This window comes from Leucopleurus acutus (assembly GCF_964270905.1).
Source record: "Leucopleurus acutus genome assembly, chromosome: 14".
In the NCBI taxonomy this organism is placed as follows: Eukaryota; Metazoa; Chordata; class Mammalia; order Artiodactyla; family Delphinidae; genus Leucopleurus; species Leucopleurus acutus.
In genome coordinates this window covers 83,251,980-83,323,027 of record NC_139156.1, presented here as the reverse complement: position 1 = coordinate 83,323,027, position 71,048 = coordinate 83,251,980, and the positions used below count along the sequence as shown (strand labels likewise).

The following is a 71,048-nucleotide window of genomic DNA, read 5'->3' as shown; positions in this document are numbered from 1 at the left end:
ACACACTATAAAATGGCTCGGGTGGTAAATTCTATGTTATGTGTTTACCACAGTTTTTAAAAATGACTTAAAAAGAGTTGACCTCAGGAGGCCCTCTGTGCCCCTTGGTGCCTGTCTCAGAATCTGGACCCGCTGCTCTGGGCCTGATACGTAAGCAAGTCTGATGCCCCAGTCGCAGTAGGAAAGAGGAACAGATGACCCAGGCAGCAAACTAGGGGAGTCCTGGAGTCAAGAGCAGCACCCCGAGAAAGCCCACCTACTCCCAGGGCTCTTGAAGGGGTCCCAGGGCTCCTGGAAAGTCAGCCCCCAGGAAGCTGTTGGAATGCAGCAGATCACACACGGCAAAGGTCCCCTCTCAGAGGGAGTACTGACCGTGGGCCGCCCAAGCCTGCGGGTAAACGGAAGCATGGGGAAAAGCGGGCCTCCTCCCCTACCTCTCCTGCACCCAGAGAGCTGGGTCCACGGATGGAGGGTGCACTGGTGGGTGGAGGGCGCTCAGGCACCATCGCCACCCTACCCGCTGGGCGCCCAGGGCTCGGCCCACACCGCGCCCGTGGCCACCCATGCCCCCCACCGCCCGGGCAGAGCCGTCCATGCAGCTCCCCACTCCAGGGGCGCAGCCCAGGAGGGTCCAAGCAGTTTCCCGGAGCCGTACCGGGGAGAGAGATTCTTCATCAGGGTCAGGAAGTTGTGCTGGAAGGTGAGGGCCTCCGCCTGCCGCAAGTCGGGAGCGTGGTGCGGCCGGATGAGCAGCAGGCAGGCATTGGCGCTGAGGGGCACGCGGGTCACGGAGAGGTTGTTCTGGGTGTCGCTCCAGTAGTGGAAGGTGCCGATGCCCAAGAGCATAGGGACCGACACGGAGGTGGTGTTGTCCACCCAGAACTCCTGGAGCCCCGGCAGCAGGGAGAACCCCTTCATCTTTCCTGGGGACCCGGCAGGAGACAGGAAGGGAAGAGTCAGGAGAGGGAAGGTGTGGGGCAGGGCTGGGCCCCCTTCCCCTCCCCTCCCCTCCCCCTCCCCTTCCCCACCAAAGCCTCGCCCCTGCCCCAGCCCCAGGCTGCTCTGCACTTTCCTGGCCCCCGAAGTTCAGCCCCAGGACCCCTGACCATCAATTCTTCCTCCTGCAAAATCCACCAACTGCCAATGTTGAAGGCGTAGTCCACACCAGGCCCCAACCTGAGGCCCACAAAGGAACTGAGCTCGAGGATCCTACTGCGCTAGTAACCAGGTAAACTCAGACCCGGAGCTGTCCTGGCCCCAAGCCTGGGCTCTGCCATGCTCACTTTAAGAAACAAACAACAAACCAGAAGAACCACTTTATTTCTTAGAGCCGTTTAGGTTCACGGCAAAATTACGAGAAAAGTGCAGGTCTTTCCTGTATGTCCGCTACTCCCCCCTCCCCAGCACACAGCCCGCCTACAACCAGCATCCCCGCTAGACGGTACGTTGGGTAACACTGAGGAACCGATGCGGCCACATCATCGTCACCCAGAGTTCCAGAGTTCACACAGTTCATGCCTGGTGCTGGACGTTTTACAGGTTTGGACAGACGCTCAAGGCGTGTGCACCGTTACACCAGCATACGGAATCGTTCCACGTTCCTCGGTGCTGCTGGGGACGGACAGATGATCCGGTGACCAGTGGATGTGAGCGGAAGTGCTATGTGCTACCTGTGTGCTGCGCCCTGAGGGGGCCGAGACCTCCCTGCCCCCTGCCCCCCCCAGGGGCGGGCTGTGGCATGGGGCTTGCGGAGCTGAGCTGTTGCTGAGCAGCTCGCTGAAGGCGCTGGCACCTGGGGGCGCACCAGCACATCCCTCCCTCTGCGGTCATCCCAGTGCCCTTGAACGGCCCAGTGTGGTTGTCCCTGGGAGAACAGGTGAGGTTGAGAGATGAGCCCATCGCAGAGTGGCCCTGGGGCACCTGGCACTTGGGAGATCTGAGCAGAGGTGACTTAAATGAGTCAGGGGTCCCTTCTTATTGAGCCCGAGGTCTCCAAGGAAAGAGGGGTGAGGGAGCTGGGGACAGGGAGCCTGGGTCTTGTGAGGAGGGAGTGGCCAGGGCACCCAGCCTCTGCCCTATCCTCCATCCTCGGAGCCCTGTGTGTACAGACAAGCTCGGCTTCGGGAGGGCTGCTCACGAGGAGCTGCGGTGTCCGTCCTCTGGCTCCCCAGGGCACCTCCACGCCGGCCCACAGACCTGGCAGGCGGCTGGTTAGTGTATAGGGAAAGAAGGACTAAATTTTTTCCACCAACAAACTAAAAGGGAAAGAAGGATGCTGCCTCCAAAAAAGATACGGGAGTCTGAAACGAAGGTGGCTGCCCGCTACTCTCTGCTCGACTGAACAACACAGCACCCTGTTCTCATCCAGAGATTAAGGACGTCTCGCCAGGTTAGGAAAACTGGTGAGGCCCTTTCTGGCGCCAGTGGCTCTCTGGCTCTGCCTTTTGGGGGGCAGGCCTTTCGCATTAAGCTCTCCCCCCAGGCTCCTCTTAGGGACGGCGGGCCGAGCTCACAGGCCCCCTCCACCCTCCATGGGGTGCGGCCACCCCTGGCTGCATGGCCCCTGCCTGGACTCTGCTCCCGGGACCTGTCAGCGCGGGGACCTGCACCCTCCTGGGGTTAGCACCTTCCCCCTGCTCCCAAAGGCAGGCTGGAGGCCTTTTCTTTGTAGATTTTCAGCCTTCCAGGATATTGTCAGAGTAAGGAAAGGACCGCGCTCTGTTCAGCCTTCGCCTGTCCTCACAGCCCTGCCCTCCGACCGCCTTCCTTGTCTCTCGGCTCTGCTAGGTTGCACGTCCCGATAGCACCTCACGCGCAGCCCTCCTCAGCCCGCCCCTCCGTTCACAGAGCCGAGACCTCAGGGCCTGCTCCCAGGAGAGTTTGCCGGGCGATTGCATAACCTTCCAACCTCCAGTCCCCACAGTGCAGGCCAGGGATGACCTCTGCGCAGAAAGTCTGCCACTCAGCTCCCAGACACCCACAGCTCCAAACTCCCAGCATCACATCCAAAGTCTCAAAGTCTGGCCCCGACCCATCTTTGTGGCCTTGCCTAACACTGTCCCATTCTCTCCTTCTGAGCTCGGGCCAAACAAAGCCACTCCTGTTCTGGTTCCTCGCCCTGACCTTGGCAGCCTTGTGCCACTTCCCAGGCCTTCCTTCTGTCCTCTCCCAGGTGACGCCCCTCGCCGAGTGCGCTGAGCCCCGGGCCACCTTCCCAGAGCGCCTTACCTGCAGCTCTGGGGCTGAGGCACTGGTCCGGGGGATCCAGCTTTCTGGTAAACCACAGTCAGCAAGCTGGGGGCGGGGCCTGTGCAGCCTCCCTGCTTGTCCCCTCTGAGGCGCCAGCTCAGAGTCCTACAAGTACTACATCCTCAACGATTGTTTTCGAATGAATGAACAGCCTGTGTCTTAGGCATTTTTTTTGGTAATAACCTCTCTCAATATGAAAGTGATGTAAGCAAACTGGTTATTTTTGCATGGGACAGTGACCTTCTCAAGGACGAGAGCCCTTGATCTTCTCAACAGACAGGAACCCGTCCCTTCTGAGCGTGGAGCTGGGCCACGGCCACGAGACGTGAGTTTAGAACCTGGGACCGGTGCCTTTGCTTCTCTGAGTCTGCTTCCTCACTGGTAAACAAAGGCAAATCACACCTCTCACCGCATCACGAGGGGATTCAGTGATGAAAGTAAAAGGATGCAGTGCAGTAGCTGCACATAGTAGGGCAGCAGCGGGGGAGGCAGAGGCTTGGCCAATGCCCATCCACGGAGCCCAGTGGGGCAGCCACTGCGTCCTCCGTGAGGGTGGCCCCAGGTACTTCTCCACATCTGCTACCCTGCCCCTCTCCAGGCCCAGCCCTGCTCAGCTGAACTGAGACGTCGGACACGAAGTCCGTACAGACAAAGACCTGCCACCCTCCTGCACCGGCCGGGGGCAGAGCCCCCCCGAGGGCTGGCCTTACCTTGGAAGTGGACGTAGGTGTTGAAGAGCAGGGTGCTGTCTGGGTTGACCCCTGTCAGGGGCCTGCCCATCTCCCACCCCGTCACAGCCTGCATGAACCTGTTGATCTTCTCAGCAGCGAGATCTGGGTCCGTGGACAAGTCTAGCGAGCGGGAGAGGGTGACAGGGGAGATGGAAGACAGGCCCTGCACGAATGGCTGCTTCAGGCGCAGGCCAGGGGCCGTGAACAGCCCGACCACCGTGGACAGGAGCAGCCTGGCCCGGCTGCCGGTCCCGCCCTGGGCCACCAGGAGGCCCTGGATGGTCTGCAGGGCGGACAGGACCTTGTGACCATCCAGCCGGGAGGTGCAGCCCTGATCCTCCCCCGGGACGCCCAGGAACGCCTGTAGTCTGCTGGCCGTGGGGTCCAAGGCCCCCAGGTAGAAAGAGGTCAGGGTGCCAAAGAGAGCCACCGGGGAGAGCACAGCCCCGCTGGCCGCGCTCTGTGTCTCGCTCAGCATCTTGTACATGTGGAAGCCCATGAAGTTGAGCAACACCCCCACCTTCACGGCCCGCAGCCGCTCTTCGGCCTCCAGCTGCTGGGTGGCTCGAACCAGCTGCTCCCGCAGGGCCTGCTCGTCCACGGCGGACGACTTGGCCTGAATCGGGACAGGTGTGAAGGTTGGGTCTGGGGGCGACTCCGCCCTGGGTTTCTCCAGCTGGTCACAGCTGCTCTTGCTGTAAACAAGGAGGTGGAAGGGGTGTATATACACCCGGTCTGCAGGGGCCAGGCGAGCCCAGGCCAAGAGGCAAAGGACGGAGGCCCCCAAGCTCAGGCCAGCAGGAACCATCTCTGACGGGGTGCTCGCTCCTGCGGACCCTGAAATATTTTGTGAAGGGTGAAAGAGGATTATTGAATGCCCTCTAGCCATATTCCCTACAACCAGTCAGCACAGGAGAAATCCCTCCATGTCTTAACAAATGTCAGAGAGGAAGTGGTTCAAAGCTCTGCGGAAAATATCTATGTATATGATCAGGTGCAAACCGCACTGTCGTGGGCTGAGCTGTGCTTTCGTGGGGTTTTATTTGGGGGTTGGGTTTGGGTTTTGTTTTGTTTACATTTTAGAGTGGTGAGGATGCCTGAATATGAGGACATTTGTAGATTTTAAAGAAAAAATACGAAATGGCTCATGAAGTCAAGTAAAAAATGTAAACAAATGTTTTCACAAAATATCGCAAGCATTTTTCTTCAAGAATATGTGAGTGGCTTGTATTATTTTTACCTTGTGCTAATTAGTGATATGATGCTTTGGTCAATAATTACATGTTTAACAGAAGAGTAATCTGGAAACATTTTAACTTATTTTTAAAGGAACACTTTGAGTAAAAAAGTATCATGATATTTATGCAAAAATTTAAAAATCCAAGTGTTGAAGTCGATGGGAGACATGTTTACATACTGAGGTATGGGGAAGTCATTCTGGCTTATCCAAAGTGGAGCTGGGTGGCCACTGCAGTTGTGGTTTCAGACATGTTCCTGCATCACTGAGAGCTTGAATTTTCTGAACTCTATCAGACTCAAGGACACCACCAGCCATTCTCAAAATCCTATCAGCTAGCAGGGGCCAGCTGCAGCCTTATGGTCTCAAGGTCTCCCCTTGTAACTATGCAACCTTTTTGGACCCCAACCGATCCTTGCTAAACAAACACCCTTACTTCTTGCCAGTGCCAATCCTAATTCTTGACAAACAGCTTATGTAATTTTGCAGTTTTTGCCTTTACAATCCTCCTCTATTTTGTTGCCTGGTGGAACCCAATTCAAGTGCTTCCTGTATCCGTGTCTCCCTGCTATAGTCCCCAGTTTGGCTCAAATCAAAGAGTTTTCTATTCCTAATATAGATTGTTTATTGATTATTTTCGTCAACAAAGTCCTGACCCCCAGTGTCTCAAAGTGTGACTATATTTAGGGACTTCCCTGGTGGTCCAGTGGTTAAGAATCCGACTCTCAGTGCAGGGGACGCAGGTTCAATCCCTGCTCGGGGAACTAAGATCCCACGTGCTGCAGGGCAACTAAGCCCACGCACCGTGACTAGAGAGAAGCCCGCTCGCCACAACGAAAGATCCCACGTGCCGCAACTCAGACCCGACGCGGCCAAAACAAAAAAATAAAAATAAATAAATATTTAAAAAAATATATTTTAAAGTGACTATATTTGGAGACAGGGTCTTTAAAGAAGTAGTGTAGGTTAAATGAGGCCATCAGGGTGGCCCTAATCCAATCTGACTGGTGTCCTTATACGCATAGGAGATTAAAACACAGACAGGGAGGACCGCTCGAAAATACAAGGAGAAGACGGCCAGGAGACCAACCGCCTGCAGGCCAAGGAGAGAGGCCTCAGAAGAAGCCACCCCTGCCAACATCTTGATCTCGGACTTCCAGCCTCCAGAATCAGGAGAAAATAGATTTCCGTTGTTTAAGACCCCAGCGAGTGGTACTCGTGGCAGCCCACGGCACTAATATGCCCACATGGTTATGGCTATCAGTTTTCCCCAGAGAACAAAACGTGGGGCAGACGGCAGGTCTTTGTGGGCCTCCAAGCCCCAAGGTACACCAGCTTGGAGTACAAGACTAACACACAGAGGTTCTTCCTGTGCTATAAATCAGCCTGGCAAGAGCAATCCAGCTGTGTAGTATCCCTGGGGAATGTTCCCCTCGTTTCCCAGCTCTGGTGTATAATCTAAGAAAGGAGACCTTATATTTGGTACGTGACAGTTCACCAAAGCCCTTTCCCATAGATCATCCTATCTAACCATTACACGATCGCATAAGGAAGGAATTGTTTCCCTCCTTTGCAGACACACAAAGGGGAGTTCTAAGGTGTGGAGAAATGTTCCCCAGGTCATACAGCAAGGATGGAACAGACAACTGATTCCAACCTACTTTACTTTCCCCCGGTTCTCAGGGGACTCACCCGGGAAGCCTTAGAAAGTATGAAGCCCTGGGCCTCCCCACCAGAGATGCTAGCTAAGTGGCCCTGGGGAGGGGTCTGGGGAGGGGATTTTAGTCTCCCAGTGGTCTCAACACGCAGCTGGGACGAAGCACCGTGGGCTCAGCCCGGGGAAGCCCAGGCATCCCTCACCTGCGTCAAACCCACACCAGCTCCCTCTTCCCTGCGAGTGGAATCCCCGAGGAGCTCTGTCACCCCGCCAAGCCCCACCCACCAACAGCCCGATTTCACTGGTCTGGGTCGCGTTCTCCCAGGCGACACGGATGTGCCGCAATGGTTTAGAGCCTCTCCCTAGACACGGCTCACCCGGGGCGGGCGGGACAGCCTCCAGCACCCTTTGGGCTCAAGAGCCCTGCGACCCTGCCCCAGCCTCACCTCTGGCCAAGAGCACGGCAGTGGGCCGAACCCCTGGGAGCGGAGGCCCCTGGGCAGCTCTGCCCGTTTATTCTGTGATGGTCCTCACTGAGAGGGCGAATGCCGCCTGTACGGCTTCATTCAGTTCTAGCCATTTTTACCGACACCTCCCTCGTGGTTCTGAAGGGGTGTGCTGTGCTACCAGGCTACTGCTCAGCTCCCCCCCCACCCGCCACCCCGCTGCCCTCCCAGAGCTGGCCTGGGCCTCCTTGGAGCTGTGGGACGTCGCCTCCGCCTGCAGGTCACCTCGAGGCCTGGAAGCTTCCCGCACACCCATGCACGGCCGGTCAGCGTGCTTTCCTGCCCCAGGCGTGCTGACTGCAACTGCCCTCGGCATCCAGCCCCCACGCGTTGTGTGCTGGCCCTGCTCTAGGCGCCGGGTTGCCAAGGGAACTTCGACCTCTGGTCTCAGCCCCTGCCTCCCCTCCTTCCAAGGCATTTGACACAACCCACTGTTCTCACGAGGAACCACACGACACGGAAACAAGGGACAGAAGATTCTCCCCCCTTCATAGGCCCTCCCGGTACGCCGGCCCAAGTTGCCGGCTGACGTCTCGTGTAAAAGGACGTAAAAGGCCACAGCAAGTCAGGTCGCCGGGGAAAGCGCTGGGGCCCGAGCGTGCGGCACCCCTTCAGTGACCGGCCTGACGGTCCCGGGTGGGGGCCAGGCAGGTGATCGCAGCCCCCTGCTGGCGTCCTGGAGGCACAGCACCGTTCCAGGTGACTTCCGAGCCTGCCGCTGGCTCTCACTTGTGGTCCGTGGCCGCAGCCCCGGTTCTAAGTTGGCACCCGGCCGGCCTGGCCTGACGCCCTCTCCTTGGGTTCCATTCTCTTCCACCCACTCGTCCTTGGCCTCCCCCTTCACCAGCCCCTCCTTCTAGGCTTCCCTACTTCTCAGGGCCCCGTGCGTAAGGGCAATGGTGAGGACGGCAGCTAAGGCATGTATAAGGAGGATCCCTGTTGTAGCGATTTCAAGGATCGTCCTCCGACCCTCACAGCAGCCCTACCTTCCTGCCCACGCCTCGCCACCGCCAGATTTCATGCTGCGACTGGCCCCGACGCGCCAGGCACTCTGGACTCACTCCCCCTGCCCTCCTTTCCCTTCCCCATGCCACTGGGCACCTGCCACACTCTGTATCACTGAGTTATTCTTTTATTTCTTCTGTTTAGCGTGTACTGCGACGCTAAACAATGAATGCAAATCCCACAGGAGTGAGGCTCTTGCTCTGTTTTGTTCACGGATGTGTCCCACATTCCCCAAAATGTGTCAACAAATGTCTCAGCAAGTAGTGGCTAAATGAATGGGTTAGTGCTGTTTTGCAGAGGAACAGAGAGGTTCAGAGACTTGCTCAAGGTCACACAGCCAGTAAGAGACAGACCTAGTATTCAAACCCAGAGCCCCTGGCTCCACAGTCCACACTCTTAAGCACTAATCTATACTACACGCGAGCCAAAATAATAAGACCGTGTCTTTTTCGTACATTCTAAAGCTTAGGAAGCACTTTCAGGTTGTATTAGCACTCTTAATTTATAGCACAGTCCCTGAGCAAGGGAGGCCAGGCGTTGCCATTGGTTCCATTTTATAGATGAGCAAACCAAGGCTCAGGGAGCCCGGGACCAGAGCCAGCACTGCCTCAACAGAGGTGCAGGAGACGAGGCCACCACTCCCCTGAGCCCTGTGCGGACGCAGCCCGGGCTCACTGAGCCTGCCCTTCCCCCCAGCTCCACTGCCTGCACAAGCCTTGCTGCCCCTCTGGCCAGAAGAGGACCCAGTGGACTGTTGACCACAGTGAGTCTTCTCCCAGGCCAGCCCCACAGGACCCAGCCCTGCTCAGAGGGACTGGAGGACCCGGCCAGCCTGCCTGTCGCTGAGGGGAGCAGGTCCCCTGGTGAGACCCAGGGTGGGCTCAGAGGAAGGACTGCCTAGGCCTGGGGGAAGAGACAGCCTCAGCGTCTTCAGCGGTAATGTCCGCCGCAGCCCAGGTCACCACTGGCCCCTGGCGCCTGCGTCCTGGGTGCTGTTTAGCGGTGGCCTTCCAGCAGCTCTTCCCCTGCCCCCAGCAGAGCCCCCAGCTTTCTTCCCACAGCGGACAAGCCCCCCGTAGGGAGAGAGCTGGGGAGGGGTAGGTGTGGAGAAGTCTCCCGCTTACCTTCTGCTCTCGTCCCCAAGACAGGGGTGGCCTCTTCCTCTGGCTGGGCCACTGAGGCCCTATTTATGTCTGAAGGGTGGGGACCGTGCCGTTCCCAGGCTGCCCTGTGCTCAGGCTTGGGGGAGGGGTTGCATCACGGCGCCGGGCCATGGGGGTGGGAGCCTCAGGCAGCTGCCCGCCTAGGGGGACAGACCCCAGGCCAGGCGACTCTCATGCTGGGCCTCCGTCCAGGAGGCCAGGGAGATCGATGCACGCTGTTGCCTCTGACAGACTGAGCCGGTACACAGTCGAGTTACACATTTACTGAAGTTCTCCCGAGCAGAGGCTGTTGCTATGGGACACAGGAGTGTCCCGTGTGGTGGTGTGATGCGTCTCGGCCCCCAGATGTGATGGCCCGAGGCCAGCCCCCCAAGCCTTGGGCCGGAGTCCACTTGGGGTGTGCTTCTGAGAGGCCCCAAAAATGTGCGGGCTCATGGGCGCAGCGGGAAGGGGAAAGCCCTGCTCAGGTGGCCTGGGGGTGGCCTGACCCGACGGCCTTGAGCGGCCCAGCCGTTGTCCAAATAGCCACTGGGTGCCCACCCCACACGAGGACCTCTGACAGGCGCAGGGAGAAACACACAACCAAGCAAAAACATCTTCTAGAAGCTTGTGATTTACCTGGGGAGACCATTAGACACTCACTAGACTCAGGCAGGTGGGAAGGTGCCCACAAAATGCTTTCAGATTGTGAGACAGATCAACCCCTCAAAGCTGGGGAAGGCCTCAGGGTTCTCCCTGTCACCTGAGTCAAACCTTGAAGGATAAATAAGTTGGGCTTGGAGGTTAAAGAAGCGCTTTTCAAGGGTAGAGACAGATATGACAGTAACAGAGGTGGGGAAGCATGGGGCTTGTCTGGGGGTCACCAGCCAGCCCAGGGGCTGGAAGCGGGGGGCAGTGATGGCAACCAAACTACTGCTGCTCCTGGGCTGCACCCCCCACCCCCCGGGGATGGCGAGAATTCCCCAGACACAGAGTTTCAGGCCAAAGTCTGCAGGAGCTGGAGTTGACACACAAGATGCCAGCCTGGGTCTGGGCTGTGTAAAGTGAGTGACAGGGAAGGAAGGATGCTGGTTAGAGCCCGAAGACCACTTCGGAGGGTAGAGGCGATGCCCGGAGGGGAGGGATTGAAGACCTCTGAGCAAAGCGGGGGGCATGAGGCTGAACCTCTCCTTCAAAAAATTCACTCTAACAGCGATACCGTCATAGGAGGTCTGGAGGAAAGACAAAGAATGTACAGGCATCACGTTTCCAAGCTGAGGCTCCTGAGAGAATGATGAAACCAATAACCCCCGAGAGGGACACGGGAGGTACAAGAGCTCTGGGGAAGGACTGCTCAGAGTTTGAGTTTGGATGGGTTTCTTCGGAGGTTTCTATCGGAACCCAGTGCTGAGCACTTGGGGAGACGGTTCTGACGCTCCAGAGGGCGGTCCAGGCTGGGGACGCAGACGCGGGAGACAAGTGCACCACCAGCACGTAATCCAAGGCCAGTGGGAGGAGGTGTTTTACCCAGGGAGAGTCAAAGTGAGGAGAGGAGCCGCTAGGGAAATTCAGGGGGAGAGGGAATGGGATAGGGGTCAGCCAGCCTAGGAGGGGTCCAAGGGGGCAGTGCAAGAAGCTTGAGGTGGAGTTCCAGAGGCCAGGGGGCAGTTCTGATAAGTGAGGAGTTACAGCCTGAAAGAGGTCTTCTGAGCAGGGTGTCACGTGGCTTAGAGTCATTGGGACTGAGATGTGTCCACACAAAGCATTTTTGATCAATCATTTACTAACCCTTTAGCGCTTGTCAAAGGCCAAGAGGAGGTGGGTTGAGGCCATGGGCAAGTTGGAGAGTGGCCTCAGGGAAAGATGAGGGAGGGACGAGGCTCAGATGGTTTGAGAAGACAGTGGAAGGAGAAGTGGGCAGATGGAACTGTGAGCTCCTTCTTTTTTTTTTTCTTTTAGATTTTTTTTTGATGTGGACCATTTTTAAAGTCTTTATTGAATTTGTTACAATATTGCTTCTGTTTGATGTTTTGGTTTTCTTGGCCGCGAGGCACGTGGGATCTTAGCTCCCTGACCAGGGATCGAACCCACACCCCCTGCACTGGAAGGTGAAGTCTTAACCACTGGACCGCCAGGGAAGTCCAGTGAGCTCCTCTTTTATTGAAATGTGATAATGAAAGAAGAGGCATTATTCTGTATTCTCAACTCTAAAAGAGAAGGAAGAAAGAATTAATATTTATGGAGCAGTTGCTGCATGCCAGGTATATAAATCTTTCAACATGGCTGCAGCATAAATTTTACTCTACTCACCACCTAGGGAGAGAAAACTGAGGTCCAAAGAGGCTCAGCTATTTGCTAAACGTCACCCAGAAGGAATCCAGGTCTGTCTGACCCCAACGCCCATTCTTTTTGTACCACTTTTGTTCATTTGCCCAACAACAATTTACGGAAAACCTATTAGAATACATGCCAAGAATGGAACTCATCTCTGAGGTGACAACTGGAAACAACTCATGCACAGTCGCCACCCTCATGAAACCTACAGTTTTGCAAAGTGTCAAAATTAATCCGTAATTGCATAAATAATGATTTATTTGCAGTTGGGATAAATGTTAGGAAGAAGAAGAGTCGTGTGCAACCTGAGGATAGAACAGGAAGCCTGGTCTAGGCTGTACGGTCAGGCAGACTCACTTTGAGAAAGGAGAAGGCAGGGCAAGGCCTTGAGGATGAGTGGGAGTGGCCCCGGGAGCAGTGTTGGTGGGGCCCGGACCTGCACTGGCCGGAGTCAACCTGGACCCACGTCTAACAGTCTACGACTCTCTCAGAGACAGGACGGACCAAGGGACAACATAGTCCTCTGGGCAGGTCTCTGTCCTGCTGGGCTGAGAGCTGCCCCTCACTCCTCTCTCTGCCCTGAGTGACCACAAGCACCCTTCTAGCCCTAGGAGTCCCTTATCTACCTGTCAACTCACCTGGCCACACAGATTTCCCTGCCCTGAGGGAAAGATGCACCAGCCCAGGGGAGGGTCTGGGCTGAGAAGAGTGCTCTCCCACTGGGCAGCCCACTTGCCCTCAGGCACTTAGTTTGGGCATTACAGATAACATTTAGATTGTGCTTGTTGATGTCGCATTGAAGTGGGTCTTAGCCCAGCTCTCAAAAGGACCACAAGTGTTTCACAAAAATGACAGTATCAAGAGGTGGTGGGAGACATCCGCTATCTAGACAAATCGTAATGCACAGGTTTTTATTAAACTAGTGAATTTGGGGGAGGGGCCCTGAACCCCAAGTATGTGTGTAACTAGGTTTTACTGCATCATCTCAAAATGGCCCAACAGCAGTGGGAAAACTGAGGTGTGAAGAGTTGACTCTTGGGACCACAGAACTAGAAGGGGCCTCCCGACAGCGCCACCCTTACATCCCACAGGCCACGCTCCAGGGCACCTTCCTCCAAATGTTCCAAGCTCTCTGGTGCCTGGGACCGGCAGGGTGGCAGGACCATGACCTGTGTGGCCCCTGGTGGCTGCTTTTCCCCTTCAGTGCACGCATCCCCCAAGTGGCACCAGGGGTTGACCAGATGTCCAAGTCTTGCCTACGGAGTATCCCAGGTCTAGGAAGGCCATCTAGTAATGGGGTCACTCTTGCTGCCCGGCACAAGGTTTCCTTCACTGTATGTGTGTAGCAGGATGTGGGGTGTATGTGTGTGTACATGTATAATGTGTGTACATATGTGTGGTGTGTGGGTGTGGTGTGACACGTGTGTATACGTTTGGGTGCGGGTGGGGTGTGGTGTGTGATGGTCTGTGTGTGTGATGTGGTACGTGATGTGTGTGGTGGGGTGTGTGTGTGTGCACTGTATGTACGTGTACGGTGTAGTGTGGTGTGTGTATGTATGTGTGTGGTGTTTGTGTGTGGTGTGGTGTGTATATGTATGTGTGTGGTGCTTGTATGTTTTTGTGTGTACGTACGTGTGCAGTAGGGTGTGTGTGTGTGTTGTGGTGTGTGTAGTGGTGGGGAGCTGGGCATATTGACTGGTGTTTGCCCATCCCGTGTCTCTTCTGTGCACATGTCGCCTCCCTGGGTCACCCAGAATTTTGTCTCCCGGCCTGTTCCCCAGCTTCTCTGTCAGATGGAGGGGAATAGACACCACGTTGCCCAGTTCCTTCCTCTCTTCTCCAGGCTTTCCCTGGGTCCAGGCTCTGCTGGTCCTGCCCCCTGTATCCATCTTATTGTTTGTGGACTCGCCGGTTTCCCAGTTCAAGCCTGGACCAGCTCCTGTCTGTGCTGGGCGGCCAGTCCTCTGAGCCCTCAGACCAAATGCTCTCCTCCCCATCTCTAGCCTCAGCCATGCCCACCCACCCTCCAGACCCAGGTCACCTCCAGCTGCTCCGGGAGCTTCTGCAAACCCTGCCCTGGTGTAACTCCGCTTGGCAAGGGCCCCCTCAGCCCTGAGGGAGCCTGCCGCGCGATCACACATCTTTTAGTATATTTGAAGCAGCTTCTCAGGGATCGCAGCCCATGTCAAAGCTCATTTCAGCCTTGTCATGGGGAGTGGGGCTCTAAAACAAGGCAGAAAATTCTCTCTTGGTGATGACATGTTATAGGGGGAAAATAAGGAAATAACCGTTGTTGGGTTGGACGCAATAAAAGGACGTCTGCCTACATTTTCTGCAGGATTGGTTCAAGGCCCTTCATCAACTTTCAAGGGTGACTATCAGATGGGTGGGTTTTCTAAGTGAGGCTTTTAAGCTCATTAAAATAAATTAGAAAATTGCTAGAGCATTTTATCAAGAATGTAAATTATCCCTGGAAAGAGCAGCCACTTCCAACGAACCACAGACTTCTGACCCAGTCAGATTTAGGACAACTTCTTTGCAATAGGTGCTATTTCTTGTGCTTTCATCCCAGCAGTGGATGTTGGGGACAGTTTATCTGTGGCTAAATAAAGACTTGAATGAAAGTGAGCGCTGGCTGTGGAGGAGGCTTCTCTCAGAGTCGGACCGGGAACCCAGCCTGGATACAGTCGGCAGACGCGGTGACATACTGGTCAGAAGGTGCCCCTCGGGCTGACGTCTGTGTGGCTCAAGTCTATTCTGTGGTTGTGAGATGAAGCTTGATCTAAACCAGAATCCCCACCTTCCCAGCTCCTGACCAACCAGCCAGTCACGGGACAAACACACACAGACTCCTGCTGTGAAGTGCAGCAGAGCCAAGCCAGGAGAGAAGGAGGTGCTTTCTTTATATATGTGAGGCAGTCCTGCTTGAACCAGCTAGCACGAGGTAAGGAAACAAGGAGGGGTCAACACAGGAACTGGGTCTCCAGTTTTGCGTCTAGGAAAAAACTAATTGTTTCACAGGGGATTTGTTTCTGCCTGGACCAGACTGTTTTACCATGAACGTGCCTTGTGCAAGACCCATGGCCGCTAAACTCATCATTTACTGGAACCAGAGGATGGGGAGGGGCTCGCTGTCCTACGTCCAAGGTTTTCCATTTATGACAAGGACAGTTTCCACTCCTCCTGAGTCCTCATTGCTTCTCCCTTGCATCAGGAGAGCCGGGGCAGACCAGAGGGCTCTGCATTTGTAACATGGGCTCTTTAGGGGAAAGTCCACTTCCTTCTAATAAACACTCACATACAAAGAGTTTTCTCAGTTGGCTCAAATGAGCTTTAGATTTCTGGTAAATACAACAAAACAGTCCCAGCTCCCCCATTTCCCCAGGAGGAATCTGCTCCCCCGTGTAGCCCTTTTAGACCTCTCAGAATGCTCCGGGCCGTGCCCTGCAGACTGCTGCAGGCCGCCTTTGGCTGGCAGAAGTGTGGCTGCCACTTCAGACTCAGCAAAGCATGGAGTGGAGAAGATGGTGATTTGGGATGATGAGATCTGGGAAATTTTGTGATTGGACCATAGCCAAACTGATGGCTTTTCTTGGTCGCCAGTTACAGTTTTATAAATAAGAAGTGGGTTGTTTGTCCCTATCAATTTTAACATGAGGTGATACAATGAGTGAATTCAGTTGCATGTTCTTTTGAAAAGTAGTAATAAAGTTGTTGTTTTTTTTAAATTGGGGTATAGTTGTTTTACAATGTTGTGTTAGTTTCTACTGTACGGCGATGTGGAGTTTCCTGTGCAATACAGTGGGTTCTCATTGGTTCTCTGTTTTATACATATTAGTGTATATATGTCAATCCCAATCTCCCAATTAATCCTACCCCCTCCCCCGCTTCCCCCCTTGGTGTCCATACATCTGTTCTCTACATCTGTGTCTCTATTTCTGCCTTGCAAAGCGATTCACTTGTACCATTTTTCTAGACTCCACATATATGCGTTTATATACGATATTTGTTTTTCTCTTTCTTACTTCACTCTGTATGACAGTCTCTAGGTCCATCCACATCTCTACAAATGACCCAACTTCATTCCTTTTTATGGCTAAGTAATATTCCATTGTATATATGTACCACATCTTCTTTATCCATTCGTCTGTTGATGGACATTTAGGTTGCTTCCATGACCTGGCTACTGTAAATAGTGCTTGGCATAAACTTTATTACCACTTTTCAGAGAAAACTATAATTCAAAAAACACACGCACCCCAAAAACACATTCTCCCCCTACACCTTTCTCCTTTGTCCACATCCATGTAGAAATTGAGAAAAGTAAATAATCGCTTTCTTAGCCTCCTCTGTAACCATTAGTGACCAAATAAAAGAGTTCTGGCCAGTGGGACATAAACAGAAATCTGTTGAGGGCTTCTGGAAGTGCTTTTGCTTTCCTTTTATTGGCAGAGTCACTGGCTCAGACTCTACCCCTTCTTCCTCCCTCAAATGTTGATGTAATGTCTGGAGACAGCAGCCATCCTGCAACCATGAAACAACAAACGTAAGGACCAGAGGCCAACAAGTCAAGAATGATAGAGTGGAGCGATGGAAAAAACCTGGACTTTTGATTGACATATAGAGCTGCTACACTAGTACCAACAACTGCCCGTCTCTAACCTCTACTTGTCTGGACCCAGCTAGTGGCATTTTTAGACAGTTATGTGCAGCTGAAAACGTCCCTAAAAAATACAAATTTTACTCCCACCCAGAGGCCAGAAGAGCATTCTTTAAAAATTCAACTCCATTGAGTATAGTATATTTCCTGTCAAATTTCAGCCTCTTTGTAATGGGTTTTCTGTTTCATATTTGTTTCAGTTGGTTTTAATTTTAAGGGAGCATGCAAAGTATAATGAAGTGTAGCAATTTCCCAATTAAGTTCAGAACTTAATCTGCTGTGCGCAGATGAGGTTAATGCCTCTAAACTTTGAATGAATAACAAGGTAAGTGTCATACCTTGCTTTGCTATTAGTTTTTATTTTATCATATAATTAACCCTGTGATGAGGGTCTGGACAATCGTTCTGCCTTCACTTTCAATAAGGTGGGAATATGGTTACCTTCCCTATATCCATTCCCAGGAGGTTTATGGTTCTTAATTTAGCACTGCAGGGTGTTGAGGTCTTCTAAGAAAACTAGGTATGACTGACAATTCACACATTGTTGGTGTACAGACTTCTTCTTCTTCTTTTTTTTTTTTTACATCTTTATTGGAGTATAATTGCTTTACAATGGTGTGTTAGTTTCTGCTTTATAACAAAGTGAATCAGTTATACATATACATATGTTCCCATATCTCTTCCCTCTTGCGTCTCCCTCCCTCCCACCCTCCCCATCCCACCCCTCTAGGCGGTCACAAAGCACCGAGCTGATCTCCCTGTGCTATGCGGCTGCTTCCCACTAGCTATCTACCTTACGTTTGGTAGTGTATATATGTCCATGCCTCTCTCTAATGTGCCATCCTGAATGACTGGGTGAAAAGAAACCATTTCTAATGTGTATTCCAGGACCTCCCTATTTATAGTATTCTATGGTCAATCTTGGCAAAGAAAGGATACTTTTATAAAACAAATAGAATGAACATCTATTCCAGGGATTGGCAAACTAAAGCCCATGGGTCATATCTGGACCATGTGTAAATAAAGTTTTATTGGAACACAACCATGCTCAGTAGTTTTCATACAGTCTATGGCTGCTTTCAGGCTACAACAGCAGACTTGAATGGTTGTTACAGAGAACATATGACCTGCAAAGCCTAAAATATTTATTACCTGGCCCTTTACAGAAAAAACTTGCTGACCCCTAACCTATTCTGTTAATTCAGATTGCCAGTGACAGAGGCAATAAATCTAGGCTTGTATATTCTCTCCTTTTATTTAAAAATTAGCATTGTAAACATGTACTGTATTTACAGCACTTATTTCATGTATAATTTAATTATTTCATTCCTACATGAAGGGATGACTACTCAGGGAATTCTGAATATAATGACACACACAAATTTGATAACATGTTTTATTCAACTCATAATGAATATGACAGGTAGAAATAGTCTACACAGCCTATCCACAGACAATGGCTAAAACTGCACCTTACACACTTTGTCACCAACTGAAAATTGATTTTAAAAAATAAAAAATTGATTTAAAAAAATTTAAGCCTTAAAAACTGGATTTGACCAAGGTGGGGTGGGAAACAAAGAAACACAAAAGGAAATTTTGTATCTGGCCATAAAAGAAAACTTTCAGTGACAGAAGTTATAATCAGGAAAATTTGATAAGGACAAAAACTCTTGATTAATCAGCTCTTCATTATAAACTCTAAACAGAAAAGAATTTATCCTGATGAAAAGTACTTTTGAAAAATCAAACTGGAAAATGTTTCATTAATTAATTTTAGAAAAATAAAAATGATTTAACCAATATATAGAAATTGATTAAGGAATTAAATTGGCTTAATGGGTTTTATTCCAGAAAATACATTTTTCAAGGAAAATTCATCAGGAGTCATATAAAAGTGCATACAATATTCTTATTTAAAATGGTGAGACTTCCCTTGTGGCGCAGTGGTTAAGAATCTGCCTGCCAATACAGGGGACACGGGTTCTGAGCCCTGGTCCAGGAAGATCCCATATGCTGCGGAGCAACTAAGCCCGTGCACCACAACTACTGAGCCCGTGAGCCACAACTACTGGGCCCAAGTGCCACAACTACTGAAGCCCATGCGCCTAGAGCCCGTGCTCCACAGCAAGAGAAGCCACCGCAATGAGAAGCCCGCTCGCCACAACTAGAGAAAGCCCGCGCGCAGCAACGAAGACCCAACACAGCCAAAAATAAATAAATTTATTAAAAAATATAATAAAATGACACACTCTCGGGTATCCTGTTTGTTTTGTGGGTGCCTCCTTAGTTCAGGAATGGCCCCGGACAGGCCTGGGGAGATATTTCTGTGTCAGTAGAGTGAGGTGCTGTGAAAGCAGGTACAGAAAGTACTATTTCTAAATCCATTTCTCCATTCAGACTCTCTGGCCCTTATACTACTGCAAGCAAGGTGGCTGAACTCCAGGTGTTTGCTTTGGCGCTCACGCAGCTGGGAAAAGTCTACGGAGGACAGTTCCACTCACCGTTTAATAAGTTTAGATAAGACATGGCTGTTGAAATGAAAAAATGTTGTCACCCTTTTCCCACTGAAGCGCAGCATTGTTTGTGATGGTAGAAATTCTGTGCTGTGAGCCTGAGATGCTATCTCTTATGAAACCAAGCTCCAGAGATAATATTTATTTAATGATCGGTTTCTCTTCTAGGAAGAACATGCAGAGAGATTTGGAAAGAGACATATTAGTGTCTTCCTACTGCAAAGGAGGAGAAATCGGAGGACTCAGCCTGGGGGAGGCCGTCACTGTGGGTCTATGGGGAAGGCTGGCGGCCACAGCAGCAGGGAGGGGGGTTCCCAGGCACCGCTGGGCGCCCCCAACCCCCATGATGTTGTGCAGAGAGCTAAATGGTTCCTCCTGCCTGAACATCTGTGTGAGGAGAGCACCCACCACAGTCCCTTTTCTCCTCTTCACCATTAGAGGGCCCAGCTGCCTTACAACTGGTCCAATGGCAGATGGTCAAACCAACTGGACGTAAGGCTTGGCCTTACATGTCACCCTACCAGCCAAGGTGGGAGAGAGCTCGATTTAGTTTGCACTTACAATATTTTAAAAAGCAACACCAAACGCAAACAGTTAGTTCGATTGACCACTTACATTATTTTATCATATCCTTAATCAGCAGTAGGATGTCTGATGGGTGAATAAATCTCTTCTGGCATCCTTTCTAAACATCCTTGTTCCATAATTCAATAAAGAGTCATCTGTGGGTGTTCTTCAAACTGTAAGACTCACAGAGGTCCAGATGACCCAGGGTCAGCCACCCCCTTCTTCCTCCTGTCTTCAGATTTATCTCCCCTACTCTTCCCACAACAGGGCCTCACTGAGCCCAGCTACCATGTCTCCCCAACACTTGTCTTCCCACCTCACTATTCCCTTGGATCTCAAAATATTTTCCAAGACACCTGGGCTATCTGAGTAAGGAATAAGGAATTTGGACAAAACACCTGGAAGTCCTCCCTTCTCTCTCTCTCCTAGATGGTCATGTCCTGGCATCCTTCTCAAGTCAAGGTTGCCCTCTCCATTGTCTGTACCATGAACGATGAATGGTGGCACTTCTGGGCACCACAGTGGGCCTTGGAGAGCCCGAAAACCACACCAGTGGTGCCCAGGTATGATACCCAGAAAGGACTATCTCTCCTCCTAAAGCTTCTAGACAATAGGAAAATACAACTCCCCTTAGCTCCCTGCCCCAGACATTAGTGATCCCCCATGCCTGAAACTGCTTCTCGTACGTGAACCCAACTGGGCCGTCCCCCAGGCCAGGGCAGAGAGAGCATCTCATAGCACCAACCATCCAAATTGGGAATCCCAGATGTCTTCCCCAGGAGGCAGATATCCAACTGCACTCAGTTCTTGCCTGATCATAATCTAAAACTATCAATCAACTGTTAACAAATATTTACTGAGCACATAGAAACAGACCACAGTTACAGAAGAGATTGGAAAACTGAGAGCTAATACTATATACAGCTTCATGCCATGAAGGGGGAAAACCTAAATGACATGTCACAATTCTCTAGCAAAATCCGCATAATCAATACAGGCTCAAGAAGAAATAGAAATCCTAAGTAAATAAACGAGGAGGATATAAAAAGTTCAGTCAAAGTTCTACCCCCCAAAAGACACCATGCCTGAGTGGGAAGATGGCAAGTTCTCTCCACTTGTAAGGAACCAACAGTTCTCCTCTTCTGTGAATAATTATCGAGCACCTACTCTGTGTAAGATCTTGACGTAGGGCCGGGAGGCATATAAGATAGGAAGTTCTCCAGCCTTTAAGGGTCTTACGTCAAGCTGGAGAGGTAATATTTATACACATGAAGATATAACCGGTGAAATATTAGCAACAGTAATAAGATACTGCCAGTTACCAAGCACTTTTTTTTTTTTTTTTTTTTTTTGCGGTATGCGGACCCCTCACCGCTGTGGCCTCTCCTGTTGCAGAGCACAGGCTCCGGACGCGCAGGCTCAGTGGCCATGGCTCACGGGCCCAGCCACTCCGCGGCATGTGGGATCTTCGCGGACCAGGGCACAAACCCGCATCCCCTGCATCGGCAGGCGGACTCTCAACCACTGCGCCACCAGGGAAGCCCTACCAGGCACTTTTGATGTACTTGACATCTTTACCAAGCACTTTACATCTACTTCTTCATTTCATTCTCCATAACACGGTACACAGAACAAGGGTAGCGTGTACTTTTTGCCCTGTAGCTCTTTCAGGGCAGGGATTATTTTTGCTCTTTCATCCTATATTCTTTAATTAAGGTCCGGGAACATACCCGGCACATTTTTGTATACCCTGTAATCCCCAGTAGAAAAATTCCTATCTCTGGTTTGTTCTGAGGATTAAATTCTGAACACAGGCAAGGCTTTGGAACAGAGCCCGGCTTGCAGGGAGTGTAGTTTAAGCATTAGCTACTCTCGCTCATGAAAGGTCAGCTGGTGGCGTAGTTCTCAGCCAGCAAGCTGGGGAAAGAGAGGAGGTCCCCACGGACCTAATTCGTCCAGGCTCCAGCAACGGCAAAGCAAAAGCAGCCTGACCCTCCCCCGACCTGGAGCCCGCGGCTTCTGCAATTCCTCCATCAACTACCTCGCAGGGCTCCCACTGCCGTTTGGCGGCCACTTTGCACCCGCTCCCTGGCCTTTCACCCACATTCAACAGGCGCTTGATGACGCTCGCTCCCCGTGCCCCTGGCCCGGGTTCCCAACACGCAGCGGACCCTGTGTAAGGACAGATAAAAGTCTAAAATTTTTCCTGTTGAGAATGGGGAAGAGATTCCCCTCCCATCCTTCTCCTCAGGGCATTTACCTTAGAAAACGCATCACCGTAAATACCTTCTCTTCCTTTTGAAATACAAGCCTTAAGGGAGATGGTGCCCTCTCCTCCAGTTCAGTGGGCACCTGGCTCCAAGTTGCACAACCACTTCCTGCCATAAAGATGTGAGAGTTTGTTTCTCCTCTGGATGAGGCCAAGTAGCCAACACAGGTGGCTCTCCAATTACCAGGTAAAGCCGGGATGGACTCTGTGTGACCAGTGGCGCAGGCAGGCCCCCTCACGTGAGGACGAGTTACTGTTTATCATGAGAACATATGTGTGATTGGTTGTATCTGCTCATCTGCATAAAAAGTCACGGTTGCTTCCTGTCTTTGCAGTCCCTTAGCGGAACACCTGTGATGCCCGTCACACTCCGTTTTAAATGCTTATTCAATAATAACAGTGTTTGCTTTCCCAGCTGCTTGGTAGAGAGGACGTCTGCGTTGGGAGAACCCAGGCGTCCTCTCTACCAAGCACAGCATCCCATCCTGGCTCTGCTGGTACTTCGTCCCCAGCAGTGCCCCATAACTCTGCCTCGTGTGTGCCTGGCTCGTCCCGCAGGCCTCCTGACTAGGCCCCCTGCTTCCCCTGCTGCCCCTTCCATCTGTCACTCACTCAGCTCTCGGTGTAAATCAAATCACATCATATTCCCTCCCGGAGTCAAAGTCCCCAAAGGCAGCCATTCCCGTGAGCCAGCTGCTGCCTCTCTGTAAGCCTCACCCCACGCCCGTCCCTTACGGCTGGGCTACAGCCACGCTGACTGTCTCTGTCCCCTGAACACAGACTCTCAGTGCTGTCCCGTCCTCCCGCCCCCAGCGTGCTTTCTTCCTCAATCTGGAGCAGAGGTCCCTCGCCACTTGAATCTCAGCTGGAATCTCACCCCAGAGGAGCCCTGCCTGCCTCTCCCCTCTCAGGACAGCCTTACCTGTTTTTTTAAAATATTAAAAAGATTTTTGGCCACGGCGTGCAGCATGTGGGATCTCAATTCCCCGACCAGGGATCGAACCTGTGCCCCTGCATTGGTAGTGCGGAGTCTTAACCACTGGACCGCCAGGGAAGTCCCAACCTTACCTTCTTTACAACCATTGTCATCACAGGAATTGCGTTATTGATGTCTGGGTTAATAATTTATGTCTGAGCTCAGCGAGCTCTCTGAGGAGTGATTTTGTTCGTTGCAATATTGCCACATCTAGAGCAGTGTCTGCCTAAAGGTAAGCCCAAGAACTGGTGTGCCCACCAAGTCGTGGGGCAGGTAGGGCTGGGGCAGGCCGCCTGGGCTTTCTGGTGGCCTGGTGGAGGGCTAAGCCGGCTCAGCACAACCTCGGAGAGGCCCCTAAGACCAATCTCTGACGGCTCAAACGAGCCATTGGCCCATTAAAATCAGCCCCTTGTTGTGAAAACTCCTTCCAATGGAAATGATAGAATATTACTATCAACTCCCAAACTCAACTCTTTACTAGACGCTTCCAGGCACGCTTCTGTGACAGCTGGCATCGGTGACAAATACTGGCAGGAACTGGTACCCAGTGATCACCTTTGGTCGTGAGGCTGTTTCTCTTACTAAGCGATTCGTGTGCCTTTACCTACATCCCAAAGGCTGTCTCATTTGCCACAGTTTAATAAACCCAGTCATACCAAAATGGTATCTTTGCTTATTGTGTGAAAATAGGAAGGCTTTGAAGGAGTGACTTTCCTCTTTCAGGCAGCAAGGGGAGACGTTCAAAGGTTCTTCCTGAGTCTTTTGTGCCTTCATGTTTTTCATCTCAAAATAATCTGCAAGCCGGAGTGACACATCTTGGGGTGGCGGCCCTGAGCCCCATCAGTTCCCTCCTCTGAAACTTCCCTGGAAGTTTCACACACAAAAGCTGAGCTGGTGGCTGTGGAGAGAAAAAATGGTATATAACCAAGTGGTAAGGAATCTGCAGAGGGAGAAAAAAACATAGATTGGAATGAAGATCAACCAGGAGAGAAGAACAGAGTTGCCACCTAAAGACTGTCCCTTTTCATCTGCCTCTACAAGGATGACGTCACCAGCCACTGCCATCGCTGACCTTCAACACCCCCCGAAAGGAGTTCAGGGCGGAGATCAGGAATGCGGCGCTCTGTGCTCTGGGAAAAACCGGCAGACCAGGGCTTCAGATAAATATTTTCAGCAGAAGATTTTATGAGCCCAATTCTAGCATCTGCTCACATCTAAGAAGCACTAGCCTCACGAGCAGAAACATTTGCTCCCCGTGACTAACAGCCTTCTGCCAAAATGTGCGCTTAGGTGCACACGCCCCCTTCACCAAAATCACATGTATATTGACTTTCTCCCCTACTTCTTCGGAGCAGCTCCTCAGAGCTATGTGAGACGCTGGCTCCTGGGCTATAGTCCTCATTTGGCCCCAAATAAAACTGAACTCACGACTCTCAAACTGTGCATTTAAAACAAAAGATTATTTATTTGGTTGCACCAGGTCTTAGGTGCAGCTTGCCAGCTCCTTAGTCGCAGCAGGTGGGCTCCTTAGTTGTGGCATGCATTTGGGATCTAGTTCCCGGACCAGGTATCGAACCCGGGCCCCTTGCATTGGGAGCATGGAGTCGTATCCACTGCGCCACTAGGGAAGTCCCTTGTGTGTTTTTTTTTCAGTCAACAGAGCACATTCCCTTACACCCCACTGACCCAGGCCGTCACCCTGGGAATGGGCCAGCCCATTGAAATGTTTAAGCTTCATTTGTCTAATGGAAAATGCTATTTTTTTAGCATCTTTATTGGAGTATAATTGCTTTACAATCGTGTGTTAGTTTCTGCTGTATAACAAAGTGAATCAGCTATACGTATACATATATCCCCATATCTCCTCCCTCTTGTGTCTCCCTCCCACCCTCCCTATCCCACCCCTCTAGGTGGTCACAAAGCACCGAGCTGATCTCCCTGTGCTATGCGGCTGCTTCCCACTAGCTATCTGTTTTACGTTTGGTAGTGTAATATGTCCATGCCACTCTCTCACTTCATCCCAGCTTACCCCTTCCCCCTCCCCGTGTCCCCAAGCCCATTCTCTATGTCTGCATCTTTGTCCCTGTCCTGCCCCTAGGTTCTTCAGAATCACTTTTTTTTTTTTTTTAGATTCCACATGTATGTTATAGCATACGGTATTTGTTTTTCTCTTTCTGACTTACTTCACTGTGCATGACAGACTCTAGGTCCATCCACCTCACTACAAATACTTCAATTTCATTTCTTTTTATGGCTAATATTCCATTTTATATATGTGCCACATCTTCTTTATCCATTCATCTTTCGATGGACACTTAGGTTCCATGTCCTGGCTATTGTAAATAGTGCTGCAATGAACATTGTGGTACATGACTCTTTTTGGATTATGATTTTCTCCGGGTATATGCCTGGTAGTGGGATTGCTGGGTTGTATGGTAGTTCTATTTGTAGTTTTTTAAGGAACCTCCATACTGTTCTCCATAGTGGCTGAATCAGTTTCACCACTATTATTCAAGATAGTTTTGGAAATTTTAGCCACAGCAATCAGAGAAGAAAAAGAAATAAAAGGAATCCAAATAGCAAAAGAAGAAGTAAAACTGTCATTGTTTGCAGATGACATGATACTATACATAGAGAATCCTAAAGATGCTACCAGAAAACTATTAGAGCTAATCAATGAATTTGGTAGTGTAGCAGGATACAAAATTAATGCACAGAAATCTCTTGCATTCCTATACACTAATTATGAAAAATCTGAAAGAGAAATTAAGGAAATACTCCCATTTACCATTGCAACAAAAAGAATAAAATACCTAGGAATAAACCTACCTAAGGAGACAAAGACCTGTATGCAGAAAACTATAAGATATTGATGAAAGCAATTAAAGATGATATAAACTTATTTTTGGTAGATGTAAGTTAGACACTACTTGCCCTGTTTGATTCACATAAAATCAACTTTTTCCACGATGGTTACACAGGCTCCTCCTTGCTGGGCAGTGTATCTGGGGCACGCTGCTTTAGAGCACCCCAGAGGCCAGGATGTTAACTTCGAACTGGAGTATTTTCAAAGTTTGCGTACTGGTATTGAACTCTTGTTCTATTACCATGGAGAGATGTAAGATTGCCTTTTCCAACTCATAACCTCTGAAGCTTGGGAATAAGACCCTCGATGCTGAAAAGAGCTTGGAGTTGTGGTGCACAAGGAGATTCTCTACAGTTTCTTTACTGGCACAGTTATGTAGCAGAACTTCATGAACAAAGAAGCCCAGGTTTGTAACTTGGCTGGCATTTGGGGTAGAGGATTTTGTGACAGAAGAAGCCAAGTGCCCAAGTCTACATCATCCAGACCATTGAGGTGGGAACCCTTTCTATACTTTGTTGCCACATAAAATTAAAAACCAGAGTGGTTTGCAGACAAGGTTAGAATGGAATCTGTAATTCCCAGAGCATTCTGGGAATTCTGGAGCATTCTGGAGCATTCTATGGCCTTTGTCATCGGTGTCCCCAAACCTCCATTTCCCATGTGCTTCTGTCAATCTTTGAGAACAAAACAGATTGCAAAAAAGCCGGTACAGGAGGCCTGTCATCTGTTTTTGGCAGCTGTAAAGTTTGGTTCTGTCATGTAACCAATTTTAGTCCAGGGTTTTTTTTTTTAATATTTATTTATTTGGCCGTGCCAGGTCTTAATTGTGGCCCACTGACCCACTGTGTCGGGTCTTTGTTGCGGCATGCGGGCGTCTCTAGTTATGGAGGACGGGCTTCTCTCTAGTTGTGTCATGTGGATTCCAGAGTGCAGGGGCTCAGTAGTTGTGGCACGTGGGCTTAGCTGCCCCGCAGCACATGGGCTCTTAGTTCTCTGACCAGGGATCGAACCCACGTCCCTTGCATTGGAAGGTGGATTCTTAACCACTGGACCACCAGAGAAGGCCCAAGTCCAGATTTTTGATCCACCCATATATAGGTTGGGTATTGGCCAGTTTAATCATGGGGGGTAGCTACAATACCCAAGTTGTTCAAGGGTGGCTGTGAGTCATTTGGAACATGTGGTGACTGGGCAGACGTTTGTGTTAGAGTCACTCACAGCTTTCTTGAGAGGTTTGAGGATGCCACCTGTGGGCTCAAACTGCAGAGTTTGATTGCAATATTGTCCTGGAGTGTCACCCAAGAAAGGTCCAGTGTCATGTTTGTTTTCAGTGCAAAGGGAGAAGTTTCCACCTATGGCCCTTATCTGGGTAAGGGACAGACAGTCCTTGGGCTTCTATAGAGTTTTCTGGGGTCCAAATGACTGTCCCAAAAGAAGACAGAACATGACACTGGACCTTTCCTGGAGTGTGTTTTCTTCTAAAGGCCCTGATGTACACCCAGTCTCCTGATCTAAAGGGATGGTGAGCCTTGTCAGTCGGTGGCGGCCATGCCCCTTTTATCTGTTGGTGATGTGCTTCAAGTACACTTGTTAGTTCTTGTATCTAGGTAGTCATAGCATTGATTGTTCACGTAAGACTCCATAGTGTTCATTTCATCCAGGAATGGAAGGTTTACAGATGCCAGTAGGCATTGGTTGTCCAAACACTAGTTCAAAAGACATCAATCCATGCCTCCTATTTGGAGTCTTCTGATGTCTACAAGGGCCAAGGCAAAGCTTCTGATCATTTAAGTCCAGTTTCTTGACAAAACTACCCTAAAGTCTTTTTATGTCTACATTTTTATGTTCCACTTGCCCCACTGATTGAGGACGATATGGGTAGGAATTTTTTTTTTTAATTTGGTTGCACTGGGTCTTATTTGCAGCACGTGGGCTCCTTAGTTGTGGCATGTGAACGCTTAGTTGTGGCATGCATGTGGGAATCTAGTTCCCAGACCAGGGATCAAACCCAGGCCTCCTGCATTGGAAGGTGAAGTCTTAACCACTGGACTGCCAGGGAGGTCCCTCATTTGGCACCCTTTTGTATCCATTTGTCTTTTTCAGATTGCAGGGCATGTGCCCGATAGTCAATAATGTTAGTCAGGGATAAAGGCTGGTTTAAAAATTGGGTGGGGAAAGGATCAGGGGCTCCCTATAGAGCTGCGTGTTTAGCAGCTCTGTCTGCGCTATCACTTCCTAAAGATACAGCATCTGTGTCCTTAGTAGGGGCTCAGCAAGGAACAATAGGAATTTTAGAAGGCAGATGAATAGCTTGTAATAGGGCAGCAATTATGTGCGCATTAGCAATAGGAGTTAATGATCTGCGGGATTTCCAAACCGTGGCAACAGCACGGCAGACTCCAAAAGCATATCTGGAGTCTGGGCAAATAGTGGCCGTTCGCCCTCTCGCTAATGTACAAGCTCTAGGAAGAGCTATGGGTTCAGCAGCTTGGGCTGATTTCACAGTCGACAAAGAATAAGCCTCAAGGGTTTCATCAGGGAAGCTATGGCATAACCAGGTGTTATGTTTTCCCGGAAATTTCGCTTAGAGGAGTCCTCATGAAATAGAAGTGAGTCCGGATTGTTTAAAGGGCCATCTGAGACATCATCTCGTGGCTTAGAGACCACTTCTGTGGTTGCAGGGCGATCATATGGGAGAGAGTGGGTTCTCTGTAATCTGGGAGGTGCAGCGGAGGACCTGGGGACAAGGGGTTACAAGACTGAGAGGATGGAGGGTTAGTTAGAAGAGCCTGCCCAGAAGTGATCTGTGCTGTGTAGAGAGGTGTGTGTCCTACGGACGCGTAAGACGGCAGACACAGCCTGGGGAACACGGAGACGGATGCGGTCTAAGGTTACAGCACTGGTGGCAGCTGCAGCCATCATATGGGGCAAATCTGACGCTATGGGATCTACCTGCCATGAGAAATATGCTATAGGACGGATCCAAGAGGCACAAGCCTGTCCTACGATGCCTGCAGCAGTCCCATGATTTTCATGGTGGTATAGATAAGGAAGCTTGTCAAAAGTAGGTAAGAGCTGGGGGTGTGGATAAAGCTTATTTTAAGGCTTCAAAGGAGGTGCCTGTCTCTGGGGCCAGGAAATGGACTCTGGAGTGCTATCTGGGAGGCGTGCCTACAGAGGCTGAGCAAGGGCTGCAAAATTAGGCATCTGTCTGCAGCCGGAGCCACCAGCTGCCCCTAAAAACTTAGGTAACCATTTTTTTCATTTTAGGGAGAGGGATGGACAGCAATGACTCTCCAGGTGTTTAGGGTGAGCCTTTGAATGCCCTGAAGTATCTCATGTCTTAAGGAGGTAACAGTGGTTTGCACCCATTGAAGTTTAGATCTGGAGGCTGTATGGCCTCGTTCAGCCGGTCCCTTCAGGAGAACAAGGGAGTCTGTAAGCGCTGATCACAAGGTAAAAGGTCGAGACTTCCCTGGTGCCACGACGGTTAAGACTCCGCACTCCCAATGCAGGGGCCCGGGGTTCGATCCCTGGTCCGGGAACTAGATCCCACATGCCTCAACTAAGAGCCCACAGGCCTCGAGTAAGAGTCCGCACGCCACAACTAAGAGTCCACTTGCCTCAACTAAGGAGCCAGAGAGCCTGCCTGCCGCAACTAAGACCAGGTGCAACCAAATAATTAAATTAAATTAATGTTTTTTTAAAAAAAACAAAGTAAAAGGTCAACATACTGAACAAACATTGGAGCCTTGGGTAGAGACTACAGGATCTGGTTTGCCTTAAAGACTTGGGAAAGTGCTGAGGGAGACTCACAGTATCCCTGAGGTATGAGAGTCCATATTAATTGTCTCCCTTTAAAGGTAAATACAAAAAAAACAGAATGCGAGTCAGGGTGCAAAGAGTTTGAGAAGAAAACTGAACAGAGGTAAATTACTGTAAAGCAGGAGTCTGCATCAGCAAGAATTATTGCTGTGAGAATAACAGCTGGACCAGGGACCACAGGACGTCAAGGAATTGCAAAAGAGTTCATGGCTCTTGCGTCTTGTACAAATTGATAGATTTGGTTCCTGTCAGAATCAAATTTGACTTCTTTCTCTGTTGGCAAGATTGGGGTGTTACAGGGTGAGGAAGTAAAGACTAGTATACCCTGCTTCAAAAAGGAGTCTATTGTATCAGCTACAACATACAAGCTATATTGTGCACCACAGGGAATATAGCCAATATTTTATAGTAACTAAAAATGGAGTATAACCTTTAAAAATTGTGAATCACTCCACTGTATACCGGTAACATATACAATACTGTATACCAACTATACTTCAATAAAAAAGGGGGAATCTATTAGAGATTTAATTCCTTGCTTTGCCTCCCTAGACAGAGGGATTAGGTTATGCTTGTGATACCAAGCAGAGCCCTGTGGGGCTCCTGGGCATAAAGCCTTTCTGTGTCCCCCCATTTCTTAATTACAGGAAATAGGCTTCATTCAGCCTCCAAGACCTTCCCTGAGTTCCAAGGGGCAGGTTCAGACCGTTGCTAATCAGGGAAGGGAGGGGATGCAGAGACCAGGGAGGAGCAGTCAAGAAACAATAGCGCAGCCTTGGGGCAGGGTCCTGGTTCCCCCTAAGGGACACACAGAACAGTATCTTTTGGGCTCTTTATAGAACTAAAACCCCCAACAAATGGAAGATGAAGCAATCCTCCTTCCAGAGAGAAGGTCACTGGATTGGTAGCCTTGGAAAACCAGAGGAGCTTATCTGGAGACCACCTGAGGCCAGATTAAAGGAGTGCGGGTCCTGCACACACCCTAATCTTATCAGCAACCCCACCCCTGAACTACTTGCTATAAAACTCCCCACCAAAACCTCCCGGCTCGGGACACATACTTTTTGAGGGGCCTGAGCCCCTGTGTTCCCCTTTGCCTGGCAAAGCAATAAAGCTATTCTTTTCACCCAAAACTCTGTCTCCAAGATTCGATTCGACACCAGTGCACGGAGGTCGAGGTTTTGGCATCAAATTCAATAAGCCTATTCATGATAAAACCCAGAGGTAACTTGCCAGGTTTAGAATAAATCTTTACCATGGATGCAAGAGGCATCCCTGTTGAGGGGGCAGATGCAGCCCTCACGATTCAAAGGTTTACTCCCAGAAATAGTCTAAAAAAGTAAAGACCTTCGTTGCATAAGTGGTAAGGATGGTATAGTGAAAATGGTGTCCCTGGTCTCCCACAAAAACGTGTGGCACCTTTGCCTATAAACCCACTAATTATGTGGCACTGGGCAGGTAGGACTTTTCCAGCACCAACAAGCAACAGAGTTTCCGACAACGAAGGCCCCGTTCAGACTGGGACCCCTTGTGAGAGCTGGAATGGCTGGACACAGAGGGCGCTGTTTTTGACTTAGTGTCTCAGAGCCCCAGTCTACTTGAACGGCCACAAGATGCACCCCGTAAATGCCCCTTCCAGATGGTGCAGACAAGAGGGAGGTTCTCACTGGCCAAGAAGCCAAACTCTTCAGGACGTAGAACAAGACAGAAAGGAAGACTTCAACTTTATCTTATCTGCACATTAACAGTTTGCCTGGGTCTTGAGTTCCTTGGAGTCATGCTAAGGCCTGGGAGGGTGGGGACTGGGGAACATTCCACAGAGTACCTTGTTGCATGGAAATTTTCTTGAGGTTGGTGGGTGACCTAGTGTCAACCTGACAGGTTCTGTGACCAGCTTACCCCCTCACGGGTGTCTTCTTGAGAGGGTGAGCACCCTAATGTCTATTAAATGCTTGCCTTGTACCCACCAATGGGGTAGCTGTGGCTTCCAAGACGTCCCTTAGCTTTAACCTCGTGGGCCTATCAACCCACAGCAGTGTTTGTCTACACAGACTCATGGTCTGTGAGGTTGGCCTGAACAACAGGCTTACAGGGCCTGTGCCTGTATCCCACCCTGTGGAATTTCCTTCTTATGATAAATGACACAATACAGACAAAGAAAGACAGTAACCATCTCTGGGGGGCTGAGGGGCAGGGAGGACGAACACACCAAGAGTGCTCTACCAAATTCCCAACCAAGTGTCACTGAGCCAGGGAATTAGTTCCACAAATATTTTCTCCTGCTAGTCTAAATTTAGAGACAGAAAGAAGGAGATTCTCACCACATTCGTGCCCCTGAACCCCACAGACAGATTCTGGGAGGCCGGCATGCTAAGAAGTATCACCTTCTGCTGGCCTTTGTCAGGTGTCCCAGCATCTCTTCACCTGCATCCGTCTGCAGGAGGAAGCAGCTGTCCACCCAGAGAAGGCAGTTTTTCAGCCAGATGTTCCCAGCCAGGGAAGTATCCTTCCAACTACGCCAACTGTGGGGAAGGGGAAATGTCCCCTCTTCCCCTCCTCGTTCTTTTGTCTGGCAATTCTAATGACCTAGGGAGAGTAACAGGAGAAACTCAACGACGTTACTTGTGCACAGGGAATGTACATGAGTATGAAGAATTCCAAAAGCAGTAAGGCCAGGTGAGGTAAGGAGAAGGAGGTAGGGGTTTGAGGTCTCAAGGGGAAGTAAGGTAACTCACAGAAGATACAAAGTTATGTTTGGTAAACAAATGTTTTCTGGGCCATCCTTTTTTTTTTTTTTTTTAATAAACAGCTTTATTGAGATATGATTCACACAGCACAGACTCACCTGTTTCAAGTGTACAATTCAATGGTGTTTAGTACATTCACAGGTATGTGCAACCATCACCAGGGTCACTTTTAGTACATTTTCATCACATCAGAAAGAAACTCCACATCCTTTAGCTATCACTCCACCTCGCCGCACCCACCCTCCCACACTCCCCCAGCCCTGAGCAAACACTAATCTACTTTCTGTCTCTATAGATTTTCCAATGCTGGACTTTCCTCTGAATGGGATCATATAATATCTTAGTCCGTTTGCGCTGCTGTAACAAAAATATCAGATTGTGTGGCTTAAACAGCAGACTGTTCTAGAATCTGGGGAGTCCAAGCTCAAAGTGCCAACAAACCTGGAGAATCCGTTTCTCGGTTCAGAGACGGCCATCTGTTCACTGTGTCCTTACGTGGGGAAGGGACAAGGGAGCTTTCTAGAGTAACTTTTATTAAAGGCACTAATCCCACTCATGAGGGCTCTGTCCTCATTACCTGATTACCTCCCAAAGGCCCACCTCCTAATACCATCACATTAGAAGTCAGGTTTCCACATCTGAATTGGGGAGGGACGCAAACATTCAGTCTATAGCACATAACATGTGGACTTTTGTGACCAGCCGCTTTCACTTAGCATAACGGTTTCATGGTTCGTCCATATTGTAACACGTATCAGTATTCCATTCCTCTTTGTGACTGACTAACACTCCACTGTATCGATATGCCACATTTTTTTATCCATTCATCAACGGATAGACACTTGGATTGTTTCCACCTTTAGGCAATGAACAATGTTGCTATACACTTTCCCGAACAACTTTTTGTGTAGACGTATTTCATTTTGGGGGAAATACGCTTAGGAGTGGAATTGCTGGGTTATACAGTAACTGTTGTGAAATAAAACTCACTTTCTATGGCAAGACCAGAAAAATTCAAACACACAAAATCTTTGCCCTTTGGCCTCCTCTCTCCTGCTGTGCCTTGTGTGTCTGTATCAGGCATCGACCAAACCTCCCATGGGCAGAAATACCTGCTCAGCCATAAAGAGCAACCTTCTCCCAGCGTCGAGACAACTCCTTGAAGATAACGTTCCTTCTTGATCTCGTAAGGGACCACAATAGCGCTTCGCTCTGGACTGTGTAAACTGTGAATAATATCTCATTTTCTGTCCAGCCCTCTGCCTCAAAAAACTCACATAACTGTGCCTGGACTGCTAATGGGCAGGACAATTCTTGGGGTTTTCTGAGATGCTGTTCCCGGGCTAGAAGCCTCAAATTTGGCACAAATAAAATTTTCCATTTCTTTCTTAGATCAACTGATTCATTCTTTTGTCAGCTCTGTTCAATCATCTGAGGAACTTCCAGACGGTTTTTTCCAAGTGGCTGTACCATTGTACATCCCTAGCATCTCACACATTTTTAATTACCTACATTAAACAGGAAATTATATTTATAAATTGGTCATACTAACTGAACTTGTTACTGTAGTCCTTCATACCATAGGACTCAGAAGAAAAACAGTCCTATCAAAAAAAAAAGATTATTATGTTCCTTTATGTCCTCACAGCTATGACTGACAGTCGGTGACTGTATAAATTATCTTTTCATAGGAACCTAAACTAATAAATTCCTTTTGAAAGTTGGATCATAAAGATTGCTATAAGATTTTAAGAAAGCCATTAGCTTAAAGAAGACATATAGTTCTTTCCCTGAGCCATTCATCCACAAAAACACAGTGTGTTTGCTGCCTAGTACTGTCTTCCCAAAGTGGGAGGATACGTCATTTATGAGAATCTGACAATGGTGTATCAAAAACAGGAAATATAAAGTGACAAGAAAAGACACAGGAGGAGATGCTGAAGATAAACCTTGACCACAAGAAGATGAGAATTAAATCAGATCCACGTCACGTAACTAAATGCGCAACGGTACTTGTACGGAGAGCGCCAATGAGATATTTTTAATGAAATCAATTCATTTGATAACCCAGAAGTATTATACTTGGAGAAGATAAAAATCTCTATAATGAAAGGATTTTCTTTTACGTCTCCTTCTGCTGTAGAAGAACTTCACGAACTTTGACCTCCAGTAGCCAAGATCCTGATTTGTCAGCGGTAATTCACGTTAGCCAAGCCCTGGCCACTGTGCCCCTGCTTCTACGCATCAATGACCTCTCCAGTGTTCCCTGTGATTAAAAATAATAAACGCCCAAACATTAATATTGTTGATAAAAGGATACAAGTGAGGAGAAGGTATCTTTTTTGTTCGGCTTATCATTTTGTGTTAGAATCTCAAAAATCACAAGAATGTTAGAACTGGAAGCCATATGGGAGATAAGTGGTTTTGGGGTTTTTAAAACAATATTTATTTATCTATTTGGCTGCATGGGTCTTAGTTGCAACACGCGGGATCTTTCGTTGCGGCACGCGGGCTCTCTAGTTGTGGCGCAGGGGTTTAGTTGCTCCGTGGCATGTGGGATCTTAGGTCCCTGACCAGGGATTGAGCCCACATCCCCTGCATTGGAAGGCGGATTCTTAACCACTGGACCAGCAGGGAAGTCCCGAGATAACGTGGTTTTTAACTCAAGGGGAAACAATCTCATTTGGGAATCTGGTGAAAAATGTGGACTTCTTTCCTAGAAAAATGGGTAGCAACCATAAACAGTATCAGGGTTGTTAATTAGCCATCCCTTATCCTGCTTAACCAGTAGCGTTGTGAGTGACACCCTTACCTGCAGGATTCTCACAGAATAGATGTCCTTAGAGTCTGTTGATGGGGCAGAAAAAATCGCAGGTTGTCAGAGACTTCTGGAGGTTAGCCTCTCCGGGCAGAGGCACGCAGATCGCCTCCAGGGGCAGACAGCAGTTGCCAGTTTAGAAAAATATGTATTTAGGGACCTTAGGGAGCTGACAGTCCCCGGGGAAGGCAGAGACTCGGGCTCGGAGGGAGCAAAGCCAGAAACAACACTCGACCCCATCAGGAGGCTGCGTTAGAGAGATGGCATTGTCACTGCCGCTCGCAGAGACCTTGCTCTCCAGCCATCCCTTCCCTCTTGCTTCTCTCCACCACTGGCTCTGGATCAGCCTCGTACAGGAGCATCTGATGAGCAGAGCCCGAGTCAGGAGGCCGGGCCACCGGGAAGACCAGGGAGTGCGATCTGCTTCCAGCCCTGGGACATGGGGCTTATAAAATGGGAAACTCTCTAGTTAGGAAGAAGGATGCCAGGCAGCCCTAACACAACTTCCACTGTCTGGGAGGGGCTGGCTGAGACTTAAGATTTGGGGAAGCGGGACTTCCTTGGTGGTCCAGTGGTTGGGACACTGCACTCCTAATGCAGGGCGCCCTGCAGGTCGGGGAACTGAGTTATCACATGCCACGGGGCAACTAAGCCTGCATGCCACAACTAGAGAGCCCACGCACCGCAATGAAAGATCCCACGTGCCACAATGAAAGATCCCGCGTGCCGCAACTAAAGATCCCGCATGCTGCAACTAAGGATCCTGCGTGCCGCAGCTGGTACCCAGCACGGTCAAATTTTAAAATATATATATAAGAGTTGGGGAAACAACTGACTTTGGAGAGACCTGGCGGGAGCTCCTCATTAGGGGAAAATGTTGGACTCAGGCTGAGCCCAGGGGAACGGCAATGCATGGTCCCCAGTAAGAAACTAAGATGCGGGTTACACCAGCCTTGGTCCTTCCCCAGTGGACCAGAGGTCCTGCCCCGATGCCCTGGATGCATAAGATCTCCCCCTGTTCCCATGCCACTACTGGAAAGGAAGGGAAAGGAAGACTATGGGAGAAATGGACTATATAGGGTGTTTAAACTTTCAAGTGACTGCTAATTTACAGACAGAGAGAGAGAGGGAGAGACTAATCCAAAATGAAAGAGTGTGTCATACAGCAAAATATAAATTGAATTTTTAGTACTAGACAGAACGGGAGCTTCAGAGCAAGAGGAGATAAACTCCATAGTTAAAAAAAGTAAAGATAGCATGTTTGCACCCTAAACCATGGGGCGTAAACGCCCAGGGTTCAAGTCGCCCTAAGAGCTGTGTGCAGGGGCTTTTAATCTCTGGAATGAGATTAAACGGCAGGGGGAGAAGCGCTGGGGCAGGAGTAGCTGGGCGGTACTTATCCTTTGGCAACACAAGATTTATTTTTACTTTATTTTTAATTGAAGTATAGTTGGTTTACAATAGTATATTCGTTTCAGGTGTACAGCAAAGTGATTCCATGACACATATATATGTATATACCTATATTCCTTTTTTTCTGTTCTTTTCCATTATAGTTTATTACACGATATCGACTATAGTTCCCTGTGCTATACAGTACATCCTTGTGGTTTATCTATGTTATATACGGTAGTGTGCATCTGTTAATCCCAACACTGGAGTTTTGAGGAGTAGAGTTCCTTCTCAGGGATGCAAGGGCAATTCCACAGTGTCAGCTGGGTCCAGGGGTTTACTGGGGAGATCAGGCCTCTGGAGGAAGCTGTATCCCACAATAGAGGCTTCAGGCAGCTTCAGCGGTCCTGGGAAATGGAAGGGAAGTTCATGGTCTGTGTGGCTCCCAACTGGAATCCCTGTGGGTCCACGGAGGCCCAAGACTGGCCAGAGAGCATGGGGGGATTGGGCGGAGATGACCTCTCACCCCATGATGCGCTCCCTTTTTTTTTTTCCAGTTTGTTTGTTTTACTGACACCTGGTTGCTCAGGCTTTGACCGTGTACTTCCGGAGTGGGTACAGCCTCTCCTTCCGCTGCTGCTTCTTGGTCTGCAGGTTCTCTTCGTGTTTGCTGAGCCGGCGGCGCATGGCACGTGTTTTCTTGGGCCGCAGATCCAGGGGCTAGTACTTCTTGCCCTGATAGAATTTCCTGAGGTTCTCTCTCTGAGTCTGGTTAAGGACGGTGAGTACACGGGCGATGGATTTGTGAACAACACGGATCCTGGAGAGTTAGGCAGCCGCGCCGCCTGTTACTTTAGCCACGCGTAGCTGGGACAGCTCCACTTTCAGGTCCTCCAGCTGTATCAGCAGCTCCTCCTTCTTCTTGCCGCGAAGGTCTCGAGCCTTAATCTTGGCCATGACTGTAGAGTCAGCCTCCGCTGCCTCCTCGGAGGGAAAAGGCTCATTCCCACGCAGGAGAAAGTGGGCTCCTGGGGGGGGAGGAGTGCACAGCCTGACGGGGGGGTGGCGTGTGTTCCAGGGGAGGGAAACGAGTCCCGCCTGGCAGCCAGGTTTGCTGATATGAACTTGGCACGAGGAGCACAAGCTCTCACCTTCTAGGACACACGGTGACACTCATGACCACCACTGAACCTCCTTTTGCAAAGCACAGACTTCTGGGGACGGCCCAAAAAGGGAGACAGAACTCGCCTGGAACAATGACATCATTGCTCCGCTCTGAGCTTCAAGCTGGGCTTTTAAGTCTATGGTGAGGCTTTGGAAAGCTGAGCTGTCAAGTGAGAGCAAAGGATTTCTCAGAACCCACAAAATGACTTTTTTTTTTTTTTTTTTTTTAAGATCAAAGCTTGGAGGCGTAACTGGAAAGTAAATCATACAGCAAATCGCCAGGGGACAGCAGTTATAAGGTCAAGGTCATTCCTACCTAAGAGAGAAAGCCCCCTGGGGCCGGGAGATGTGAGGACCTGAGGTGGGGAGGGCAGAGACCCTTCCCCCTGCCCCCATGTGCCCCTGGGGAGGGCGGAGGGGGCAGAGTCACTGCAGATGGTGCTTACCCTGAGAGGACTCCGCTTTGGCCTTGAGACAGTAATATTTAAAACCGACGGAGAACTTACTGCATTGGACTGAACACCCTGCAGAGGCCCAGGAGAGACGTGCACTCCGTGCAGTTTCCGGGCTCCAGGGCCACGGGGAAGCAGGTACTGGAAAAGAGGGAACTGCATTTCTGTACATGTGGGACACGGGGTGTGGCTTTTGAGACCCCCGGCCCAGCTCTTACTGCAGAAGCTGACGAGTCTCAACCTGGGTATGTGGAGCTCCTTTGCATACGCTGTGAGCGCCCCGTACCGGGGCACAGGTGGCAGGTGACGACCAGGACAGCCAGTAAGGGAAGAGTGCAGAGTGTTCCGTGCCGGGGGGATACAGCCACCAGGATCCGATGGCGGAGGGACTTGGAGTCTGAGAGAGGATGACGGGGCATCGGCCAGGGCCTCCTCCCTCTGTGAAGCTGCCCTGAGGTCTCACCACCACTGGGCCTTCCCTTTCATGGGCGTCTCAACGTAAAAAGAAACTCAACCAAGTAAGTCTAGAGGGTTACAAGCAAACACGCATTCCCTGTACTCCGTCCACCACTCTCGTTATGCCTCGTGTAATTTCCAAGAGAACTTTATGCAGCTGTAAACGCCATCCTGGTCCCCCTTTCTCCACAAATGGGAGTGTCCTCTGCGTGCTGTGCTGACCTTGACCTATCGGAGACCTTCCGTGTCAGCGTGGAGGGCTTCCTGGCTCTGCTCCGTGGCTGCCTGGTGTCCCACTTCGTGATTGGCTGGGCCGTAATTTTTTCAACATTCCCTCCAGTGGTGAGCGCTGAGTGTCTTTCAACTTGTTTCTAAATTGAGCAATGCTGCAACGAAACGGATAAGCTTGAACATCTTCAGTTTTCAGGGGTGCAGGTTCGTCTGCAGGATAAGTTGCCAGGAGGGTGTGGCTGTATTTAGAGAATGTGTGCATTTGTAATTTTGATAGATATTAATAAGCTGCTCTCCAAAAACACTGTACCCGTTTACACTCCCACCAGCTATTAGGAGGGCATTTTTAGCTCAACAGACCCAAAGTTTTGAACCTTTCTTCCAGGCCTGCGCCTCCTTCGTTCGTTTGCTCAGGCCTGAAAGCAGGAGGCCCCATGTTGCCCCCCTGCCCCCCATGAGGAAGCCCGGGCAGTGATTCTCCGAAGACAATCTGTCCCTTCCTCTCGCCTTCTCTCCTACCACACCTGCCCTGCTCACCTGGACACCTGTGTGAGCCTCTGGACTCACTTCCCCCCTCGTATCTTCCGCCACCTCTTCTCCACACGCAAGCAGCGGGGCCCAGGCTACCCCCATCACCGCAGGCAGGCTCCTGACCGCCTCCCGCAGACACCCAAAACAGAGCAATGCCCGCTGCGGGGTCGTCTGTTTTGCACACCTGTCAAAACCTGGTGCTGGTGCTGTCTGCTCTGCTACTGTAACTCCCGGCCCCCTGGAGGCCAGGACAAGGTCTCTGCGCCCAGGTGAAGGTTCAGAGCGTTGTTCTTGGGTTTTGCCCAGAGGCCTCACAGACCCACCCAGGGGGCTTCTTGCATCCCACTGCCCTGATACACACACACACACACCACACCACCCCCGGGCTTACTCGGGCCTCTTCTCTGGAGAAAGAGAAACACAGCGGCCTCTGCAAGCTGAGGGTGTGGAGAAGAGAGAAAGAAGGGACAGGAAGGCCCCAGGGCCAGGGTGAGGGTGAGTTAAGCTGGAGGTCACTTTAGCAGTTGTTCTGTTCAGCAGAGGAGAATGCAGCTAAAGTGATGAGTGGGCACCGCAGGGCTCAATGCCACGCATGCCTCTAGGCTGGTGACAAGTGGGCAGGCCTTGCGACAAGCAATGTGCACCGTCCTGTCCTGTTTGTGAGCAAACCCACGGGCCTTGCCCTCCGGGCGGGCAGAGCACTTCCGTGCGTGTGTGCCGGAGCTGCGCTCAGGAGGCTGAGATCCCACTGGCCTCCAGAACGCATGGCTCAAGGTCCTCTAAACATTCCATCCAGAGAAGAAGCAAAGGTTTGGAAGATTCACCTGAGAGGCTCAGGTAGGGTGTCTGCTTCCCAAGTTCCCGCAGCAAACGGGCAGCCAGCTCTGACCCGCCGGGCTGAGCTGGGGCCGGGCTCAGAGGAGCTGGATGCAGCCCTAGGTCCAGGCAGTAAGCTCTGCTGAGCGCCTGCACCTGGGACGTGGCCGGGGCACGGGCGGGGGGGGTGGACAGGTGACACCTACAACAGCACTCCTTCCTGCGGACCCTCCCCACAGACCCTTGCAGGGTCCTGGCAGCTGGCCTGGCCCCCTGCGCTGGGATGATGTCCCGGAGAGCAGGGGTGTGAGATGACCTCCAGGAGACTAAGGCACCTCTAAGCGCTTTGAGTGTATTTCCCGCTTGCGGGTGTTTCTGCTTTAGTCACAAATGGCAATGCAGTCTCTGATTACCTAGTAACTGAGATGGGCTTTAAATAAACACGGGTTCATCCAGTCCACAGGAGAGACCAACACGGCAGGACAGGACCCCTTGCCTGGAGAGGTAGGGGCACGGTATACGGACATGCATCCTGGGGTCTGGAGAGGGTCCAGCATCACAGAAACCCTTTACGACATTGAGATTGTGTTGGATTTCACTTCAAGGTCCTTCCCCCCCGGTCTCGGGGTCGTTTGAAGGGGCAATTTGGAAAAATCTGAGCTGGGGATCATTTCCCTGAGCAGGGCGTCACGGAAATGGATGGCCTCACGCTGCTGCACCTGTCTCCCTGGCTGCGCTCCTTAATCACCTGGAACGGAGCTGTCTTACAAGACGCCGGCAGCTCCACTGCCTCTGGCAGAGAATTATTCCAGAGTCCTTTATGGTGTGGTCAAAGAAACATACGAAGCCTTTACTAGAGGCCGCAAAAGAGGCTCAGGAAGGGGGCCCTGAGATCCGGTGTCTAGGGCAGGGCAGGGGGCAGACAGCACAGGGAAGCAGGCACCTGCGGCTCCTGACCCGGCCCGTGGACCTGCCGGCTGTTTGTTCCCAGCCGCCCCTCGCGGCCCTCACAGTTGCCCGTCATCCGAGTCACTGAGGAACCGGGGCAAAGAGGCCCTGCCCAAGGTCACCCCAGGCGAATCTGGGAGTCCAACCCAGATGCCCCCAACTTCAGTGTCTGTACATCCCTGTAGACCATATGCAGGATTCTCTGGACAGGAAGTATGTGGAGGCAAGTGAACGTTCCTGGGAATTGGGGGTTGCGTGAAAACTCAGGCCACAGGCTTCTAACCACACCTATTAACTCCAGACCCCTTGACTCCACGGTGAAGCCCTGAGAAGCCCCGGGGCTTCACGCGGCCGCTCAGATTTTTATTAAACTGCTGCGCCAGCACATCATTTCTGCTCAAACGTGACAGCCTGTTTGTAGAGTTTGGCAGGGCAAGGAATTTCATTAACATGATGTCTGCTCCTGCAACTGTTTTCCAAGACCGGCTGCAGGAAGGATGGAGACAGAGGCATCCTTGCCCTGGAGGAGGGGCGGACGTCCCCTGTGAGTGCGCCCATGTCGGGGGTCAGAGGCGTCCAGCTCCGGCTGGATGAAATCCAGCCCTTCTGCTTTTGTAAGTAGAGCTGGACGGGGCACAGCCTCGCTGTTTGGTTCGCACGGCGTCGTGGCTGTTTTGCTCTACAACCCAAAGCTGAGCGGCTGCAACGCAGACCACACGTCCCATGAAGCCGGGAAGATTTACTCTCTGGTTCTTTACAAAGTTTGCCAACCCTGCTCTAAATCAAGATGGGAGGCTGTGAGAAAGCTGGCCGTGCACCATGGATTATTGTAGTTCGCTAAGCTCTCTGCCAACTACAGAACACGGCGGCTCTCTGATTTGAGGTGGTTGGAGATCACCCCGTGCCCTCTCCCCACAGCAAAGCCTGCGCTGCCCGCCACCTCCTGGACCCGTTTGGTATCTTGCGCTCTTTTGCCATAAAGCCACCCTCTCTCTCCCACCGGGGTCTCCCCCGTGCGTTAAGCAGAGAGCACTGTCTCGGCCCAACCCGGCTCAGCCTCAGAGCTCCTGCCGCGCTGCAGGATCCCCTGGGAGAGCAGAGGGCTCTGTGACCGTTTGCCATCAGGATGTGCCCCGTTTCCATCTAACAGGGAGGTTCCCAGGAAAGCAGGCGGAGGCCAAGGTCCGCTTAGCTCAGTGCTGCCTCACTGGTTCCTTTTGACTGGCACCTGCATCTCACCTCTCCCCACCATCACTGACCCCGAGTCTGCTGGCCCGAGGACAGCCATGCCTTACCTCTACCGGGCCCCAGGGCCTCAGGAGCCCCCCGCCCCCAAGGATGCCCGCATCACCCACTCCTCGGGCCAGAGCTTGGAGGAGCTGAGGCAGACGTGTCTGCAGAAGGGCGTTCTGTTGGAGGATGCAGACTTCCCAGCCAACAGCTCCTCTCTCTTCTACAGCGAGAGGCCCCAGCTCCCCTTCGTGTGGAAAAGGCGGGGGGTGAGTGCTGCCAGGGCGGGTGGGCAACAGACAGGGGGTGTGCAGCTCAGCAGCCCAGGAGGGGGCATCAAGGGAAGGATGGCCTGGGAGGCATGGGCTATGCACAAACTGGACTTAGGCACATCTCCTGAGACCCCTAGAAGGCATGCGGTTTGAAGGCAGCAATGATGCTCGGGGGGCAGCTGGCTGCTCTGGGTGGTGGCCAGGGTGTCTGGCTCCATGATTCCCCGCCGAGGCCCGGGACTCAGGGTCAGAGAGGGTCTTGTCACAGGTGGTGAGTGGAAGTCAAAGCTTTATCCGGAAGTGTCAGGTGACATGTCCCACCAGAGCCCAAGGGCAAACACGCAGAAACGGGTGGGAGGTTGTTGCCCGCAGATCCCTTGCGCTAACGTTGAGACAATGCGCCCGAGGTGCTAGGGGCTTCTGGCCAGGGCCTAGGATGCCCAGAGTGGACAGAGCTCACTCAGCGAGCGCTCAGGACCTGTGCGATGGACAGAGGGCACGTGAAGCAGGGATTCTCTCCCCAGATCATCTCCCTTCCTGGAGGGCAGCCACCATCTGTGTCCCCGCAGGCCCCCGGCCACCAGCAGTCTGGAGGTGATGGTCCCACGTGGCACCAGCTGGTTCCTGGGACCAGGAATCGATATTTGCCGTGCTGGATCAGTCAGGGCTCGACCTCTGACCGGGCGCCGGCTGGCTCTCCTTCCGCCAGGGAGGGTGCTGGTCTGGGAACGGCTCCTGTGGGGACAGGACGCCGTGGGCAAGGCTAAGGGTGCCGGACCCAAAGGGGAGACCCTGAGTGCTGGTGCCACCCTGCTGCTAACCTGACCCCTGACCGTGGTCCCAGGCCTCAGTCTCCCCACCTGTAAGGTGGGAACGTTAACGACCAACGTAGGTCCGACGTCTGGCACACGGAAGTTGCTCAACAAGTGACGGCTGTTGCTCTGATTGCGGTTGCTGTTACTGCAACAGCGCTGAGTCCCATCTCACCACGAGCACCACATCGACCTCACCATCTCCCTACATTCAAATGATGTCGATATTGTAAACATATAACGTGTCTACTTATAAAAAACAAACACGAAAACCTCCGGCCTCTTCAGGGCCGGGCCCAAAGCACACACAAGCTGTTATTTACACAGTGGTAAGCTCTTTTTAAAAAATTAATTAATTAATTAATTTATTTATTTTGGCCGCGCCGGGTCTTAGTCGCGGCACACGGGATATTCGTTGCGGCACGCGGGCTCCTTAGTTGCGGCACGCATGCGGGATCTAGTTCCCCGAGTGCAGAGTCTTACCCACTGGACACCAGGGAAGTCCCACGCAGTGGTTAGCTCTTAACTGTTATCTCCCGTCCTAGCCTGTGTGTGTGTGTGTGTGTGTGTGTGTGTGTGTGTGTGAGCGCACATCTATATGCCATGCGCCCTGGTTCAGGAGGAAGCCACTTCTGGTTGTCCAGGATTTTCCTAAGTCTGACAAGGCTATCACGGAATGGCTCAGCCTTTCTTCTGAGAAATTCCAGTCTCTTCCTTTCCTCCTACCTGGTCTCCCTACTTCCAGCCGCAGCCCGTCAGGCCACGCCTACTGCCACCAGGGGCCTTGCCGTCCCCTGCTCTGCACCCTCAGTGGGCTCAGCGATAGCCAGGAGTGAGGCCCAGGCTGCCCTGCACCCGCCGCCCCCTCCCCGCGGTCGGCCCCTCCCCGCGGTCGGCCCCTCCCCGCGGTCGGCCCCTCCCCGCGGTCGGCCCCTTCCCGTCGGAACGCCCTGTCGATCTGGGAGGCCCTGCTCTGCCTGGGGAATCTGGGCTGTTGTTCAGGGGCCTCGCCCACCAAGCCTTCCCGGCTCCCTGCAGCACCATCGCCGTCCCATTTCAGCACTCACGCTGTTTTAATGTAATGACCTGCCCGTGTCCCTCCTGGCAACCAAGCCTTCTGAGAGGCAGGCCCTCATTCATCCCACACCCCACTGCACTCTCAGCTTCCAGCACCTTCTGTCACCTTCTAAACAATGATATCAGCCAACAGTTACTATGACCGGCCAACACTGACTGTTCCAGGATTATCTCACTTAATCCCAAACAGTCCTAAAATCCGGGCACTGTCAATCTCCCCATTCTAGCGAAGGAGAAGCTGGAGCCTGATGGCTGACGCGCACAGGCAGCACATGACAGAGCCGGGCACCTCCCCAGGCACTGCCCCAGAGCGTCGGCCACGGGTGTGACTGGAACCCAACGCCGTCACCCCCGTCCAGGAGGGCGCCCACCCTCCAGCCTGCATGGTCATCCCCTGGCTTCAGGTGTCATTCTGGAGCCTACGGCTCGCCCTCTCTCTGCCAAAGTTGAAATTGCTCCACGATAAGAGCGTGACGTGCACAGGCCAGGCTGGAGACCGTCTTTGTGCCCTCCTGGAACGAGGGCCCCTGGGACCCCCCAAGGGATTCCAGCGCCCCAGACCTCAGCTCTGGGAGGTCTCACCTTAACATTGACGTCTGCTCAGTGTTGCCCCGAATGATGGGCGAGGCTCCCACCCGAAGGCCTGACACCGCGGGCGCCTCCACGCTCCGCTTTGGTGTATCATAACTGGGGGCTGTCCTTCCTGCATTCCCTTTCAGAATCCGTTCTGCCCCTTGCTTGGTCTGCGGCTGCGTTCACCCGCTCTGTCTTCAGTCCCAGAAACACACTCTGCGTGTCTCCTACTCAGGGAGGGCAGGGGCCTTGCGTCCCGTCTGACACGCGTCTGTGACGTCAGAGGCGAGGACCCGGGTGGGGATCGAGGCTGCTCTGGCAGGACAGAGCCCGGGGTCCCCGGGACGGGGTCAGCCAGGGCAGCAGCGCCACGGGAAGAGTCGCGGCGTCCCTCTGGGAGCCTCCGTGGCTCGGGCGCTGTCTGCCTTTCTCCTCGGCCCTCACGTGCTGTGTGTCCCAGCAGCGACTGCCTGGCCGTCCAGTGGGAACGTGGGGCGGGCGCTCTGCCAGCACCACCTTCTTGGCAAACACAGCTCTGCTTGGGGGCCGGGGAGTGGTGCCCGAGAGCAACCAGAGCCAGGAAAGTCAGGGGACGTCCGGGGGTGCCGGAGAGGCGCCTCGTCCCCCCGGGAGCCCGGGGCAAGGAGGCTCCGAGGGGGAACCTGGGCCTGGGGTTGGGGTAGGAAGGGGAGGTCGCCCGGGGGTGAGCCCTCCCCAGGCCTCGCGGGGAGGGCTGTGGATCTGGGGGGGCGTCTCCCGGCCTGATGGGGACACAGCCGGGGTGCAGTGCAGCCGAGGGCCTCCCTTCGGCACCTGCAGCCCGAGCCCCTCAACTCACAAGCACCTCGGCTTCCCTTCGGCCCCCGACTTCCTGTCTGCCTGCTCCCGTCTGCCGTCTTCCATGCAATTCCCTGCTGACTCTTAGGCCTCCTGAAGGCCCCGGTCCCGCCTCGAGCCTGGGCTGACGGCCCCTGGCAGCCTGCGTGCACCACAGCACATGGCCGAGACCTCCCTGCACAGTGGGGCTCCCTTTGGGGCTGCCCTCCCCCCAGAGGCCACTGCGCTCCAGGTCCCCCTTCCCCCACCCCGTGCCCCCTTCTGCCTCGACAGCCCTGGGCACACGGCCGGGATCAACGCACAGCCGTGGGTCGTAGGGCCCAGCCTCTCCAGCCTTGTTAGAAATGCGGCTTTTCCCTTCGTAAATTAAGTACTTAATAGAGAAAAGTCTGTGTGTGTGGCTGAGCCCCTAATGAGGTACGAGGTGAACCGTACAGGCCCCAAAAGCAAACATTCCTGGACGCTCGGTCCCAAGTCCTCCAGGGAAACCACCTGCTGGTGCCCAGGCCGGCCTCCCTCCCCGGGTCACCAAGCCGCAGTCTGGGGTCCCCTCAGGTCTGTGGAGACCCCTCTGATCCTCCCTTCACAGGACGGTGGTTTCAGGTAACCCTCGTCCTCAAGCCCCCAGACAGCATTTCTCACGAACAAACACACCTCTGGGGCCCACACTCATATGCAGGATTCCCAGGCATAAGCGCCACGCACGGGAGCGCACACGGGGCACACGCATGGGCCCGCGCACTCCACATGCCCACACACGTCACACATTCAGCAGAGGAGGCACCCACGCCCGTCAGCACACGCGCCACGTGGCACACGGGCATCCGACACTCCCACGCAGCGCCCCTTCACACACAGATGAATATGTAAATCACAGAGGTTTTTCTTAGGGCAACGAAACTATTCTGTATGATACTGTAATGGTGAATATATGACGCCATGCATTTATCAGACACACAGAGCTTTAGAGCACAAAGAGTGAACCTTAATATATACGAACTTAAAACTCATCCAGGAGGATAAAGGAATCCCAAAATGAAAAGCAGGTGACAAAACAAGCTAACAGTATCACAAACCTATGAAACGAACTCCTTGAAGGTGCAGGCGAGAAAGGCACTGACCTAAGTAACTCCGGAAATGAGTGCAGTCTGTGAGATTGAAAGCCAGGGAGATTGGGACTTCCCTAGTGGTCCAGTGGTTAAGACTCTGCGCTTCCTAATACAGGGGGCGAGGGGTCCATCCCTGGTCGTGGAACTAAGATCCCACATGCCGCGTGGCAGAAGAAAGAAAGAAGGACAGAGAGATTGTACACAAGCACTGTGCACTAGCTGGTAAAGTTGTTTCTCATGGGGTACAGGACAACAAGTCTGATACCATTATACGTATCTACTGAATTGAACAATTAAGTAAATGGGTGGCAGATGGGGGAAGCCAGGTTTCTCATTGTTGGAGCGAGAGGTTACGAAGAAGCCTGGTGGAGGAGGCTAGAGTGATATAAGTGGTCGTGTGTCAGAGCTGGGGACCTCAGTATGAACTCAGGTTTAGTTGAATAGAGATGGTTACACATCGAGGAGTATATGCGTCACTCATGGGTTAGTACACAGGTACTATTTCCTTGTTCATCAGCTGAGAGGGCTAGAGACAACGACAATCCCATCGCAACAAGCACTCTTACTTCTCAGGTCTTGGTTTCTAACACCATTCTCCAATCAAAGGAACCAGGGCTCCTTGGAGACAAGGCTGATTGTAGAACTGGGGCAAGAAATACAGAAGATGAGCCTAGAGTACCTTGCAGTGTCAGGAAGTGAATGTGTGTGTGTATGCTTTAAACACACACACACACACACAGTGATGGAGTTATGTCAAAGGGACACAGGAGCCAACTGAAGCAGCCGAAAGTAGCCAAAGCTGGAACAATTAGAGCAGCAAAATAAGTAAAATGGTATTGGATTATAAATCAAAGTATAAAATTAATATTCATGAGTCCATACTGATGTAAATAAATCATTGAATAAATAAACGGGGGAGAAGAGACAAATCTGCCACATAGAAGAGTTCCGGGGAATTTATGTAGACTCTGCCCTCAAGAAGGTCTAGCATGACCCCCACTCCTAAGTCCTTCCAAAGAGGACAGTAATGGGCGGTGAGAGGAAGTTCACAGAGGAGAAACATGACAGACAGGAAACCTCCGCCAGTGATCAAGGCGACATCGACAGGGACAAGTCATGAAGACGCGATGTATGCTCGCTGCGACGTGATGAGAACGGTACCTCACCCCAGTCTATGCGTGAGAAAACCAGCAGACACATCCCAACTGAGGGACATTCTACAGAACACAGGCAGTGCCTCAAAACTGTCCAGGTAGGGGAGGGAGGGAGACGCAAGAGGGAAGAGATATGGGAACATATGTATATGTATAACGGATTCACTTTGTTATAAAGCAGAAACTAACACACCATTGTAAAGCAATTATACTCTAATAAAGATGTAAAAAAAAAACTGTCCAGGTCATGAAAAACAAGGAAAGCCTGAGAAACTGTCACGGGCCAGAGGAGCCTCCGGAGACTTGACTAAGTGTGATGATGTGGGATCCTGCAATGGGATCTTCCAACAGAAAAAGCACGTTAGGTGAAAACTAAGGAAACGTGAATATGGTGTGAACTTTAATAACAATGACAAACTGGTTCAGTCACTGTAACAAAGGCACCGCACCGATGTAAGCTGTTCATGTACAACCGTATCAATCAAAGAGATGAAGAGAGAAAAGCGGCTGGGACTACATGGTTCCAGAAAGCAGGAGAAATGCCTCCATCTCCCTCTCGGTCTCATAGAACTAACAGCTTCACGCTCAGGCCCCATTCCACGTGAGACGAGAGGAGGCTCATTTAAACCTCCCAGCAGCCCTAGGGGGAAGAGTGCAGCCCCGTTTTGAAAATTAGGAAACTGAAGCACTGAGGGAGAACAGCATCCCTCCGCTTGCAAGCGGGGGAACTGGAACTTGGACCTGCAGTCCGTCAGGAACCAGGGTTCTCGGCCTCCTTAATCAATAGAGGCTGACCAGAGGCCAGACAGGAAAGTCAGGCAAGGCTTTACGGGGGCCCCTGCTGCAGCAGGGGGTAGCGAGATCAAGCAACATGCTTCCTTTTCCCCCGGGGGGATGGGGCGGCGACCTTGTTCCTTATACGGGGTGAGAGTAGCGGCGCGTCCAGGGGTCGGGCCGGAGGCGTGGCCTAGGCGGTCTGCCCACCCCTTAGGTGGCGTTGCGTGCGGGGGGCGTGCGCAGTGCCCTGCTTTTGCTCGCGGCGCTTCAAAAGTGGCAGTTGGTTATTTTTCTTGGTCTCTTTTGTCCAGAATTTGTCTCAACTGTGCATGCACGTGGTTATTTTTAGTCCCATACAGTTTCTTTGTATTCTGTTGCTCAAGGAGAGGTGTGTCCAGGTGCCAGCACGGCAGCCCTGCAGCCAAGGGTCCCAGGTCCCCGCCTGTCTCCTTACCACCACACCCACTGCCTCTCTCACAGAGTTCTCAGCATCTCTGGTTTCCTCAGAGCTCCAAGTAAACCCCATCCCTGCTTCCCACGTTCTTCCACACCTCCAGCCGGGGCGAGCCCCGGGAGGTGGTTCTTGGTTAGAAAAACTCTGGCTGAGGGGCGCCACCTAGTGGTAATCCTTGTTCCCTGCAGCCGTTGCCAGGCTTTCTTGCCGCCCTCACAGGCTGAACGGGAGCTACGAGGCTCTGAAGCGGGGCAGCGCCATCGAGGCCATAGAGGACTTCACCGCGGGCGTGGCAGAGACCTTCACAACCAAGGAGGCTCCCGGGAACTTCTCTGAGATTCTAGACAAGGCCTTGAAGAGGGGCTGTCTGGTGGACTGCTCCATTGACGTAAGTCGCTGGCTGGCCGCATCCCAGGCACTGTTCTAGGCTCAGATGCCAGGCTGCCCACGGAAGAGGCATACATTGCAGGGGGGCGAGGGCAATGCTTATTCATTTTAATTAAAACAAACGTTTGTGTTTAATGGTTTTCGAGTTGCAGAGGTAAGACGCCCTTGCTGTATCAGGTGGAAGAATCCTGAGATGACGGACAGGGCAAAACTCTGTCTCCCTCCCCCGGTCCATGCCGGGACGCCCGTCGGATGTCCGTCACGCCTCTGTCCTCGCTCATGCAGCAGGCACGCGCGTATATGCACAGACTCGGGGGCGGTGTTTACTGAATGGAACCTTACTATACACTTTCCTGAAACTTGTCTCTTTCACTTCATAGATCATGAAAAAATATATCCGTGGAGAGAAACAGAACAGCATTTTTTCTAATTTCTTTATGCATACAAACACACGCATGTGATTTTAACCTCATCTATTTTTTGAATTCTATTCAACTTTTCTATTTCCTCTTGGATTATCCTGGGGAATTTATCCTTTGCTAGTAAATTTCCTCTACTTTTTCAAGTTTGTGACATAGAATTGCATGTCATAGGGTTATATTCTTCTTACTGCCTCTTTGGTGTCTGTCCCTTGCTGTTGCTACGTGGTGGGAAAGGTCAGGTTTTTCTGTTTGGGGGCAAGAATGTCAGCTCTTCGGTGAAGTCCAAGCAGAGAACGAGGGGCCTCCACCCTGGGAAGAGGCTGGGAATCGCTGTATGTCACTGCTCACCACTTAGGGGGCTTCCCGTGTACCCATTTTATATGCCCACTCACAGGGCCCTCACCTGAGGGGGTAGGAGGGACTGCGCCAGACACAGAGCTGTGTCTGGCCAGCTGGGGAAGGTTTGACGTAGATACTGCTCCTTTTTTGTTTTAGATCAGAAATGCTGCAGAACCTGAAGCCCGGACACCTTTTGGCCTCATTAGGGGTCATGCCTACACAGTGACGGGCGTTGACCAGGTAGGCGACAGGGACCCCTGTTGACAGGGTGTGGGGACAGACTTCGTAAACCTATATAGCGCATTGCAGTTTAAACTGCAGTTTCGGACATGACAGAGGATGTCTCATCCAAAAAAGAAAGGCTGGAATTCAAAACAGCAAACGGGAGAGAGAGAGAGAGAGAGAGAGAGAGAGAGAGAGAGAGAGAGAGAAGAGAGAGAGAGAGGAGAGAGAGAGAGAGAGAAGAGAGAGAGAAAAGAGCGAGAGAGAGAGAGAAGAGAGCGAGCGAGAGAGAGAGAAGAGAGAGAGAGAGAAAAGAGAGAGAGAAGAGAGAGAAGAGAGAGAGAGAGAGAGAGAGAGGGAGAGAGAGAGAGAGAGAGAGAGAGAGAGAGGGAGAGAGAGAGAGAGAGAGAGAGAGAGAGAGAGCGACCTGTGAGGCCGGCACAGTATAAACTTGGCCAGCAGCTGCAAGAGCCTGGTCTTTGTTTTTTCTGTTCTTTTCTTCCCTGATTCCACATCAGTCCTGTCATAGTCACCGTTCTCCAGAGAAGCCACACCCGTAGGCTAAGTCTGTATATGGAGAGACGTAGTAGTCGGAATTGCTCACCTGATTATAGAGGCCGAGAAGCCCTGCCTTCCACAAGCTGGAGCCAGTGGTGGAGTTCCAGTCCCAGCCCGAGAGCCTAAGAACCAGGAGCATCAGTAAGTCCCAGCCCAAGAGCAGAAGAGGCCCAAAGTCCCAGCTCAGCAGTCAGGCAGAGAGGGCAAATTCTCCCTTCCTTTGCCTTTTTGTTCTTTTTGGACCTTCAGCTGATTAGATGGGGCCCACGCACAAAGGGGAAGACCATGTGCTGTACTCAGTCTGCCAGCTCAGATGCCCATCTCATCCAGAAACACCTTCACAGACACACCCAGGATAATGCGTAACCAGACATCTAGGCACGCCATGGCCCAGCCAAGTTGAGACATAAAATTAACCGTCACAAGTCCTATTCTCTGCAGCTGTAGTTCAGGGTGGCACTAATCCCCGGGGCGGGGAGGGGGCGCAGCCAGACCCCACGTGGCACCACTGTAACCTCGGGGAGTGCTTTGTTTGGAGGAGTGCGCGGGAAAGAGGAGGGGAGAAAGTGAGATGAGAGAGGAAGATGAGAAGCAGAGGGTGGCGCCTTTGCAGGGTCAAGTTCAGTGAAGTCCAAAGCGTTTCCCTCCGTGCCCCACTTGGGTGAATCTCAAACCCAGTCAGTAACGGACCCGGGCACCTCCGGTCTCCTCCAGCGGCTGCCATGTTTTGAGCGACATGCTCCAAATGAGTGGGGAGCACGGGGTGCAGAGGGAGCCTGTCCCTCCCCCTCAGCGGGCAGCGGGAGCAACGTGTCCTAGAGGGAGAGGCAGCTGGACTCTTTGCAGTGTTAGCTCCCTCCTCGCCCCTCCCTGTCTACACGCCTTCCAATCATTCACTTGAGTGAGTTCACTTGAGCTCACGTGAGTGAGCTTGGCGTCCTGCTAGCCATCTGTCTCAGGAACCATGAGTTCATAAGTAGAAGAAGTTTGTGGAAAACAATCAGGGTGTTTGAGAGATTGACAAGCTGTTGAATTGGACCTTAGACACACATCGATCTTGAATTTTGAGTACTGTACAGGGTTGATGAGTTACATGAAGAGAGCAGACCCAAAGAAAGCGAGGTCTGGAGTTCGGATTCTCCCACGAATTGCCGAATAAGAGCAGGCGGGGGGAACAGAGTTTGAGAGGCTGCGTGAAGTCAAGCTAGTGGAAGGAAAGTCAGGCCCAGAAGGAAGGAGAAACAGGGCAGAGGAAATGAGGAAACCCCCAGGGAGAGACCCAGCAAAGGGAGTGCCCTGTGCACGGCCCACGGTCCAGCCCTGCACCATGACTGCCCTTCCAAAAGGAGCTGCGCCCGACCCCTGGGGCTGAAACTGGCCTGGGCAACGCGTGACACTAAAACTGTCAGCACTCTGAATCTGGAGCCTTTCCTCTGGGAATCTTGACACTAAAGCCTTTCCAATCTCTTTCCACTTTTATCTTTCACCGCCCCTCCTCCCAGGACATACTCCCCAAACTTTCCCCTCTCTCATTTATGAACTCCTCTCCGTCACCGAATCGTTTTCATTCGCAGTACAGTGCTGTCATTTCGCCTACTTCAAAGGAAAAAAGTTCCTCCTGGGGCTTCCCTGGAGGCGCAGTGGTTGAGGGTCTGCCTGCCGATGCAGGGGACATGGGTTCGTACCCTGGTCCGGGAAGATCCCACATGCCGCGGAGCGGCTGGGCCCGTGAGCCATGGCCGCTGAGCCTGCGCGTCCGGAGCCTGTGCTCCGCAACGGGAGAGGCCACAACAGTGAGAGGCCCGCGTACCGCAAAAAAAAGTACGTGCTCACACCCACTACCCCTACCTGCACCCCGGGGACCCCAGGACTCCCATGGAGGGGACGAGGGACGTGTGACGGGCGCCTGCCGCCTCGAGCTCCCCCACATCCCCTGCCCCTCCCAGCTGCAGACCGGCTTTTCAGAGCTGACGTTAGGTAGACTTTAAAAATAGCTTTCATTGCTCATTTCTTTCTTTTCTAAAAAAATTATTTATTTTATTTATTTATTTTTGGCTGCATTGGGTCTTCGTTGCTGTGCGCGGGTTTTCTCTAGTTGCGGCAAGCGGGGGCTACTCTTCTTTGCAGTGCACTGGGTTCTCATTGCGGTGGCTTCTCTTGTTGCAGAACACGGGTTCTAGGCACGCGGGCTCAGTAGTTGTGGCGTGCAGGCTCAGTAGTTGTGGTTCGCGGGCTCTAGAGCGCAGGCTCCATAGTTGTGGCGCACGGACTTAGTTCCTCCGCAGCATGTGGGATCTTCCCAGACCAGGGCTCGAACCCTTGTGCCCTGCATTGGCAGGTGGATTCTTAACCACTGCGCTGCCAGGGAAGCCCGCTCATCTCTTGATTACACTAATGATTCAAGTTTATGGTAAAAGATTCTGAAAAATGCAGAAAAGCCTAATGACAGAGGCAAACATCACGGCTAATCTCACTACCCATAAATAACCACTTTAACATATATGTGTGTGTCTTTGTGTATGTGTTTATGTACCAAATGTGTAGTCTGTGGGTGTGTGTCTCTCTCTGTATATATAGGTACACATATAATAGGTATTACACTATAGATGTAATATTATTTTTTGAATTAACAGCTTTGAGAGTTAATTTGCATACTATACAATTTACCCATTTGAAGTATACCACTCTGCTACGTGAAATACATCAGACAGAGAAAGACAAATACTGTGGAATCTAAGAAATACAACCAACTAGTGAATATATAACCAAAAAGAAGCAGACTCACAGATATAGAGAACAAACTAGTGGTTACCAGAGAGGAGAGGGAGGCAGGGGTGGGGGAAATAGGAGGCACAAACTATAGGGTGTAAGACAGGCTACAAAGGTGTATTGTACAACAGAGAATATAGCCAACATTCTGTAATAACTGCAAATGGAAAATAACCTTTAAAATTGTATTAAAATTTTTTTTAATAACATATACAACTCAGTGGATGTTAGCATGTTCATAGAGCTGTGCAACCGTCACCACAATCAATTTTCGTTTGATTCAGAGCACTTCATCCCTCCAGAAAGAAACCACGTACCGGTAGCATTTACTACCCTCCCCCGAACCCCCAGCCCCTGGCAAGCACTCATCCGTTTTCTGTCTGCATAGACTTGCCTGTTCCAGACTTTTCATATAAAAGGAATCATATAAAATGTGCTTCTCTTTGGCTGGCTCCTTTCGCTTAGCCTGACACCTTCTAGGTCCATCCATGTTGTAACGTGTCAGGACTCCTTCCCTTCTTTTTAGGGCTGGATACTATCCCATTGTCGGAATATACCAGGTAGGGTTTATCCATTCATCCATTGATGGACACTTGGGTTGTTACCCCTTTTTCGTTATCATGAATAATGCTGCTATGAACATTCGTGTACAAGCTTTTATGTGGTCATGTGTTTTCCTTTCTCTGGGGTGTATAGCTGAGACAACTGCTGGGTTAAATGGTAACTCTATATTTGCTTCTTAAGAAGCTGCCTATTTTCTAAAGTGATTTCTGTACCTTTTCACTAGCAGTATGTGAGTGTTCAAATTTCTCCAATAATTTTAAACCCTGTCTCCTAAACTTAATTTTTATGAGCATTTCCCCAGAAATGATCTTAAGAATCAAAGCATGATTCTTAAGGACTGTGTAGTAATCCATCATGTGGACATAAACTGCTGTCCATGCCCTTCCATTGGTCATTTGTATCATTTCTAAGTTTTTGCCATTACAAGTAACCTGATGGTAAAAATCTTAACATATAATTCTTTGCTTGGGACTCTTGAAACTCGGATAAAGAGTGGAAGGATATCCCCATTTTTAAAGCTTTTTTCATATTTTGCAAATGTTCCTTCCCAAAGGCCATGTTCTACTCTCACCAGCATCTTAAGAGCGACTGTATCACCACCCTCACCAACCCGGATCTAAGCACCCTACTGGACTTTCAGCAGATGGAAATAGGTTTATCTTATCAGGGGTCAACTGAATTCTGCTTTCTTGTGTGATTTCAGAAACGGACCTCAAATTCGAGAAGCTAAGCCTGACTTCCTGTAAAAACATCATTTCTCTAATGGAGGTATCCTTCCAAATATGCAGGCAGAAATAGATGTTAAGTGTTTTTCTCTAATGCAGACTCCCCTGGAATGTGGAGAGTCTTCTTCACAGAGAATAACCAAAGCCTGGGGGACACTGGTGCTAGAATTGGAACAAAATCAAGAGGCACAGGGGGCTTCCCTGGTGGCGCAGTGGTTAAGAATCCGCCTGCCAATGCAGGGGACACGGGTTCGAGCTCTGGTCTGGGAAGATCCCACCTCCCGTGGAGCATCTGAGCCCATGCGCCACAACTACTGAGCCTGCGCTCTAGAGCTCGCGAGCCACAACTACTGAGCCCGTGCGTCACAACTACTGAGCCCACGAGCCGCAACTACTGAAGCCCGTACACCTAGAGCCCATGTTCCACAACAAGGGAAGCCACCGCAATGAGAAGCCCGCACGCCGCAAGGAAGAGTAGCCCCCGCTCGCCACAACTAGAGAAAGCCCACGTGCAGCAATGAAGACCCAGTGCAGCCAAAAATTAAAAAAAAAAAAAAAAAAAAAAGAGGCACAGACTGGCCAGTGGGATAAATGTTTGTGAAGGGACTCGGGGATCTTTCTGCCACCTTGGGGTGCTGTCCAGGGCAATGAAGAGTTCTTCATATGTGTGTTTTCAACCTTCCTTTTGCCATCCCCCCTCACCCCTGCCATGCCCCCTCTCCAGAGATTCATGGCTTCATAATTAACCCCCCCCCTCAGAGCCCTGAGTCTGTGTCACACATGTCACCCATGTCAGCCCATGGCCTTCCTCCCCTGCAGCCCCAGGAGCCTTGGGGTGATACGATGCTCACATCTTTCTTTCTTCCTTAATTCACTTGCACACACCAGTGGCAACGGGAAGCTAGGGTTTGGTGAATTCAGGGTGTTCTGGGACAAGCTGAAGAAGTGGACGGCATGTAACCCAGCCAGTGCGTGGCTGCTAGGGGACTGTACAAGCCTAGAGCAGAAGGGGATTTGATTTGATTTGATTTTTAAATATTTATTTATTGATTTTGGCCGAGTCATGTCTCAGTTGAGGCATACATGCGGGAGCCAGTTCCCCGACCAGAGATGGAACCTGGGCCCCCTGCACTGGGAGCACAGAGTCTTAGCCACTGGACCACCAGGGGAGTCCCAGACAGGGATTTTAAAGGTCCAGGTGCTGCCGACCAGAGGATTTGTGTTTGAAAAGGTGGAAGGGAGGAAATCAAGATGGAATTCCCATATTTACTCCCCATACTTATGGGAGTACCGCAGGGCTTCCACCCAATATGGAAGGAAAACAAAGGAACCCACACTTTTGGAGACCCTAAGGCTACCATTGCCCCTTCCGCCTGGTGAGAGGAGTCTCTCCCCTGCGTGGACCGCATCACTGCCATCAAAGGAGCCTCAGCGGGGGCTTCTGCGTGCTCGCATTCTCAGTGCCTCTGCTCTCCCCCTACAGAACCTTTTCCTTCAGTTTGACGCTGACAAATCTGGCACCGTGTCCCCCTACGAGCTGCGGACCGCCCTGAAAGCCACAGGTAAAGGGAAGCCTGGGCCGCGCAAGCCGTCTGCGTGCCGGGTGCTGTCTGCGGCAGCCACTCACCTCTCGCGGCCCAGGGAGGGCGCTGGACTCTGACCAGAATCGATGCTTCTTAAGGGCGGGGCCCAGCCTCAAATTCAGGACTTGTTCACTCTCATCAGGAATCTTTAACGTGTGTCCACTGAGGCTGAGCTCAGCCTGACCCCTGGAGGCCTCAGCCTCTGGCCAATTCTCTGGCCAAGCAGAGTTATATACGACTCTGGTGGCAAACTCCCAAACCTTTAATTTCTGCTTTCAGATGGCGATTAACACAGAGAGGCAGGGCACGTCCATCCCATGGTTTGGGGTCAGGTTTGGGGTACACAGAGTTCGTGTATCCCTCTGCCACGGAGGCCCGTCTCTGGCTTTGTCACCAGCAGACTGAATCCAAACCAATGATTCCGTTGTCGTTTATACCCATTTCCTGAATGAGGGATGGGCTCCAGGTGGCATTCCTAACCCTCTGACAGCCCCTGCCCTAGTCCGAGTCTCTGGGGCTCAGCTGTCCTTCGCATAGGACGGCCACTGCAGCCTACACCCCGCCAGGCCACAGGCATTGCTCACAAAGCAGGCTTCACAGACATACCCCTGGGCCAAAGCCTGGAATCTGGCTCCCTTCCAAGTAAAATAAACATCGGGAAACACTGTCGGCTTCACGGGATGATAATGGGACAAAATCAGGACCAGCTCGGGTCCTGTGTGATGGCAAAGAAACGAAATTAATTATAAATGTGGAGAGTGCCACAGAGGAGAAGGGCCTGATCTTCTTAGGGTCTGGGGACCTGGTTTCTAGGCCAGAAGGACAGAGCAGGGGGAAAAGGGAGCCCTTCAGAGAGGGAGGTGTGGCCACGTCCTTCTTTTCCCGGCTTGGGGAGGGGGAGGGAATCGGCCCTCACCCCGCCCTCTTCCTGCCCCACCCAGAGCAGACGCCAGGACTCTGGGTGTTGCCCCCCGCCAGCTCCACTGTGCAGGCTCCAGAAACCATGTCCTTCCTCTGGACTGTCCCCCTCTTGGTCTGGAATCGGGAACGAGGACACAGGAAGACCCTGGGCAGGCTTCTAAGCAATACTTGGAACATTTCCTGGAAAGGGAGCGTGCAGGCTGAACTGAAGGAAGGCAACGCTGGTTAGACATCAAAGCCTTAAGTGTTGAATCTATAAGGAGCGTTACCATCTCTAAACTCCTCATTCGACCAATGAGCAAAGAGGTCGAATGAGCAAAGAGAAGGGAAGCAAAGCACCCAGGCCCCGGTTCTCGCTCCATCGTGGGCGTGTGTGAATGAGCCTAGCGTGGGGTCCTTCACTGAGGGCAGTGGCATAACTCGGTCTCCAGAGCCCCCAACACCTCTGGGTTAAAATGCCTGTGAGAAACAGACACTTACTGCGGGTGTCCTGGCTGGAATCCCCCCAGGGCCAGCGGGAGCTGGAAGTGGAGCCCTAGACCAGAGGGTGGCACCGGGCTTGGGGCTTAAACACTGCCCAGCATCAAGTTCTCCCAAGCAAGGCTTCCTGAAACGTCAGCAAGACCCTATGGGTGATGTGAGGTCAAAGCCAAGACCCTGACCTTGGCGAACTCAGGTTCACCAAGTGACACTGTGGGTTCCCCAGTGTCCCCCGACAGAGGCGCACGGTCATACTGCATCGGAGCCAAGGGCGCCAGGTAGACCCTGGCTCCCTTCCTTGGGGCAGCCCTGGGCTGACTGGTGCCCCTGAGGGCGCACCCGTGGGGCTCAGCCAGGGCGGCCATCCTCCCCCTCTCCCCGCAGGCTTCCAGCTCAGCTCTCCCCTCTTGCAGCTGATCGTTCTCAGGTACGCAGACCAGGAGCGCCAGCTGGGCTTCGATGACTTCCTCAACTGCCTGGTCCGGCTGGAGACTGCAAGCCGTAAGGGTCCAGGGGGGCTGCGTGTTCCTGAGCCCAGGGAGAGCACACCTCCCTCCATCACCTTCCAGGAGCATGTAAGGGGCAACCTGCTGAGAACTGCAGCGAAGGCGGGCTGAGCCACACGCCCTGCCATCTGTGTGCCGTGTGCGGCTAGCCAAGGGGCAGGTGTGCACGTCTTCTCTGCAGTGCGCCTGGTACCGTCATCCTCCATCCGCTCCCAGTGTCTTTGTGGGAGGGTAGCTGGGTGGGGATGGGGCTCCTGCCGCGAATCAGAAGAAAGGTCAGATCCCATCACAGGGCACGGAATCGGGAGTCTCTCTCTCTCTACCTCTGTCCCCCCCGCCCTCCTTCCCTCTCCATCCCTCTGTGTTTACAAAAGCCCTAGACACTGACCCAATTGTCTCAAAGAAGATCTGTTTGTTAGCCCAGGAAGAGAGAGAAAGAGATTACGTACAGGTGGTCCCTAGCGTTTGCAGTTCATAGCCGCCCACCCCTCACTGGGTAGTCACGCAGTTGAAGCCGAATGAAGCACATCCAGAGCCTGTGACTTAACACCAGGGTGACTGCTGTGCAGGTGTCCCCCCGGATGCCCACGCTCTGGGGTCACCATCTGGAAGCTTAATAATTTTTAAAACTATTTATTTATTTATTCATTTATTTCGACTGTACGGGGTCTTAGTTGCGGCATGCAGAAGCTTTAGTTGCAGTGTGCAGACTTCTTAGTTGCAACATGCATGAGGGATCTAGTTCCCTGACCAGGGATCAAACCCAGGCCCCCTACACTGGGAGCGTGGAGTCTTACCCACTGGACCACCAGGGAAGTCCCTTGAATCTTAATAATTTTTTTTTTTTTTTAGAGTTTGTTGTTGTTGTTGTTTTTAATTTATTTTTGGCTGCTTTGGGTCTTCGTTGCTGCACGTGGGCTTTCTCTAGTTGTGGCGAGCAGGGCCTACTCTTCGTTGCGGTGTGCGGGCTTCTAATTGCTTGTGGCTTCTCTTGTTGCAGAGCATGGGCTCTAGGCGTGCGGGCTTCAGTAGTTGTGGCGCGTGGGCTTCAGTAGTTGTGGCTCGCGGGCTCTAGAGCACAGGCTCAGTAGTTGTGGCACATGGGCTTAGTTGCTCCGCAGCATGTGGGATCATCCCGGACCAGGGCTCGAACCCGTGTCCCCTGCGTTGGCAGGTGGATTCTTAACCACTGCACCACCAGGGAAGCCCCTTAATAATTTTTTTAACAAGGGGTCCCACAACAAATTATGGAGCCAGTCCTGCTTGGCACTTTCTAAGTATGTTTACCGGGTGACTTCCAGGCACTGGGTAAACAAAGGCAAAGGCTGTGCTCCTCGGTTCCACGGTGGGGAGCTCCCGCTGCTTCTTTCAGGACACTTAGAACACACGGAGTTACTCGTTTGAAGCTTGTCTCCACCAGACTCTAAGCTCCAAGAGAGCTGTACTGAGTGGACAAGCAAGGTACACGTGATGACTGACGGGGATGATGGTCTGAGACAGGCGGGCAGGTCCTGCAGGGCCTGGCCGGTGACCTCAGGGCCCAGGCTTTCTCTGGGTGTGAGTGGGAGCTAATGAGAGGTGCATTGTAGAAACAGCCTCCTCAAAGGCGGTCGCTTATTAGACGTACAGGCCAGTCAGCGCTGACCTCGAGAGAGTGAGATTTTGGTAGCTTCTCCTCTCTCAACTGCCCTTTTCCTTTCTGAATCCCCTCAGGCCCAGTCCTTTCCTGCAGGGGGTTCTCAGCTCGTTCTTATAATTGAGGCATCCTAGGGAGAAGACACTCAAAACTGAACATCACTGGTCAGTTTAGCTAAAAGCATATCAATATTATTGATCTTTTCTAAGAACCAACTTTTATTTGCTTGATTTTCTCTGTTCTTCAGTTTTCTAGGATCCTTATGTTAGATTCACCATCTGGAGAACTTTAAAAATCCCAAAGCTAGGGCTTTACCCAGGCTGATTTTAACTTTATTCTAGAAATTTTTGCTCATACACCTAAGTATAAAGTGGGATACGGAGGGTGGGAGGGAGGAAGACGCAAGAAGGAAGAGATATGGGAACGTGTGTATATGTATAACTGATTCACTTTGTTATAAAGCAGAAATTAACACACCATTGTAAAGCAATTATACTCCAATAAAGATGTTTAAAAACAAAACAAAACAAAACAAAAAAATAATAACCGGTCCCCGTGTGCCCTCCACCGGTGCCTCTCAAACCCTGCCCCATGACAGTCCCCAGGAGAGCATCCCAAACTGTTCATGATCAGGCTACAAAGACCAATTAAATTAGAATCTAGGGGGTGGCAACACAGCATCATCTTCATAAAATTCCCCAGTGGTTCCAGCGCCTTCCACCCAGCCTCACTTGTCACCTTGCTCATCTTTTCCACATGACCCCCTAAAGCATACTGTTTTTCCTGAGTTATTTAATAACAGGTCTCAGAAATTTGGTCCTTTTGTCTGTAAACATCCCTATCAGAGAGACTTCTTTTAACATAATCGTCATGCCGTTCGCACCCCCACAAACTTCTCAGTGAGTTCTCAACATCCTCTAAGCCCCGGTCCACACTGAGATTCCCCAGGTCTCCTCAGGACCTACTCACTGCACGTGGCTGCTGGGTTCTGTCTCTTTTGTTCTGTGGCAGCCCCTCCTACTTCCTGGGGTATTTTAAAGGTCCCAGGTGAGGCTCAGGTAAAGCCAGTGTGGACTGGTTCCACCACCTGGACTAAGATGGGGAGACTGAGGCCAGGAGAGGAAAGTAACTGTCTCGGGTTATTCAACGCGGCACACGGGCTCTCTTCTACCCCAGCTCTGCCTGCGTGTGGGACCACCAGCGCTCACCTTCTCAGAAGGGACGTGCAGAAACTGAACAGCTTTCAAGACTCATGCAAACCATTATGTACACGTGCTTTTTTTTTCCTCTGGGGAGAAGGTCCATGGATTGCAAGGGCTCTGTAGCCCCCAACAGTTAAGATAGGGGAGATGTTTCGGGTCCACGAGCTGGCCGGCTGGCCCACATACGGTAAATGAAGGGACCCACTCCCCAGTGCTCAGGCCACCGGCTTCTGCCATCACAGGAATTCCAGAGGCTCCCCCCGTTGAGAGACACCCCGCTCAGGGGGCCTGATTCTGGCCGCCGCCCTAGAAGATGCTCACCTCTTAGCAACGGTTGGAGCGGCTTCTCCAGCAGCCTCTCGGAAGGCCCCTTGGCCATGGGAAAATAGCTAAGCCTGTTGAAGGAGCGTCTCCGCAATGATACCTTTCTTGTGTCTCTCCCATCAGGGACGTTCCAGGCCCTCGGCACGAAGAACAAGGAGTTCATTCATCTCAACATAAACGAGGTATGACCCGGCCAGACTTCCCGCTCAGGGACCCAGCCAGGGCTAGGCACAGCCCACACTCCATAATGCTTGCTGAATGCATGATCACATGGGAGGGTCCACATCTACCCTCAGGGTAATAATAATAATAATAATAGTATTGCTAATAGTTGTGAGGCACTATTCATGTAGCAGTCAGTAGAAGCCTACAGTAGCCCTTTGAGCTAAGGACTAATAGTATCCCCATTTTGCGGAGGTGGAAACTGAGGCATAGAGAGATTAATCCCCTGGAAGAGTGAGCGAGCAAACCCTGCCCCCTTGTCCCGTCCTCCTTCTGCCACATGGGCTCCGCGGCCTCCTGCCCTCTGCCTTCCGAAGTTCACTTCTTCTTGTTCATGACGTCATCCTGTGGGCCTCGAGATTCTCGGGGCGTTAGTGTGTGTGTGTGTTTCTGCGCATGCGCGCACACCTCAAAGACCCTAAGGACTACACAACTTTTACCTGTTGCAGGGGCTGATCACAGCAAAAATGATGGAGGGGAGAGAACGGGTCAGTTCTGGAGGCTTGGATGAGGGGCCCCAGGAGTGGATAGCCCTCCCCCGCTGCCCAGAGTGTGGTCTGTGGGCCAGCGGCATGGCCATCACCTCGGGGAGCTTATGAGAAATGCAGAGTACCACACAGTGATCACAGTCAACAGTATGGTGTTATAAACTTCAAAGCTGCTAAGAGACGAGATCTTAATTGTCCTGACCTCAAAAAAGAAATGACGATGTGATATGATAGAGGCTCTAGCTGACGCCACGGTGGTGAGCACCTTACAATATATCAATGGATCAAATCAATGCATTTACACCTTAAACTTACACAATGTTACGTGTCAATCATATCTCAATAAAAGAAATCCACAAAATAAAAGCAAAAAAAGAAATCCAGAGAACCAGGCTCCACCCCAGACCCAGTGGATCAGCTCTCATTTCAGCAGGATACACAGTAATTCCTAAACCCACTAAAGTCTGAGAGCGCTGGTTAGACACTCTTCTGCCCAAAGGTGCGGCAGGGGGGACTACAGGACACTTTCCTTCAATCGTTCCGTAATTTTTTATTTCCCTTTTTCTCCATTCTCTCCCTGTGCTTTCTGTCCAGCTCTGCTTTCCCTTGGACCTAAGGGCGGAAAAGCCGGGCAGCCTGTGTCTCCTCCGTCTCTGAGCTCGCTCTTCTCCCCACACGTTTCCATGCTCACACTGCACACATCGGCTCACTTCCAAATTCAGTCGTGACTTTGGATGTGGGTACCATTTTATTGACTATTCCAAGACCAAGAGTTGGATGATGGTGTGTATTAGACAGGGGATGGAACTGTCAGTCTCTGTGCTCAGTTGCGCCTTTTGCAGAAAGAGATCTAGGCCTTAATCTTACACCAGAAGTTTGGTTTCTAGTAATATCATGTAACTTAGCAATTTATTATGTTGACTCGTCACTGATTTTCTCATGTGGGTCTCAGATTCCTGGGTACATTATAATTTCACCAAGAATAGAAACTGGACATTTTTCTTTTCTAGTATTCTCTTTCACCTTTAGCACATACAACACATTCAATAAGTGTAGCTCCTCTGATTGATAACATATAAAACACCCCAAGGATGCCAAAGAAAGACATACATACTCACATAGTCCCTTATGAAAACAAGACAGACCCCTACACCCATCTTCATTTCTCATTTACCTCAAGGCTTCGCCACCAATAAGTGTGAATAATGTGTGGGAGTTGCCATGTGTCCATGGTGCAGGGGAAGCGCGAGCGGGTTTTGTATTCGATAGCTCTTAGCCGGTCAAAGGCCCCGGAGTACCAGAAGCGTGGAAGGAAGCATTGCATTGCTTCAAGTTCTAGGTGTCACTTCCAGCCCAAGTGTCCACAGGTGTGGGGTCTGGAATGAGCTCTGTGTCCCCATTTCCTCTCTCTCAACAGGCCAAGTCATTTTGTTGTAAGTGCTGACGCTTGCCCCATACTTACCACCCTCCGAGACAACAGGAAAAATCTTTGAGTTCTCCCCCCTCCTTCTCCCTTTAAACCTGCCGTCCTCAACTCTGGCTGGAAGTTAGAATCATCTGGGGAGATGTTAAAGCCTCAACGGCCTGGTCACATCCCAGACCAATTAAATCCAGGTCTTTGGGGGCGGGACCCAAGCATCAGTATTTTAGAGATTCCCCTGGTGAGCCCAGTGTGCGGCCAAGTTGAGAGCCACCTTTTTAAATCCAGAGCCTACACCCCAACTACCTCCTTTATCAGGCTTTCACACTCTAGGCCACTATCCACCTGCCCTAATCGCCCCACTACCAGATACTCAACAACCAGGGACAGACCCTATGCCCTAGACCCTGCTGCAGTTATTCAAACTAGCCAGTCCTCAGCCTGCTTACCCTGCCTCACCTTTTCCTTCCCATGGAAACCACAGTAAAAACTCTTGCCCACATATTTCCTTGACTCGTTCTGCCTTGTGATTGATCCTGGTGCTTCCCCATGTGACCCTGAATGGCTTGGTGAACCCTCCTCTTCTTGGGATCTGTGAGTATAACAGGTTATCTTTTCTGATCTGTTGGCCTCACACCAGATGATAACTTGACTTTGCAGGAAGAAATTAAGAGCATTGGAAATGGTATCTGGGTAAATATAAAAAAAGGTTGTGTAAATGTATTTTTCCTCTTTTCTCCTAATTTTGTTAAAAGACATAATATTATATAAAGTAATAATTATAACACTATACTGTTGGGTTAATAACATATATAGAGATATGATAATAGTAGCACAAAGGAGAGGGGAGGAAATGAAGATATATTAGAGCAATATTGCTGTATTTCACAAGAATTAAGTCAGTATTAACCTGAAGTAGATGGTGTAAGTTAGCATGCATATTGTAATTTGTAGAGCCACCGCTATGAAAATAACTCAAAACTACAGTAAGGCCACAGAAGAATCAAAATGGTACGCTGAAAAATTGTTTAGCACAAAAACAGTGAAGGGGGAACAGATTTTAAAAAGAGATATAGAAAACAAAGTGGCAGGCCTAAATCCAACCATGTCAATAATTATATTAAATATAAGTGGACTAAACACTATAATCAAAAGGCAGTTATTGTCAGACTGGATAAAAAAATCAAGATTCGATGGATACTGTTTATAAGAGACACATTTCACACACACACACACACACAAACCCCACAAATAGGTTGGAAGTAAAATGATGAAAAGAGTATACCATGCAAATGGTAGCAACTAGAGAGCCAGAGGTGACATACTACTATCAGACAAAATGGACTTTAAGACAAAAATATTACTAGAGACAAGGAGGGATATTTCGTGCTGATAAAGGGTAAATACATTAGGAAGATACAACAATTTAAACTGTCATAGTACCTATCAGCAAAGTCTTAAAATTTATGAAGCAAAAATGGATAGAATTGAAAGAAGAGATAGACAATTTAACAATTATAGTTAGAGATTTCAATACCCCACTTTCAGTAGTTGCTTGAGCAACTAGACAGACAACCAGCAAGGATGCAGGAGCCTGGAACAGTGCTATCCATCAGCTTGACATGTATAGAGCACTCTACCTAAAAATAACAGATACGCATGTTTCCAAAAGCATATGGAACACTCTCCAGTTTATATCATGTATTAGGCCATACAACAAATTTCAATATATTTAAGAGGATTTAAGTCATTTAGAGCCACAAAGGGATTAGAAATTGGGAACAAAGCAATTTGGGAAGTGCTCAATGTTTAGAAATTAAACAACACATTTCTAAATAGCCCATGAGTCAAAGAAAAAAAGCACAATGAAAATTAGAAATATTTTGAGCTGAACTAAACAAGAATAAAACATATCAAAATTAATGGGATGGAAATAAAGTAGGACTTAGAAGAGCAGACAGCTCTAAAAACAATAATTTAAGTTTCTGTCTTAAGAAACAAGAGAGACGGAGAGAAAGAAAGAGAGGCAATTAAACCCAAAGAAAGAGTAAGAAAGGTCAGAAGAAATCAGTGAACTAGAAAACTGAAGAATAGAGAAAATCAAGGAAATGAAAGGTTGGTTCTTAGAAAAGATCAAAAATATTGATATACTTTTAGCTAAACTGACCAAGAAAAAATAAAGACACAAATTTACAACAGCAGGAATGTAAGAGGGGCATCACTGCTGACCTTACAGAAATTAAAAGGATTATAAGTGAGTATTATGAACAACTTTATGCCAACAAATTAGACGATTTAGATGAAATGAAAAGAATTCCTAGAAAGAAAGGAATTGCCAATACTGACTTAAGGGGAAACTGAAAGTCCTGAATAGATCTGTAACAAGTAAAGAAATGGAAATAATAGTTTAAAAATCTTCCCATGAAGAAAATCTCAGGCTTTTCTTTTCATCAGAATTCACTGGTGAATTCTAATATTTAAAGAAGAAATAATACCAATCTTAATACAACCCTTTAGCATACAGAGGAAGAGGGACGATTTCCCAACTCATTCTTTAAGGCTAGTATTACCCTAACAAAGCCAGACAAAGACATCAAAGAAAAGAAAACCACAGACCAATGTCCCTATTGCAACAGATGCAAAAACTCTTAACAAAATATTAGCAAACCAAATCCAGTAGCATATAAAAAATGTTTAAACACCATGACCACATAGGATTTATCCTAGAAATGCAAGGTTGATTTAATATTCAAAAATCAATCCAGGTACTACACCATTCAAACAGAATAAAGGACGAAAACCTCATGATCATCTCAAAAGATGCAAAAAGAAAAAAATTCAACAAAATCCAAGACCATTCATAATTAAAATTCTTAAAAAACTAAGAATAGAGGAAACTTTCTCAACTTTATAAAAAGCATCTATGAAAACCCTACAACTATCATACTTAATGGTAAAAGACTGAATCCTTTCTCCCAAAGGTCAGGAATAAGGTAAAGATATCAGTGCTCGCCACTTCTATCCAACTTTATACTGGAGGCTCTACCCAGTGGGATAGGGGCAAGAAAAAGCAATTAAACACATACAGATTGGAAAGGAAGAACTAAACCTGTTCACAGATTCACAGATGACGTGAATTTGTATGCAGAAAATCCTGAAGATTCTACATAAAAAAGAACAAAGTAAGATACTTAAACCACTCAATTTCAAAACTTACTACAAAGCTACCGTAACCAGGAGAGTGTGGTTTTGGCTTAAGGACAAATCATGCAGACAAACTGAACGGAACAGAAATCCAGAAATGAACTCTCACGTTTATGGCCAATGAATTTTTTACAAGGGTGCCAAGTCAACTTAATGGAGGAAGGGATGATCTTTTCAACAAATGATGCTGGAAGGATTGGATATGCATATAACCATAGGTAAAATAAAAACAAAAACAAACTTAGATTGGTATCTCACACCATATTAAAAAAAACAACTCAAAACATATCATACTTAAATGTAAGAGTTAAAACTGTAGTCTTCTAGAACAAAACATAGGAGTAAGTCTTTGTGACCTTGGATTAGGCAAAGATTTCTTAGATATGACACCGAAAGTGCAATTCATTAAAAAAAAAAAAACCTTTAGTAAATTAGACTTCATTGAAATTAAAATATTTGCTTTTCAGAAGGCACCATTATATTAAGAAAAGCCACAAACTGGAAGGAAATATTTGCAAATCAAATATTTGCAAATCATGAATACATATCATGTCTGATAAATGATTTGTATCCAGAATATATGAAGAATTTTTACAACTCAATAAGGAAACAAACAACTCAACTTTTTAAATGGACAATATCTCAATAGACATTTCTCCAGAGACGATATACAAATGGCTAATAAGCACATGAAAAGATGTACAACATCTTGGGCTTCCCTGGTGGCACAGCTGTTGGGAGTCCGCCTGCCGATGCAGGGGACACGGGTTCGTGCCCCGGTCCGGGAAGATCCCACATGCTGCGGAGCAACTGGGCCCGTGAGGCACAACTACTGAGTCTGCGCGTCTGGAGCCTGTGCTCCGCAACAAGAGAGGCCAAGATAGTGAAAGGCCCACGCACCGCGATGAAGAGTGGCCCCCGCTTGCCGCAACTAGAGAAAGCCCTCGCACAGAAACGAAGACCCAACACAGCCAAAAAATAATAAATTAATTTAAAAAAAAAAGATGTACAATATCATTAGTCATTAGAGAAATGCATATACCTACCCATTAAAGCCACAGTAAGACACCACACATACGATGGTGTTCATGAAAAAGACTGACAGTATCAAGTACTTCTGAAGATGTGCAGAAGCTGGGCCTTTATCCCTTGGTGGTCCTGCCAATTTGCAAAACAGTTTGGTAGTTTCTTTAAAAGTTAAACATAACACTTACAATATAAATAAACAATTCCAGTCCTAGGTATCTTCCTAAGAAAAATGAAAATGCATGATGTATACGCAAAGGCTTGAGTGTGACTGTTCATAACACCATTATTTATAAAGCCCCGAAATGAAAACAACCCATGATGGGGGAATGGCTAAACAAAATTCTTTACAGTGGAATTATTATAAATGTTGTAAAATAAACTGCTGATGTATGCTTATTCCATTTCCATTTCCATAAAGCTCCTAAAAAAGGCAAATCTGTAGAGACAAAAAGCAGATCAGCATTTGCCTGGGGCTGGAAGCGGGAACGGGGATTAACTGCAAACAGCACGAAGGAACGTTCCGGGGTGTTGGAAATGTTCTAAAAGTGGATGTGGGGGTGGCTGCACAGCTCTGTACATTTACTAAAAAGCGTTTGTTTGTACACTTACAGTGGGTGTGTTTTGTAGGATATAAATTACACCTCAATAAAGTCAGTAATAAAAAGTACGTGATCTATGAGAGAAGAGACAGAGACAAGGATATAAGAGAGAAAATAAGTAGACAAATAATGTTGAATTAATCGATGTCTGACTCAGCCCCCGGTCTTTGTTAAATCAGTCAAAATGACAATGCATGTTGGTGTTTTACTTAGTCTGAGGAGTAATTGTTGTTTTCACTCATCATTTAGGGGACAAGTGTTCCTATCTAGGGTAGTAGCGATCAGTTCAATAAGACACATTTGGAGCTGGGGTTGAACACATCTATGTAGGCTAACCTATTAATTTTCAATTTTTTAATAACAGAAGCTTCGGCTTGGTTGAGTGAAATATGTATATATATAGGCAGGTCGCAGCTTCTTCCCTGACTGCTGCTGGGGTGATATTCAAAATATTTAACCACCACATAGACCTTTGGTCAGGCGACCGTGTCAGTGGATTCAGCCTCTGTTGCCCATCCGGACCTTGGATGAGACATTTTTAAATACTGACTTAAGAGTGTGTTTCTTTCTTAAATTATTCATTTATTTATTTAGCTGTGTCAGGTCTTAGCTGCAGCACGCAAGCTTCGTTGAGACTCGTGGGCTTCTCTCTAGTTGTGGCGCGCAGGCTCAGTAGTTGTGGGCTCTAGAGTGTGCGGGCTTCGTTGCCCCGTGGCATGTGGGATCTTAATTCCCCAACCAAGGATCGCACCCGTGTCCCCTGCATTGGAAGGCAGATTCTTAACCACTGGCCCCCCGGGGAAGCCCCGAGAGTGTGTTTCTTGGCTTCCAGCGTCTGTAGGTTTGTCTGTTACCTCGGGAAGACCAGCGAAGGCCTGAGGCCTCTCCAACTTCTCACCCAGGGCCTAGTCAATGAATTACAGTGGAAGACAAGACCAAGGTTGCTTCCTGAGTTCACCCTACTCATTCAAATGAACAGTCATACTTTCTAATTAACTCCATTAATATTTGGACCACTTTTCAAGTTTGATTTTCTCATTCCCATAAAATAGATTTTAAAGCAACCTAAAGTGAGGCTCAGAGGGGCTCAGGAAGCAGCCTTGAATGCAAGGCTGACCGCTTCTGGTTCCAGCAGAAGTTGGACAAAGAGGTTGAAGCCGTGGCTGGAGGACACGGCATCCTTCCCAATGTTGCGATTCTATGATGCTATAAAATAACTGAAAATCATTCTTATAATAGTATAAGTGACTAATGACACTTTAAAAGAATCTCCTCTCCTACTTACATGTTGAAGGGAGATGAAAGCTTTAAGCTTAAGGAATGATGTTCCTCAGTGGGATTTCAGGTTCAGAGAGGAGGTAGATGTTATTTTCCAGAGTGGACTTTCTCCCCTTGCAAGCGGTTGCCTGTTCACCGGGGCCAGTGTAGCCCAAAGGGTGGGCTGACTATCTGTGTATCTTAACTTTCCCGTGACCTAACTTTCCTGGACTCAAACTGTACAGTGGATGACAAATGGAAATTCACGTATGTGATAGCAGTGTTTGACACACTATAACATTGTAAGTCCTCAGTAAAGTACAACCTAAGGGAAAAAATTCTTGAAACAAAGACTTCCATGGGCCCTGAGATAGAAGGGGGACAGCCCGTGGGCCACTCCTACAGCCCCATTCCCTCAGGCAACAGGAATGATGTGTCTTCCCCCTCTGTCTCCCCACGGGGCTTGTCCCCAGATCTGAAGTCGACCACAGTGCTGTGTCACATCTAAAGAGCCTGCACCCGACTCGGGGAGTGCAAAATCTTTCCCCAAAGCTCCTTAGACCAAATCCCTCAGACCCTACCAGGAGCGTCACAGGCTGTAGGCGCCTTGATCTGAAATCTGGAGCCCACCCGGCTCCTCTCCACCGTGGCCTAACAGAGTCACACGGTGCACCGAAGGGCCCGGCTTCACAAAGTACCAGAACACGTGACCGGGTTGGCAGAGACGCGGAGGTCATTGGTGCCAGCTCGGTTCCGTGCACTGGATCATTTATGACACAAAGCACCATTCTACCGAGAGCC

At 50.3% G+C, this 71,048-nt stretch overlaps 2 protein-coding genes and 1 pseudogene across 3 annotated transcripts in view; 1 reads left to right on the top strand and 2 right to left on the bottom strand.

Annotated features, from left to right (window-relative positions):
- The window catches only part of AGT (angiotensinogen), a 12,150-nt gene extending 2,465 nt beyond the window's left edge, over positions 1-9,685 (bottom strand). Inside the window, exons 1-3 of the mRNA XM_082854606.1 lie at positions 9,510-9,685; positions 3,960-4,817; positions 656-923 (exon numbers count right to left, since the gene is read on the bottom strand). Of these exons, the coding sequence (XP_082710732.1) occupies positions 656-923; positions 3,960-4,788 (1,097 nt within the window). The 5' untranslated portion in view covers positions 4,789-4,817; positions 9,510-9,685. The remainder of the gene's footprint in view (positions 1-655; positions 924-3,959; positions 4,818-9,509) is intronic.
- A 27,101-nt stretch (positions 9,686-36,786) lies between these two features.
- Positions 36,787-37,474, bottom strand: LOC309971229 (large ribosomal subunit protein uL29-like; annotated as a pseudogene). Its single transcript has one exon. The product of its transcript is annotated as a large ribosomal subunit protein uL29-like (transcript).
- Positions 37,475-42,381: 4,907 nt separating this feature from the next.
- Positions 42,382-62,216, top strand: CAPN9 (calpain 9; the record flags this gene model as incomplete). The annotated part of the gene is made up of 10 exons (XM_082855189.1): positions 42,382-42,594; positions 46,486-46,499; positions 49,610-49,778; positions 50,695-50,778; positions 53,187-53,295; positions 55,355-55,419; positions 56,260-56,328; positions 56,860-56,938; positions 58,745-58,861; positions 62,152-62,216. 10 exons carry the CDS (start codon positions 42,382-42,384, stop codon positions 62,214-62,216), a joined length of 984 nt encoding a protein of 327 aa, XP_082711315.1.
- Positions 62,217-71,048: the final 8,832 nt, after the last annotated feature.